We start from the raw sequence: 72,089 nt of genomic DNA on the forward strand, positions 1-72,089 counted from the left end.
GACGGATGCTGCAGGGGCGGCTCCCTAAACAACTTTGTAGGGGTCACCGAACCGCACTGTGAATCCTCAGTGTGCCGAGTGAATGTTTCTAACACTTGGCAAAACGCGGCGTTAACAAGAACGGAGTTAAAAGGAACAACAAGGCCACTTAGTCACTAACCGCATTCAAGTGGTGACGGTCAAAAACAACGGTGCTTCTGCATTGTGGAAATTCACCATGTGCGGATGTTGACAAGTGTATAGTAGGACAGCGAAGTGTAGCGTATCAAAGTGTAGCGTTTGTAGTAGTGTAACGTATAGTGTAACGCGGCTCGTAGCGATGGGCATGCTGGATGCCGTGGTGCCCCAAACAAACTTCGTGGGGGTCACCAAACACCCGCAGGACCCGGGGCTGAAACTAGATGGAGTCCGATTTCAGCCGAGGCCACCCCTGGGCTGCGGCTTAAGGCTACTTGCATAAGAATTGATCGGTCCATGGGCACAGCTCGCAATCGACGTTCCAGTGGAGTTGTTCCTTGCATCCGCATTGCTTCTCCACCGTGACTGGGGGGGGGGGGGGGGGGGGGGGGGAACAGCGCGGGGCGAGAGTGCGAAACGAACGCGAGAACCGTCGTCGTTTTGCCCTTCGAGATTTTTTTGTTTTGACTGCGAGATTTTTTTCATCGCAATCTTGCGATCGCCGTTGACGCCGCCGTCTCTGTGCCGGCATTGCTTGGGTGGCTGTCCTAGCCCAAGTTTTTGTTTCTATCCTAGCCCAAGTATTTGTTTCTATCCTAGCCCAAGTTTTTGTTTCTATCCTAGCCCAAGCGCTGTATATGCTGGTCATAGCGAAGTACCGTAGGATATGAAAGTATGTTATCTGCACAATGTGCCCTAATAAAAAAAGAACGAAGGCAAGTTTTCCGAGGGACATTACAGTAGTGTAGAATAGTGTAGAGTGGTGTATAGTTGTATAGTGTAGCATGCAGCATAGTGTATAGTGTGTGATGTATAGTGTAGTCGTGCATTGCAGTGCATAGTGTGCGTGCTGAACTTCTTCACACGGTACATAGCTAACCATGCTCAGGAGGTGCGGGGGAAGGACAAACACTAAAAGTGCTTCTAAAGAAGAGCTTTAAATCTAAGCGCCTCCTAATATCGGAAGAGCATTCCAGACGGCCGCAGAAGCACATCCGAGAGCGCTGCGCGATGATGCGGTGACCACCGTCTTTGTTCGATGGCCGAGCCAAAAAGCCGCTGCTACCAAGATGACCGGAGTTTGTTCCAACGGTTCACGCTCCTGGACGAGATCATTTTTTTACCGTGGTTTATTTGTGGAAAGCCGAGTGGCTGAGCGGAATCAAAATGGCTGACTCCGTTTCAGATCACGGGCTCCCAATTCCGTGTTTTGGCCGTCCGTAATTTCAACAATAAAGCTGCTACGTTTGAGTTGTACATTTTTGCTCGATACCAGATTAGAAAAATTCAGAAAATGTCCTTTCACTGAAATGTGACACACATGTAGAGAGAGAGACAGCAGAGGTTGTGGGTTCGATGCCGGCCCCTGCTGCTGCATATTTGGAGTCTGCGTCTCATCATCATCACGGTGGCTAGTAGATGTTAACTATCTCGCCTGATATGCAGGGGTCGTGGGTTCAATCCCAACTCTGACAATGACCGCTGCTGTATGTTTGGAGCGTTTCAGATCGGCCTTGTGCTCGCAGATCTGGTCAGAGACGTGACGTTTCGTTTACCCAATGTAACAATCACCACATGTGCAACTTCGTTTGTAGACTCCAGGGTATTGCAGGTCAGGAATGACATCCTTCACAGATGGGATTAGATCACGGATTTTGTGTAATATGAAATAGTTGCCGCTTATTAATGAATAGTTTTAGTTTATTTTCGGGGAGGGGAGGGGGGAGGTGGGTGGGGTGAGGTGCGCACCTTGAGAGGTGTCGTATCCTCTGTCACAGCACGTGACACAGCGTCCCTCGGTGGCCCCCTCCGAGGTGACGCTGCACTGCGGCCCCACCGTGCCGGGGACGCCGTGAGTCTCGTCGCGCTCGCAATACTCCGGGATGGCGTTCACGTGAACCAGGTCGCTCGCCGTGGGCGCCGTCAATCGCTCGTTCACCGCCTCCAGACGCCGGCGGGGCCAGCGGGCGGCGCCGGCCCTGCCGCCGTTGGCGCCTCCGGCACCGCCCCCACCGTTGTGGCTCACCAGCTGCACGGCGGAACTTCTGTCGTACTTTTCCTGCGGCAACCATCATCGTCGTCATCAGGGGATGTGGTGGTTGTTGAGTGAATGCGGGGAGCTACCCTAGCTGTGAGGGACCCCCCCTCCCCAACCCCCCCCCCCCGTCTGTAACCCTCCTATGGATTTATCCTCACTCTTGGTTCTTTCGGTAAAGTCACGTAGGTAAAGAAAATAAAAGATAAAAAAAATGTAATCACGACGTTTCGATTGCAACACAAGCAATCATCATCAGGTGTGACAACCACAGCAAGAACATTTTACTGAAGTGGGAGAGAAACCGGAGTCAAGGGGTTTATACTGGCCATGGTAGGGGGGGGGGGGGAGTGGGCGGGGCTGTAGGTGCGGGAAGAGGGGCCAGTGGGGAGAGAGCCACGCATCTACAACGATTGCCGCCAACACGGATGGTGGCACTCGCAACAAAATAGCCGCACTGCCAAGCGCTGACGATGTAATTAACTCTGTAAAATAAACTAGTATCCGGTAAATAAGAGGGAACAACTATGAACTGTTCAATTTTACTTGGTTAATAACACATTTTAATGATTGCTCAGTTTGTATCTGTCCTCTGGGTTGAAGTTATGTCTGTGTTTGTATATCTGGATGGCTTCATGAACAAATCTTTGATGGTAGCCAGACGGCTTGCAGAGCACTTTGGTCTCGGAGAAAACAATATCATGGGAGCCCACGGCGTTGTAGCAGTGATCAGCCACGGCGGAAAATTTAGTCCTGCCGTATTTCAAATCTCGCGGATACGGTCTGAGACATGACATTTCGTTTCCCCAATGTAACAATCGAAACAAATGCAACTCAGTTTGTAAACTCCAGGGTATTGCATGTCAGGAATGACATCCTTCACAGATGGGATTAGATCAGGGATTGTGTACTGTACTGAATCGGACCTGGATCTTGTGCTTGTTTTTAAGATTTTGGAAATCTTTTTGGTAACGCCTGCTATGTATGGTGACGTGATGGTTCCCCCACCCCCACCATGCCCAGTATAAACCCCTTGACTCCGGCTTCTTTCCCACTTCAGCAACATTTCTTGCTGTGGTTGTCACACCTGATGACGATTGCTTGTGTTGCAATCGAAACGTCGTGATTTTTAAAATATTTTTATTTTTTATTTTCTTTACCTCCGTGACTTTACCGAAAGATCCTTGCGGTCATGAAACTTCAAATCTAGAAGGCTTCATCCTCGTCACTCCCACCCCACACTCACCTCCTCTGGGTGCAGTCTCATCACCTGCAGCCGTGAGCTCACCTTCAGAAAGTTCCCAATGCTGCGAAAGTCGGCGAGCTGCTGCCAGCAGATTTTCAGCATGCAGGTGCCAAATAACACGTGGCACTTGCAGCCCATGTACGCCAGATTGTACACCGCCTGCAGCACCACCACCACCACCGTCATCATCGTCACCACCACCACCACACTCACCGCCACCATCATAATCGCCACTACCAACCGCCGTTCGCTAACAAGTGGCGGTGACGTCACGACGGCACCTGTGCCTGCGTCCGGGGATGGAATTCCTTTCCAGCTCAGACCCAGCGTGCCCTTCGCCACAAACATCACCTCTTGCTGTGTGTAACGGCTCTCTCGCTGCTCCAGCAGTTCAACTGCTGGGGTATGCTTTTTCGCCCTAAAGACGACCACTTTGTGGTGTTGCGATCAAAACAGCGTGGACGTTTTATTTTTTCTACCTCCGTGATGACTTTACCGAAAGAACCCAAAGGGGTGTGGATTCCTGCAGTCGCGAAAGCTTCAAATCAAGATTCATGCATAACAATAATCTTAAATGTAAGAACTGTATCCTGCGACCAGACGTTATTGTACTTGAAACATAAACCGGTAAAATTTTGATTTAAAGCTTTCGTGATTGCAGGGATTCATATTCTTGGTTCTTTCGGTAAAGTCACGTAGAAGGGAAAAATGAAATAATAAATATATAAGCCAATTAAATTCTCACGATGTTTCGACTGCAACACAAGCAATCATCAGGTGTGAAAACCACAGCAAGAAAATTTGAAAAAAGTTGTGTTTTTTTCTTCAAATTTTGATGATGATTGTTTATGTTGCAGTCGAAACGTCGTGAGAATTTTAATGTTCATATTTTTATTATTTTATTATTTTATTGTTTCCCTTCTACATGACTTCACCGAAAGAACCAAGAATATAACCGGTGAAAGTTAAAGCGAGAATCATTGCATCAATCACGATTGGTAATACAACCCGAGCCGACAAAGCCGAACCTAATTTGCATTGATCGCATAAAATAACTTTTTTCCATTACATTTGTTTTTTTAATGACAATACACACACATGCACAACCCACCCGTTCACCCACTCACCAGCCGGCCGGCCTCGTTGTTGTGCAAATTCATCGCCAAAGACTCCCCTCCTTGCCCGCTGCCACGATTGCGATCGCCCGCATCCACGAACCACTTGGCGAATTGGTATCCGTATTCGACGTCGTCTCCCGAGCCGCCCCGCCGAGCATCCGGCGGTAGCTTCATGGCGTGGGGAACGACCCAGGAGCAAGCACCCTGCAGGGCCCCCTGGCGGCAGGCGCGCGCCACCGCGTGGGCCACTCCGGCAGCGGTGACGGCGGAGACGAACGCGGCCTCGCGCGAGCCTGGGGAGACTCCCAGGGGGGCGTCGTGCGTGAAGCCCGCCCCGTCAGCTGGAGACGGTGTGGCCAGACCGGTGTGGGAAGGGGTTTTGGGGGAGAACACGCCAAGCAGGTGGTAGGGAAAACGTCGCCTATTTAGAGACAGACCCCTCTCACGGGATTTGCCCGGGGACCGAACAATGGGCTCCGCGGCCCTGCGAAAGGAGAGCCCCCGAATCGGCGGCGTGGGGGCGCAGCTCAGAAGCGGCAGCAGCACGAGCGGCTGGGGAGAGCTCCCACCCTCAAGGACCGACACGAGTGGGGACCAGGGGGATCGTTGCCGCGGGTAGGAGCCGAGCGCCGTCTCCAACTCCGCGGAATAGATCTCGGGACAGGGAAACGATCAGGTGACGGGTATTACGATCGCTGCTTTTACAGCGGCCGACCTGGGGAGCGAACTAGGGCCGGTGGGACGTCCGGGACCCCCAAGAGGCGTGCCAGGAGCGTCAGGAGCAGTGAAGCGAGCGAGCCGCAGCCTGGCACTGGCCCAGAGCGAAGGCGGTTGCCATCGGGATAACGGGGCGGCCGCTTGGGCCGCCCGCGGACATCTCCCGCTGCCCGAGGACGGGAACTCTGCGAAGCAGAGTCGCGTAGGGGAGGGGGAAACCCCTGGAGGAGGAACGCGGGAACTCCGAAGCAGAGTCGCGTAGGGGTGGGAGGTGGGCGACCGGGCGACCCCCCCCCTTTCCCCCCAAAAAAAAGCTTTTGTGTGCGTGTCTCGGGGAAGCGGTCGGGCACCTTAGGTGCGAGTGGATGTGGCGGGCTCGCTCTGACCCCTTACCCGACTCGGCCACGAGGTCCAGTGCGTCCTCCGCGCCAGGCACGGTGCAGTTCCACCGTTTGCCCTGGAACTGGTGCCGGCACTCGGACAGCGCCAGGTGGACGCCCTCGGCCATGTGCGCCACGTGGTCCCGGTGCCGCAGGCATATTCTGCGCTGTGCGGGAGACAGCCCCGGCACCCAAATGCACAGCAGCCGATACTCGGAGGGGTCAAAGTTGGGGGCCCACAGTGCGAGCGACCTGCAGAGGGATGGGGGCGGAAGTCACGGTGGCCGGGGGATGTTGACTACCTCGCCTGGTACGCAGGCAGTTGTGGGTTCGATCCCAACCCCTTAAAAAATGCCTGCTGCTGCATGTACGTTTTGAGTTTGCATGTCTCTCCCCGTGGTTGCGTGGATTCATCTCCAGGTCCCTCTGGTTTAGAATCAACGTCTCTACGCGTTTGGAGTGATTTGGCTGCTGCTATAAATCACCACGTGATGATGATATCGGCCACTTGCTTGAGCTATAAAGTGCGATAGCCAGGCCTCTCCTGAAAAAGTGCTACATGATAAAAAGTTAAATAGAGCAAATATCTGTGGAATTTCTACAGGTTTGTAAATTTGAATATTACACGATGTACACACACACACACACGAGTTATTCTTCTCTGAAGTTGTGTAGTGACACAGCGCCGACCGCTGTCCAGCGGCGGCAACTGCTGTGGACAGCGAGTGCACTCACGCCGTCGAGAGTCTACACACGGCCGCTGCGTGCCGGCAGGGCGGAGGAACCGGGGCAAGGGTCACGGAAGACCTCACAGGGAGGGAGGCCCCTGGAACCCTCTGGTTGGTTTGAGAAGGGAGGTGGGGCCAGGGGCGGGGCCAGGGCAGGGCCAGGGGCGGGGCCAGGCCAGGCCAGGGGCCAGGGGCAATATAAAAGCAGCGGTGAGAGCGCTCCGGGCTGCCGGTACTGGGAATGGACTCTTCTTCTCATTGTCGCCTTCACCGGTAATTGTGCGGCCGGACAGCGGTTGGTCGTCTCGGTCGACGCAACGCGGTTCAGGGTCGTGTCTGGGCCGCGGCTGTACGGCAGCGTGGTCGAGAGAGGCCGGAGTTGGTGTAACGGAAATAAGAGACGGTGCCTCCTGCGACTGCATCGTCTCCGACTGTGCGTGTGCGTGCCGCACGCCGGAGGAGGACGCTACATGGGCGCAGGATGGGAAACAAGCGATTGTCTTTTAGCGCGCAAGACCCCGGCCGAGCCAAGTGACTCTTTCCTCAGCGGCGACCTGGCGATCATCACGCTGACACTTACAGCAGTAGGCAAACACTCTCAACGCGTGCTTCTAAATGTGGAGGGAATAATCGGAGGACCCCGGAATAAAAATTCTTAAGACGACCACGGGGAAAATATAGCAACTCCAAATATACGGCATGTGTCAAGGTCGCGATTGAACCCACGACCTCCTGCATAACAGCCGAGGTCGTCAACATCTCCTAGCCACCATGGTGCCCCAATATACCGCGCTAGATACTGTATATGTGATGTATATACACGCACACGATAAAAAAAATCCCGTACAACAACCGTATTGAGTGTGCAAAATAGAGGCAAGGTAAGAAGGTTGCTCAAATCGACGTCGAAACTTGTGAGCTCTCATCGCAGCAGTGAGGACGAAGACAGCGGCAGTGGCGGCGGCTTGCGGTCACCACAAGGAGGCGCTGGCGACTGCCCACAGCTGTGCCAAGGCGCAGAGCCCCAGCGGGAACCAGTCCACATGTCGCAGGGGATCCATCGAAATCCTCGTGGTCAGCGGCGCTGCGCAGAAGAGAAGCGGCCCGGTGGTGACGATGTTAACTCCCTCGCCTGGTACACAAGAGGTCGTGGGTTCGACCCTGACGATGCCCGCTGCCGTATGTTTTGAGTTTTCACGTCTCGCTCATCATCATCATCACCACCACGGTGGCTGGGAGATGTTCATTACCTCGCGTGGTACGCGGGATCGAACCCACGACCGCTTGCGTACCAGGCGAGGGAGTTAACATCTCCTAGCCACAGTGATCGTGACCAACTCGACTGCCGTCACTCTGGTGGGTACGATGGAATTAAGCTGCGGTAACGACGTTAAATCTATGAATGCATGCGGGGTATATGGAGGTGCGGGCTATCTGAATTTCTGCGGGTTACATGCTTGAAACTACGGTAGTCTCAATGGAGCGTGGCTGCTGGTGGAGGGGGGTGAGGGCATGTGAGGATGATGAGTCTCCCCGGTATCGTCTGAAGAGCGCGATGGCCCGGGGAGTTTCATGCTCCCCACCGTGAAACACTTGCACACGCACACACAAAGACAAAGGTCCCCCGTGCAAGCCTTAGACCGTCGAGGCAAGTACCGTTAGCGAGTAGCGGCGCCACGCTCGGCCGCCTTTGTCTCCCCTGTGGCGAGGTCTACCCATCGCACCAGGTGTGCTCATTTGAGGCCGAGTATACTTAGGGGAGGCCCAGGACCGGTTCAGATAATCGTCACTGGCGTTGGCCGTGAGCGAGGGAACTGAAATCGGGTCAAGAATTGACTCCACCTACGTTCATCAGATTTATATTTTTAAGGCCGGAAGTTTGACCACTCGCTCGCTCCCTTCGGGGCGAAGCGGCTAAGGAGCGAAATCCTTTCGCGTGAAGACGAAAAAAAACTCGCCCGCAATGTGGCGCCATTCCGATTGCAAATGGTGCGACACTTCGGGACGTGCTCCACGGGCCGTGGACGAGTTTCCCCGTCGTCGGCAGTCTCACCTGGCAGGTGCACAGGCAGGTACACAGCCTGGCAGGCAGGTAGGTAGGCTGGCAGGCAGGAAGGCAGGGCAGGCAGGTGGGGCAGGCAGGCAGGCGGGTAGGCAGGCAGGCAGGCGGGCAGGTAGGCGGGCAGGCAGTGGAATCCACACCCCCGCAGTGTCAGCGGAGGGCCCTTTTATAGATCTTGTTGTTTGTCAAATTAGTCATCACGGCGTGCTCATCACGAGTCCACGTGCTCCCGAGATGATCTCATCCCACACACACCTGCAGCCACTTTCCACAAAGCCCTGCCCCCCTCCCCACGTGCGTCCCTCGCTCCTCATCAATCAAGAGACACCCTGCCCCCAACGCCATCACTCTGACTGCCACAGTGATAGACTTGGGGGGTGGGTTATGTCCGCAACGTTGTGTCCACGTTCACGCAGATGCGTAAACGTGGTTTTCTCGACATATTATTTATGTTGAGTTTAACACGTAGGCTTTCGCGACCAATATTATTCACAATCAAGGTTTTTGGGTTAGATCGTGTTATTTAATGTGTTTTAACTCTCCACCACCCGACACGGCCAAACAGTAAAAAAAGTGTCACGTTTAAAAAAGACAAATAGTTCACTGCTTTAGCCAATCGGTGTGTTGAAGAGTGAATAAACATCATTTACATTTTTTGAGTAGTACGACGTTTCGCTGGTAATTACATTCAGCATCAACGGGCGATTTGCCAGAATGGTGAAGCCCTCTCCACTTGCTCCCGGTCTTAAATAGAGCAGCAGCAGGGTGACGTCATCATTTAACCCAGTCTGGTGCGGTGATTTGAGGCGGAGCGGGTATTGTAATTATATAATAGATTGGTAATCATTCAATCGTTATTCATTGTTTTTTTTTCCCATGTAAGGAATTGTTTGGATTGCCACGTACGGCGCGAAAGAAGTCCAACGTCTATGTTGAGTGATCGCTGCACTCTCACGGGTCACTACGCTCTACCGTACAACACCGCGCGGTCTGTCAAAGGCCCTCCTCGCTCGTGGGTGAGTTATTCAAGGCAGAGCCATACGGTGAAGAACAGAAGTCAACGGAAGCCCGCGAATGTGTTAACAAATTCATCAATAACGGAGGTTTTTTGGGGTCAGATCGCGTAAATGTGTAAATGTTGTGTTGTTGAACCCGCCGCCACCCGAGCCAGCCAACCAGTGAGGGTTGTTACGTAAACAGAACGTGGCCAATTCGTCAATGGTACAGCACGCCGGTTGTGTGTTGGAGAGCTGGCTAGCTGTCACCTGAAGCTCGTTGTGATTAATGGCGAAACGTCATGGTACTCAGTTTGTTAATGTCGTGGCTTGGCTGTCCAACACACAACCGGTGTTCTGTACTAGTATACTACACTATACACTACACTATACACTACACTATACACTACACTATACACTACACTACTAAACACTAATATACACTACACTATACACTACACTATACACTACACTATACACTAATATACACTACACTATACACTACACTATACACTACTATACACTACTATACACCAATATACACTACACTATACACTACACTATACACTACACTATACACTACACTATGCACTAATATACACTACACTATACACTACATTATACACTACTATACACTACACTATACACTGCATTATACACTGACATACACGACACTATACACTAATATACACTACACAATACACTACACTATACACTACTATACACTACACTATACACTACACTATACACTAATATACACTACACTATACACTAATATACACTACTATACACTACACTATACACTGCACTATTATACACTACACTATACACTACACTATACACTACACTATACACTACACTATACACTACACTATACACTACTATACACTACACTATACACTGCACTATACACTAGTACACACTACACTATACACTACTATACACTACACTATACACTAATATACACTACACTATACACTACACTATACACTACTATACACTACACTATGCACTAATATACACTACACTATACACTACTATACACTACACTATACACTACACTATACACTAATATACACTACACTATAAACTAATATACACTACCCTATACACTATACTATACACTAATATACACTACACTATACACTACACTACACACTCGTGCTGTGCTAGTGACGAATCGGCCACGTTCTGTTCATGTGACAACCCTTACTGGTTGGCTGTGTCGGGTGGTGGCGGGTTTTAACGACACAACATTTATATTTGTACGCGATCTGACCCCACAAAAACCTCTCGTGGATGATAATGTTCGTTACAGCCTGCTACGTGTTAAACCGTTCAGAAATGCTTCGTATAATTCACAGCAGCCATTATAAACCATGATGTTGTCTTAAACAGAGACATCCTCCGACGAAAGTAAAATCATTGATCAGCCTACGCTTTAAAAGCGCTGGCATTGCAGCTGCACTGCGGTGTTACCACACAACAAATCTGCACCGCTGATTGTAGAGGCTTGGAGGGATTTGCCAAGGCCACTCCGTCATCAAGAAGGGCCCCTGGTGACTGTCGCGGTCCCCAAGTGACGAGATTCATTCCCCGGGCCGGACGAACGAACGGCCGGGGGCGGCGCAGCACGTGACGCAAGAGTCACGTCGGCTGGGGGTCTCGGTCGGTGATGCCCAGAGGGGCGGCAAGGGAAATCCGGCCAGGCCCCTCTGACGGCCGATAGCCGAGAAGCACCGAACGTCGGTGAAGCTGCTTGTTGTGATTACTGACGAAACGTCGTGTTCACGTTGTTCATGTTTGGGCTTTGCTCTCCAGCGCACCGCTGTTGCCGTGCTAGTGACGAATTGGGCCACGTTCTGTTCACGGGACAAACTAACTGGCTGCGTCGGGTGGTGGCGGGTTTAACGACACATTTATATATTTACGCGATCTAACACAAAAAACACCTCTATCACGGAGGTAATTCATGATTTGCAGCGGAATGTAGTTTGTGTGTTACAAGTCCTGCCACGCGCGACAATGGTCAGACAACATTTGTCTTCATCCTGGGACCTCCTTTTGCCAGCGCCAAAAAGTGATGGTAGGTTTGTCCACCTTTTTGTCTGGCAACGAAACAGCGGCGTCAAGATGTTAAAACGCCAAACTGAAACCTTTTACAAGGAATCACGTTGCTGCATTCACCACAATGCTTGTGGTCAAAATGCAAACAAAAAACGTACTCTGATCATATATGATGATGCATTGTCTTTGAAACTGCTTGGGTCTACACCAGAGACGCATTTTTGGCCTTTTGGCGTCCTCTGGTCTAACACCGTCTGAGACGAGGCTCCTAAGAAAGCTGTCTCTGGTGTGGGCCAATCAGTTTTCAAAGACAATGCATCATCAAATATTATCAGAGTGTGTTGTTTTTGTTTGCATTCTGACCACAAGCATTGTGGTTAATGCAGCAACGTGATTCCTTGTTAAAAGGTTTCAGTTTTGGTGTTTTAACATCTTAACGCCGCTGTTTCGTTGCCAGAAGAAAAGGGGAAAACCCCTATGATCATGTATTTGTCTGTTTGGTTTTTATTTTATCCGCAAATTTCAGGACTAACTGAGCAGCACCTCAATTACTGTTTTCAAGCCGATGCGGTTGAGTTTCTAAGAGACTGACGTTGTACAATGGACTGATATCCTTTAGGCTCCTCACTGAAATCTATTTGAAACCCAATTTCATCTCAAAATGCCTTTTTTTGCTGATGGATTTCTGAGCAGCTCCAGTTGTTTATCTTGAGTGTCGTTGGGACGGACGGATGGACGGATCTGCAGCGAGGGCATTGAGCCAGAATCGCCGAGACCCTGGGTTTGAATCCAAGCAACAACCGCCTAATGTTTAAACCGTACCCTTAAATGTGTACATTTGATGTCGGCCAAATCACCAACGACTACGCTAATCATCGTGCTAAAAATAGTTCTCACTTAATTTGGGCCAAGTTCCAGCTCTACACAAATAAATATTTTTTTTCTCACCATAATTCGACTCGTCCAATCAACATGCTGTTTGCTCGCCTCGTCGCAGGGCATCGACGTGAAGTGTTGTGCCCCCTCCTCCTGGTGGGTGTGTGTGTCAATCGAAGGTCATTTGAAGGGAATCTCAGAAACGCTTGCGAAATCCGCCTCGCGAGCGGGGGGAGGGGGGAGGGGTGGTGGAGGCCGCCGCTCCGCTTCGCGAGAGTTCCAGACGGACACTTCGTCACGTGACGTCATACGGAACGCACGTTTCTGGAATAACGTTTGGGGGGAAAAAAAGATGCCAAAAACACATCTGAGCATGAATTTTGATTTGAAGCTTTCGTGACTGCAGTGATTCATATTCTTGGTTCTTTCGGTAAAGTCACCACGTAGAAGGGAAACAATCAAATAATCAAATATATAAAACAATAAATTCTCACGACGTTTCGACCGCAACACGAGCAGTCATCATCAGGTTTTCACACCTGATGATGATTGCTTGTGTTGCGGTCGAAACGTCGTGAGAATTTTATTGTTTTATATATATTCTATTATTTTATTGTTTCCCTTCAACGTGACTTTACCGAAAGAACCAATAATATATCTGAGCATAGTTAAGAGGCGTGCGTGCAACTGTCCCGATTAAGCAAATGGCGTGGTAAAGTGGGCTTGGCCTGCCTTTGTTTATCATCATGGCTCTGGAAGAAATCCCCAACCCCTCACCCGGGGTCGGTGGGGGGAGAACCCGGCCCCTCAACGTCCCGGCTCCCTGTCTCTCCCCAGCGCAGGGTGGCACCCCCAATTTGACTGTGCCCCCAACCACAGGTAAGTAGACACCGGGCAGCACGTGCTGTGTATGTCCGACGCTACACAGGGTCCTCGCAACGTGGTGATACTACGCCGTATCAACGACAATCGTACGATCCGTGATGATCGTACGATCCATCTGCTAGATACCGTCATATCCCCGTGATTGTTGTAGCTGGTTTAAATTTGTTTTATTTCCTGACCGGGAAAAACTAAAACATCAATAACAAATAGGTTCGTTAACGTCGTTAATAAATGGGCATCGTCCATTACATTAATGCTCTGCAATATTTTTCAAAATAATTGACGCCACGGTGATTGACCTGCATGATTTTCATAATGAAGATAATTACGTAATTTGTTTCAGTGGAGCTGACAGCATGTACCGAGTACGTTATAAGTGTGACAGATGGCCTTGATTATAAAATACTAGCTGTACTACCCGGCTTCGCCCAGGACTTGGATCCACAACGCCCGGCCGCCTTTGTCTCCCCAGTGGGGATGTTCACACACCACAGCAGTTACTCGTTTGAGGCTGAGACGACCTAGGGGAGGCCCAGGACCGGTTAAAATAATCGTCACCGGTGGTGGCCGTGAGCGGAAATCGAACTCGGGTCGCCGGGTTCGTAGCGCAGCGTAGCGCTAACCACTACACTACAATGTGTTACGCTTCCACACACACACAGACACACACAGACACAGACACACACACAGACACACACACATGGACACACACAGACACACACACGGACACACACACAGACACACAGACACACACACAGACACACACAGACACGCACACATAGACACACACACAGTCACACACAGACACACATACAGACACACACACAGACACACACACACAGACACGCACACACGGATACACACACACAGACACACACGGACACACGGACACACAGACACACACAGAGACACACACACAGACACAGACACACACACACAGACACAGACACACACACACAGACACACACAGACATACACACACAGACAGTCACACACAGACACACACACAGACACACACACAGTCACACACAGTCACACACACAGACACAACAACAACAACAACAACCGCCATTCGCCACTAAGTGGTGGTGACGTCACCACGACGCTTGTGCCAGGCTATGTGCACCCTGAGGCCACGTGAAGTGTCGAACGCCCGCTGGCAGGAGGTCACGGGGCAGACCCAGGTGCCACGGGTCGACTGACTGAGATGACTGGCTGATGCACCACCTGTGCCCCCTACTGTGCCAACCTGCTGTGCTTTAGCCACCCGGCGCTCCGCTCGCTGTTGTGAGCGTCGCTCCTCCGCCCTCCGTTGTTGTTGGAGGGCGACTGCCTCCAACTGCCCAGTAGCATCCTTCACGAGCCTCCTCCACAGAGGCCGATCTTGACACCGCTGGTACCAGTCATCGGCAAGTCCACTCAGCTCCACGTCCTCCTGTACCACATCACTCCATCTCTTCTCTAGCCCGTGCCGCGCCCGCTTAGCCCCCTCAATCCGGCCAAACAAAAGCTGTTTCGGCATGCGGTGGCTGGGCATGCGGGCTACATGACCCAGCCATCGCAGCCTTGCCTGCCGGAGGAGCTCACCGATGGGACCCTGCCCAGATCTTTCAAGGATTTGTGAGCTCCTCACACAATCCAGTCTGGTTAAACCCAGGATGGATCGTAGGCAGGCCAGCCTAAATGTTTCTAACCGGCGAAGATGTTCCATTAGGGGGGTCCACGTTTCGCAAGCGTAGAGAAGGGAGGGAATGACCGTGGCCGAGAAGACCTGAAGCTTAGTGCGGAGCGACAGACCAGGTAGCTTCCACACAGCGTTACGCAACCGATGAAAAGATGTTGCCGCTCGACTGATTCGGAGTGAGACCTCTGCTGTTAAACTGGAGGAAGTCATAAGCACACTGCCCAGGTATGGGAAACTCTCCACTCTCTCCACAACTGCCCCATCACCGATTGGGAGTTGTGGGGGTGGAGTGTCCGATGGTACAAAATACCCAGGCAGGTGCTTAGTTTTGGTGGGGCTGATGGTAAGGCCCCACCTCTTAGTGGCACGCTCCAGTCTCAGCAGCAGCGTCTCCAACTCCTCCTCTGACTGAGCAGCTATTACCAAGTCATCAGCATACATAACGTGGTTGAGCAATAGAGAGCCATCCCTTGACCGCACCCGGGCATCGATTAGCCTCCCATTATATCTGTACCATATGGAGATTCCCCCGGTACAGCTATTGAAGGCTTCACGAACTACGTGGTCAAAATAGATGTTAAATAATGTGGGAGCCAGAGGACATCCCTGTCGCACCCCAAGGTGTACAGGGAATGGCTCTGACTCCCGGCCACGTAGTTTTACCCGGGCCCGCTCACCATCATGAAGGTCCTTAATGATCGTGAGCAGAGGGTCAGGTACTCCAAAAGCACGAAGAACGACCCAGAGCCCAGGCCTACTGATGGTATCATAGGCCTTGACCAGGTCAATAAAGCAGAGATGTAGGTCTTGTTGGAATTCCCTACACCTCTGCTGTAGCAGACGGACAGAAAATATGGCATCTGTGCAGGACCGCCCTTTCCTGAAACCGCATTGGGGCTCCGCAAGCCTCTCCTCAGCGTGCCTGGCAAGGCGATGCTGAATAATCCTTGCCAGGACCTTTCCCGGCACACTGAGGAGTGAGATGCCCCTGTAGTTGTTACAGTCTGTGCGGTCCCCCTTCTTAAAAAGGGGGACCACCAGGGCATCCTTCCAATCCTGCGGAACCCGTCCAGTGGTCCAGACTGTTGTTATGATGTCATATAGGGCAGTCTGTGCACAAACGCCACCCTCCCTCAGCATTTCGCTTGGGAGATCATCTCTGCCCGCTGCCTTTCCTGGTCTCAGACTCAGGATCGCCTTCAATACTTCCTCAGCAGATGGCACCTCAGCCAGCCACTCACAGGGGGTGACTTCATCCAATATTTGAGGCACCGCAGCCTCAGCAGGGTCATCCTCACTTTGTGCCACAATGTTTTCCTGGCTGAGGGATTTTCCCTCCCCCAGGACCTCACAGAAATGCTCAGCAAATCTGCGAACCTGTTCCTGGGGGTCGGAAATTGGATCACCGTTTTTTCCCCTAATGATGGTAATAGGTGTGGCGCTGCAGGTTACTTTTTTGATGGGGTTAAATAGAGATTTGTGATCACGGGCCACTGAGGCAGACTCCATCTCCTCAGCAACCCGCGACCACCACCCATCCTTGCAGCGCCTCACGGCTCTCCGAACCTCCGAGCGAAGGCTGCGGTAAGCCTCCTCATTCTCTGACGTGGGATTCTGTAGCCGATGACAGTGGGCCTGTCGCTTTTTCTCAACCATCGTGAACAACTCCTCTGTCATCCAGGGTGTCTGGGGAGGTCTGGACCGCGTACCCAAAGCAGCCATTGCAGCTGCATGAGTCACAGTCCTAAACCTCGCCCATTTACCCTCGACATCAGGAGGAGTCGGGGACGATGCCAATCCCAGCCGCAAGCGATGATGAAATTCTCGCTTGCAACTTTCATCAGATAACTGAGACCAGGCCACTTTAGGTTGGAATGGGGTCCTGGGTGTACACCCACCACCGGAGTGGAAGAATGGCAGGCGCATCTTACAGATGACTAGTCGATGGTCAGAGGGCAGATCAGCTCCACGGTAGGTCCTGGTGTCAAGGACATGGGCTCGCATTCGCTGGTCCGTCACTATGTAGTCCAGCAGATGTTCTTGCTTGGACCCGGCATGCATCCATGATGTTGTGTGGATGCGCCGATGCCGGAACAGCGTGTTGGTAATTACAAGCCCATGGGCTGCACAAAAATCTAGCAGCCTCCTACCGTTGTTATTGAGCTGATCTGGCCCATGCCCTCCAATCACTCCAGACCAGGTGCCAGTATCATGACCAACTCGGGCATTGAAGTCACCCAACATGATGACTCTATCCCGAGGGGCCACTTTAGCCAGCACCTGTGACAGGAGGTCATAGAAGGCATCTGACTCATCGGCTTTGCCTGCATCCCTCCACGGATGTTCATCTTCGGTGGGGGCATAAGTAACCACGACCACCATTCCTCGCCTCCGGTTGATGGGAAGGCGAGCCCAAAGTAGCCTGGGGCTTACAGCTTCCCACACCTCACCGCCACGCTCCCACGCCCCCTTCATTCTTTTGTTCAAAAGAAGACCCACACCCTGTTGTTTGGCAGTCTGCTGCCCCGAGTAGAGGACTGTCCACCCCTCATGGTGGCAGGAGCCAGAGCCGGTCCACCGGACCTCCTGAATGCCGCATAGATCCAGGCGGTACCGGTCCAGCTCCCGACAGAGGAGTGGCAGCCTCTCCTCTGCAGTGAGCGTTCGAACATTCCACGTGGCCAACCGTAGTGGCTTTTCGTTGTTTCTGGAGTAGCCCCGAGGGTAGGTATTCAATCTCCTGGCTCCGCCAATTGGGGTTTGGCCAGGAGACGTCATAGACGCCTGGCCCCCCGGGGCCTCCGGCACAAGCTTAGTTGTTATATATTTCAGTTTAATTCGTAGTTTCGTGGTAATTAATTGAAGGTGGAGGGGTTACCAGCCCCTCGCACCCGTCCAGAGCCCCCGTTTAGCCCCTGTGGTGGACACATATGCCATGAGGGGAGGAGCCAATCAAAATTGGATCTCCCCCCACAGCGCTGTCCACGACAGAGTTGCCCGTCCGGCACCGCGAGGAGGTAGGGGGTTGTTTTGCCGGACACACACAGACACACACACAGACACACACACACAGACAGTCACACACAGAAACACACACAGACACACACACACACAGACACACACACACAAACACACACAGACACACACACAGACACACACACAGACACACACACACGGACACACACACAGACACACACAGAGACACACACACAGACACACACACAGAGACACACACAGAGACACACACACACAGACACACACAGACATACACACACAGACAGTCACACACAGACACACACACAGACACACACACAGTCACACACAGTCACACACACAGACACACACACAGACACACACACACAGACAGTCACACACAGACACAGACACACACACACAGACACACACACAAACACACACAGACACACACACAGACACACACACAGACACACACACAGACACACACACACGGACACAATGTATAAACCTCCACCCACTCGTGCAAGTGATGAATATAATAGTTAAGTGCCAATATGGCCTTGTAAACACGCGTCCACGTCACGTGCTCTCGCAATTAACTCATTAACCCGATTGGCAATCATTGACATCCACGCGCGTGGCTTCCCAGCGTCACGTGGCCGTCAAGGCATCGGCCAATCAATTATGCAAATTAGTGTCGCAATCCCACTGATTGATGAATCAAGGCGGGCAGGCTGAAGGAGGAGTGAGCCTAGTGAATAGTGAATTGTTCACTCGGTGCGTGTGTGGAGCGGTGGCTACCGCCGGCGCTGTGGAGGGCTTGTTAATGATCGTTCACTGGACTCGACATTGGTGGTGGTGGTGTTGTAAGGAGTTGGGGCACAAAGTGAAGCTTCACCTGGCCAGGAGCACGGTTTGTTGTCTCGAGTTTACGACGTTTGTTATTCGAGCTACAAATAGCCGAGTGGGGGGTGGGGTGTGGACGCGTGGCAGACCCCCAACTCTGTGCGTTCTCTACCGTAGTCTCCAGATTCATAGACGCACTTTCTGGAGAATGTGATCATTCTTAATTTCAACAACAACAAACACCGCGTTAAGCAGTAGTGGTAGTAGTAATTATACTGTAGCTCTTGGGTTACGTTATGCATTTCGTACAATGCCGAGCCGTTAGGATGTTTTGCGATGACCATAATATTAATGACTTAAAGCTTTCGTGACTGCAAGAATCACTTTTATGTTTCCTGCCTCAGCAGCTCGCCCGCTATATGATATTGTTATTATTTTATTTATTTATTTTCTATCTACGTGGCTTTACAGAAAGATCCAAAGAATATAATAATCATGTTTGTCAATCATCATCATCACCAGCTGTGATAGCATTAAGTGGCATCATCAGTTGAATCATCATCATCAGCAGCATCATCATCGGCCCTCGACAGCAGCAGCAGCAGCAGCATCATCACAGCCCTTGTCGCTATCTGACAGCATCATCATCACTGCCCTTGTCGCTATCTGACAGCATCATCATCACTGCCCTTGTCGCTATCTGACAGCATCATCATCACTGCCCTTGTCGCTATCTGACAGCATCATCATCACTGCCCTTGTCGCTATCTGACAGCAGCATCATCACTGCCCTTGTCGCTATCTGACATCATCATCATCATCACTGCCCTTGTCGCTATCTGACAGCATCATCATCACTGCCCTTGTCGCTATCTGACAGCATCATCATCACTGCCCTTGTCGCTATCTGACATCATCATCATCACTGCCCTTGTCGCTATCTGACAGCATCATCATCATCGGCAACAGAGGCAGCAGCAGCAGCGTCACGACCGCCATGCAGTGCAGCGCTGCCAGCGAGACTCTTCCCAACTCCTTAGCAGGAGGAGGAGGAGAGGCCGCAGCCGCGAGCACCACGTGGCCACTCGCAGGCGCTGCGTCACATGGTGTCGGCACCGGGCTAGTCTCACTATCGCAGGGTTACCTGCACGTACCTCCAGGTGTGCCTTGGCCAGGTGTGTCTGTGTATCAGCCAGGTGTGTCTGTGTATCAGCCAGGTGTGTCTGTGTATCGGCCAGGTGTAGATAAGTACCAGCCAGGTGTGGCTGTGTATCAGCCAGGTGTGGGTGAATACCAGCCAGGTGTGTCTGAGTGCCAGCCAGGCGTGGCTGAGTGCCAGCCAGGCTCTCAGAAGGGCCACGCTCGTTGGAGGTTCACGACGGGCGTGCGGCCGGTGTCGACGCCGGCGTGGGCGGCGGGCGAGCGGCGGGCGCCCCGCCCGAAGCCGGAGTCGCGTTCGCCCGGTTGGCAAGCCGGGCGGGCGGGCGGCGAGCTCGCGGGTCGCGGTGCGGGCGACGGCGAAGACGCCGCCGGGACTCGTGCGGGCGCGAGGAGCGGAGGCGACGCGGAGGCGCGGTCTGGCGCGCCCTGGTTGGACGCCAATCCGCGGGGCGCCTCTCACGCAAGTGTCGGCAGCCCAGGTGCGAGTCGCCGCACGGGTGCGCTGCGGGTAGACCCGAGTCCTCCAGGTGAGACTCGGTCCGGTGAGCCCCACCCAGGAGCTGCGAGTTGTGCAGGTGTGCCGCAGGTAGGGCGGCTTATTCCACGTGCCGGCGGAGGTGATGGCAGTGGTGGTATTGATTACGGTGGCAGTGGTGGTTATGACATTGGTGGTGATGGTAGTAGTGGTATTGATGATGGTGGTGGTGTTGGTAGTGGTGGTTGTAATATTGATGGTGGCAATGGTAGTGGAAGTGACGGTGTTGTTGGTAGTGGTAGTGCTGGTTGTAATATTGATGGTGGCAATGGTGGTGATGGTAGTGGTGGTATTGACGGTGGTGTTGGTAGTGATAGTGCTGGTTGTAATATTGATGGTGGCAATGGTGGTGATAGTAGTAGTGGTATTGACGGTCGTGTTGGTAGTGGTAGTGCTGGTTGTAATATTGATGGTGGCAATGGTGGTGATGGTAGTAGTGGTTATGACGGCGGAGGTGGTGGTAGCAGTGGGGTGTTATTGTGGCACGGTGTGAAAGCCCTTGGCGCTGCTGCTGCCGCTGCCGCTGTGAGCCAGGCAGGCACCAGGCGCGCCTCGCCGGCACCCCCGGCCGGGGTGATCTGCCGCGTGCCGGCGCGTGACGCCTCGCACGGCCGTGCCATCCCACAACGCTCACAGGTAACGGAGCTCCCTCGCCACCCCCCCTCCCTCCCCCCCCCGCGATGTCGTGAACGTCAACACACATTGCACAGTAGGTCCTCATTAAGACCGCACATTTATTTCACCGATCTGTAGTGCAAACGAATGAATGCACGTGTGTGTGTGTATGCATCTTCATTCGCGTGCGCCTATCTCCGACATTTCAGGAGATTAATGCCCGCCGCCTTTCCAGTCCTGCCAGGGTCGATAAAATAACGACCACTTTGTTGGGGGGGGGGAGGGGAGTTGAAAGGGATCGGCCCCGCCAGAGGAATATGGAATTTCCACCATCGGCTCAGGGCTGTGAAACCGGACACGAGCACCGCCGCTCACCTGAGCGGCAAATCACTTTGACCTCGACTTGACCTTCAGCAGAAACAAAATCACGTGCCTTGTGAACGCCTCTGATGCACCACAGTGCCTTGTGAACGCCTCTGATGCACCACAGAGCCTTGTGAACGCCTCTGATGCACCACAGTGCCTTGTGAACGCCTCTGATGTGCCACAGTGCCTTGTGAACGCCTCTGATGCACCACAGTGCCTTGTGAACGCCTCTGATGCACCACAGTGCCTTGTGAACGCCTCTGATGCACCACAGAGCCTTGTGAACGCCTCTGATGCACCACAGTGCCTTGTGAACGCCTCTGATGCACCACAGTGCCTTGTGAACGCCTCTGATGCACCACAGAGCCTTGTGAACGCCTCTGATGCACCACAGTGCCTTTTGAACGCCTCTGATGCACGTGACGTGCCCTGTGAACGCCTCTGATGCACGTGACGTGCCTTGTGAACGCCTCTGATGCACCACAGTGCCTTGTGAACGCCTCTGATGCACCACAGTGCCTTGTGAACGCCTCTGATGCACCACAGAGCCTTGTGAACGCCTCTGATGCACCACAGTGCCTTGTGAACGCCTCTGATGCACGTGACGTGCCCTGTGAACGCCTCTGATGCACGTGACGTGCCTTGTGAACGCCTCTGATGCGCCACAGTGCCTTGTGAACGCCTCTGATGCACCACAGAGCCTTTTGAACGCCTCTGATGCACGTGACGTGCCTTGTGAACGCCTCTGATGCACCACGGTGCCTTGTGAACGTCTCTGATGCACCACAGTGCCTTGTGAACGCCTCTGATGCACCACAGTGCCTTGTGAACGCCTCTGATGCACCACGGTGCCTTGTGAACGCGGCTTATGCACCACAGTGCCTTGTGAATGCGTCTGATGCACCACAGTGCCTTGTGAACGCCTCTGATGTACGTGACGTGCCTTGTGAACGCCGGCTCCCGGGGGTCACGTGACCCGTGGGGCCCCGTGACCCCTCTGGGACCCATGGCCTCCGCGGACCCGGCGAGACTCCGGCAGTGGCCTCCGGGACCCGCGGGGCCTTCGGAGCCGGGCCGACCCCCGGGGCACCCCTGGCCTGGCCAGCCGGTGAGGGGCGGTGTTGGCTGTGTTGTGTTCGCTGTGTTGTGTTGGCTGTGTTGTGTTCGCTGTGTTGTGTTCGCTGTGCTGTGTTCGCTGTGTTGTGTTCGCTGTGTTGTGTTGGCTGTGTTGTGTTCGCTGTGCTGTGTTGGCTGTGTTGTGTTCGCTGTGTTGTGTTGGCTGTGCTGTGTTCACTGTGTTGTGTTCGCTGTGTTGTGTTGGCTGTGCTGTGTTCGCTGTGCTGTGTTGGCTGTGTTGTGTTCGCTGTGTTGTGTTGGCTGTGCTGTGTTCACTGTGTTGTGTTCGCTGTGCTGTGTTGGCTGTGTTGTGTTGGCTGTGTTGTGTTCGCTGTGTTGTGTTGGCTGTGCTGTGTTCGCTGTGCTGTGTTGGCTGTGTTGTGTTCGCTGTGTTGTGTTGGCTGTGCTGTGTTCACTGTGTTGTGTTCGCTGTGCTGTGTTGGCTGTGTTGTGTTGGCTGTGTTGTGTTCGCTGTGTTGTGTTGGCTGTGCTGTGTTCGCTGTGCTGTGTTGGCTGTGTTGTGTTCGCTGTGTTGTGTTGGCTGTGTTGTGTTCGCTGTGTTGTGTTTGTTGTGTTCGATGTGTTATGTTGGCTGTGTTCGCTGTGTTGTGTTGGCTGTGTTGTGTTCGCTGTGTTCGCTGTGTTTGCTGTGTTGTGTTGGCTGTGTTGTGTTCGATGTGTTATGTTGGCTGTGTTCGCTGTGTTGTGTTCGCTGTGTTGTGTTCGCTGTGTTCGCTGTGCTGTGTTGGCTGTGTTGTATTGGCTGTGTTGTGTTCGCTGTGTTGTGTTCTCTGTGTTGTGTTGTGTTGGCTGTGTTGTATTGGCTGTGTTGTGTTGGCTGTGTTGTGTTCGCTGTGTTCACTGTGCTGTGTTGGCTGTGTTGTGTTGGCTATGCTGTGTTTGCTATGTTGTGTTCGCTGTGCTGTGTTCGCTGTGCTGTGTTGGCTGTGTTGTGTTCGCTGTGTTGTGTTGTGTTGGCTGTGCTGTGTGTCAGTGACGTGTGGCCGTCTCTGTGGCGGTCTCTGTGGCGGTCTCTGTGGCGCGGCAGTCGAAGCCCAACGGGGCAGGTCGTGTGCGGCGGGCCGAGTCGTGGGAGGGGCCGCCGCCTCTCCCCGAGTCGTCTTGGCCAGCGTGGAAGAGCAGGCCGACAGATTTACCCCCCCCCCCCCCCCCCCATCGAGATGGGGTCGCTCGCTCTCGCCCTGCGCTTCTCCTTCCGCAGCGCCGAGCGTCAGGCCCACGGGCCGGCCCGGTGGCCCGGTGCCCCCCGGTGCCGCCCCCCCGGTTGTTCCGCACCCCGGCACCGGAGCTCTTCTCTGCCGTGCAGCGCGGCGAGCTGCGAGACGACTCCCAGCCAAGTCTCGTCGATATCGTCCTCCTGCAGCACCACCAGCACCACCAGCAGCAGCAGGTCCTCCTCCAGCAGCAGGTCCACCACCACCACCAGCAGGTCTACCACCTCCACCAGCAGCAGCAGCCACAGCAGCAGCAGCAGCAGGTCCACTACCACCACCACCAGCAGCAGGTCCACCACCTCCACCACCACCAGCAGCAGCAGCAACAGCAGCGGGTGCTGCAAGCGGGGTCGTCCTGCGTGGTTCTCAAGGGGTCTCAGATTCCAGCTGGGCTCTGCAGGACTCTCACGGGTCCCTCCGTCAACTCCAGCACCTCCAGCACCTCCACCATCGTCTGCTCCACCACCTCCACCGCCGTCTGCTCCACCACCTCCACCGCCGTCTGCTCCAGCACCTCCACCGCCGTCTGCTCCAGCACCTCCACCGCCGTCTGCTCCACCACCTCCACCGCCGTCTGCTCCAGCACCTCCACCGCAGTCTGCTCCAGCACCTCCACCGCCATCTGCTCCACCACCTCCACCGCCGTCTGCTCCACCTCCTCCACCGCCGTCTGCTCCACCTCCTCGCGCTCCTCCCGCTGGTGCTCCTCCGCCTCCCCGAGGACAGCGGCTGCTGCCGCGTTAGCTCGGAAGAGCAAAGCGAACGCGCGCGAAAGGCTCCGGGTGAGAGGCCACGATCCCCTTAGGTTGACTCAGACTAAAATAAAACTTGGGGGGGGAGGGGGGGGAGGGGAGGGGGGGTGATATGGCCCGGCGGTGGCATGTTCGAGATTCGGTTCGGATCTCGCAGGCCACCCCAGCGATTACGTGAAAAGAGTAGCCCATCGTGGTCCATGTGAGTGATGTTTTAAACATTGACACTGCGCCTACATCAGTTGGGACCGCACGTAGCAGCGACAGTCTCCTCCCGACTGGCCCCCACTTGCAGGCCGGGCGTCACGTGGTGCAGCACGAGGACAGCTGCCACTGGGAGAGCTGGCGGGTGCCCTTTCAAACGTCTGAGGTGTAAAACGTAAAGTCGCTCATCGTCGCGCGAAGAGATGGCCCGCGACGAGGACGCCGCGTAAAACAAATAATTTTGATTTAAAGCTTTCGCGACTGCAGTAATTCATATTCTTAGCTCTTTCGGTAAAGTCACGTTGAAGGGAAACAATAAAATAATAAAATATATAAAACAATAAAAATTCTGATGACGACTGTTTGTGTTATGGTCGAAACGTCGTGATAATTTTTATTGTTTTATATATATTTTATTATTTTATTGTTTCCCTTCAACGTGACTTTACCGAAAGAGCTAAGAATAGAAACAAATAATTATTTAACTTAAAACTCGGAACCATCCGTCCGTCCGTGTGTCCATCCTCCCGCGTGCCCGTTTCTCTCCCCGTGCTTTTGAGTGACTTCGCGTTATCGTGCAACACGGCACGGGGTGACGCGAGACGGTTTAAGTCTGGTCGAACCGAGTCCTCGCCCATGGGTGGCGGAACGAGTTAAATTCATGGGAACAAAAATCCCGTGCTGGTGGCGAGAGAAGAGCGATAGGGAGGGCGACTGACCGCCAGCGAGCGACCGGAAGCCGATCGGCGATTCACCGGATCGTCGATCGCCTTCGACGCCGCTTGGCCCTCGAGCGCTGTCGCTCAAGGGCCAAGCGGCGTCCATCCCCGGCGCTGACGGCGTGTCCGCGCGCGTCCGTCCGTCTGCGTCTCCGTGCCCTCAGGTGCGATACCTGAACCGCGCGTTCCTGCTGCTGCGTCGCCTGCTGCCGCTGGACCGCCTCCGGCCGTCGCGGGTGGCGACGCTGCGTGCGACGGTTCGCTACGTCGGCCTGCTGCAGGCCGTGCTGGCGGAGACCGCCGCGGCATGCGGCTCCTCCCCGCGTGGCGCGTGACAGCGCGGGGTGTGTGTGTTTGGTGAAGGGTGTCCCGCCGACTCGGCCAGGTGCGTACACGTAGGTGCGTGTGAGTCGGAGATGCGGGAGCGGCGGGGGGGGGGGGAAGGACAAAAACAGTTCTAAGTAATCTTCTTTGGTTCTTTCGGTAAAGTCACGTAGAATGAGAATAAAATAATAAAATAACACAATAAAATTCTCACGACGTTTTGGTCACAACGCAATGCATTGTTGTGAAATGTTAAACTTTAAAAATCTTAACTATTTCTTTGTGCTTCGGAAACATGTACGAAAAAGGGGGGGGAACCCGCCCCTCTCTCTGGACGAACAGCGTCGACAGACAGACGCCTTCGAGATGAATCGAAGCGTCTGTTTCCTTGATGGTTTATGGCTTGAGGAAGACCCGAACAGAACCAGGACACAAACACACACACGAACGCACACACACACACAGACCACGCCCCCCCCCCCCCCCCCCCCTTTTCCACTGCGCGAAGAGAATTGTCTTTGAATATAACGGTCAGCCGCATTTTCAAAAGTCAGTCAAGAGTGAAGCAGCGAGTCAAGACAGATCAGCGAGTCAAGACGTCCACAGGACGAGCAGTCGCATGGAGCGGCTGGCTCCGAGCCTCGCTGAGTAGTGAGGATCGCATGAGTCGCCATGTATCAACGAAAGTGAGTCATACAGCAGTGGAGAGAAACTGCTATCAGCGAATCAGCGCTGAGAGCGCTCGAGCATCTCCACAGAGAAAGCACGTGCAACGTAGCTGAACCAGCAGCGGAAAAGCTTGGACAGCCGCCAACAAATTCAGCAAACCAGCGACCAAGCGCGTGCGACTTGAGTCATACAGCAGTGGAGGAAACCTGCTGCCAGAGAGCCGCCAACAACCTCAACAAAGAGAGCACGTGCGACTCGGCTCACTCAGCAGAAGAAAACTTGACCTGTCGCCCGCGAGCGCAGCGTCAGATACTACAGCAGCGGAAAGAGCGCGGCCAGCAACGCCAAGCAAGAGCGTGCAGCAGCTCAACCAGCAGTGGAGAGAAACTGCTGTCAGCGAACCAGCACGGGCGCGTTCGCGCATCTTCAAGGAGAGGGAGCGCGCGCCACCAGCGTGCCATCAGCACCAGCATCAGCACCAGCGCGTGCCAACATTAACCACCAGCGTGCCACAGCGCGCAACTTCGCATCACCAGGGCTGAGAGGGCAGCGGCCCCGCACTCAACACCCATCGGCGCGACGACGGCGAGCGTCGTGCTGACTCATCCAGCCAGCAGTGGACAGAAACTGGCAGCCGTTCGTATGCAACCCCTCCTCCACACTCCCTCCTCACTCCCCCACCGCGCCGCAACACACAGGAAACACATTTTGGACACAAGAGATGCTAACCTCGGCGTCTGCTTTACGCAAGGAATTGAACCATTGATAAAGAAGACACACGATACGCATATCGGGATAATCAAGAAGGGTGCCACTCCAAGGTGGTGCATTAAAAATCAATTCATAAAGGAAAATACTGCTGTCATTGATGAGTTGCATAATAACCAATCGTCCTACTGTTAACAACGTGATAATTGACTTGAAGGTCTATGAATGGATGTGGTACTGTGTGGGCAATGTTTAAACACGAATTTACAAATTATAAGGTTAAGGTTTTGATAGAATAGTTGCATGTTTTAATCTCTCTCTGAACAACCGATTGATTGTGTTACGCGTCGGGAATTAACCACAGGTGCCGCTATCGAGGTGAAACAACGCAATCGTGATGGTATCATGTTAACGCTGTGTTGAAATTCCAAAATCCCGAGATTGAGTTTTCATATTATCCAAAAATTAAAGTTAGCTAGAAAATAAAATTGATTAAAGCAGGTTTGTGTGTGATTCTTCCTGAAATTCTGCATATTGTTCTGCGTATGAGATCTGAATCCTGGGGACCTATCATAAGCACACTATCACCACACATAATCCATAACACACATAATTCATAATGTTCAATCGAGAGTAATCATATCCTTATCGATAATACGGAATTAAAGAGCAGAGTCGAATCGACTCTCTCTCATTCACGCTCACAAAGCCTGCGTCACTGCATACGATTAATCACGTTGTTCCAATTCATAACACAATCCTCGTCACCGAGGCTCGACTTATTATCATAACGACCTGCATTATCATAACCACGCCCACTCGCATAAATTAATACGATTATCTCTCGAATCAGCATAATTTATGCGCATAATTACACAAATTAACATAATTTCGGATAAATTATGCAAATTTCAAATTTCATTTAATTTTCATTATTTTCATCAATTTTCATAACACCTATATATACAACAGTGTGTACACTGTGTGTGTGTACACTATGTGTGTGTGTGTACACTGTGTGTACACTATGTGTGTGTGTACACTGTGTTTGTACACTATGTGTACACTGTGTGTGGAGGCCAACTGTGGACCGGTTTTGGTGGACAATGTCTCAACAGCAGTGGGGCTTGCTTCAAGCCATGGTTGTGAACATCCAGACGTTAATCAGCAAGGAGCATTTCTAGTCCAAGTTCGACAAAATCTACGTCAACACGTAAGACAAAATTATAATTCGTGTTGTAGAGAATGTATCTCCGCTACGTGTAACTTTAAGGTGGTATGCCTTGTAACTGATGAATGGTCCGAGTGTGCTTCCTATTTCAAAGACAATGAGTTGCTCCAGATGCTTCGTGGAACACAAAAACACCGTTTGACCTGTATCACAAGAACAACGGGTCTCACCTGAGTTCTCTGTACAGGTTACTTACAAAACACACACACACGCACTTTGTCCTAACATCACTTATTCAATGTTTGACCTTTATAAATAAAATGTTGCATGTACACACAGGAATTTTAACAAAATTTAATTACTGCAGAGAAATATACTGCATCAGATAACATCTGATTAAGAAGCTACTTGAAAAAAAATATGCACCGTCTGCTTAACAGTGGATGTAAAACATACTATTGTGTCATTCAAAACGAGTAGGCCATTGCATGCTGGCGAATTCTAAACATTAGTGACAAATTACACAACTGAGATGAAACATCAATCATCGCCCCCTACTGACAGCCTCTTGTTCACATACTCTTTGGTTCTTTCAGTGAAGTCACGTAGGCAGAAAAAATAATAATAGATCACGACGTTTCGATTGTAACACAAGCGGTCGTCCTGAGGCGGAAAAAATAATAAATGCAGGCCGGTGCAGGGCCACCACCCTGTGCCACACAGGGGCAGCTGCTACTTGGGGATGCTCTTCGAGTGTTTCAGACGAGGTACAATACAAAACTCGGAGATGCCGAGGCGGTTAAGCAAGCGCCGAGTAAATGCAATTATTATAACATAGTGAATGCTTGGGAGCTTATTGTCTCTCGCTCCTGGTTAGAGATCTACCCAACCCACAGGTCCACAAAGACTGGCCGCCCTTACTCTGCAGGTTGAACTAGGAACTGAGTGTCCAACTTCACATTCTTGTCATTAAAGGCCTGTGACAAAGGTGCATCCATTGTAGCGACATCATCTCAAGCTTACACATCTACCGGGTCTCCACTTGACTTTGTATTGTCTAGGAGCAAGTCCACCCACACCTCCACTTCCACAAACTGCTGGGGGTTGCCTCGCTCTGCCTCAGTCAGAATTCTCCTCCTGCTTCACGATGTGAAGGTCCCATTTTGGAGTTGAATCTTCATCTTCACATTTTACCTTCACTTCTTCGCTCATCACTTCTTCACATTTCACCATCACCTCTTCATATTTCACCTTGATACCTTTAAAAGTGTCCAAGCTGGGATTTTCATCCGGTTCTTGTTTCATGAGGGATGGGCTCATTGCGGAACTTTGACTTTCACAAGCTGACTTCAGACTCCACTCCTTGTGGATCTTCTGATGCTTCTGTGTTCTCAGGTGTACTTGAAGATTTGATGAATGTGCAAATGCCTTCCCGCAAACACTGCACTTGAAGGGTTTCTCTCCCGTGTGTGTTCTCTGGTGTACTTCAAGATTTGATGAACGTGCAAACGCCTTCCCGCACAGAGTGCACCTGAAAGGTTTCTCTCCCGTGTGTGTTCTCTGGTGTTTTTTAAGAGCAGATGACCGTGAAAATGCCTTCCCACAAACACTGCACTTGAAGGGTTTCTCTCCCGTGTGTGTTCTCTGGTGTAATATGAGATTATATGACTGTGTAAACGCCATCCCGCACATCGTGCACCTGAAGGGTTTCTCTCCCGTGTGTGTTCTCTGGTGTTTTACAAGAGCAGATGAATGTGCAAATGCCTTCGCGCACACAGTGCACTTGAAGGGTTTCTCTCCCGTGTGTGTTCTCTGGTGTGTTACAAGATGACATGAATCTGAAAACGCCTTGCTGCACAAAGTACACTTTAAGGGTTTCTCTCCTGTGTGTGTTCTCTGGTGTTTTTTAAGAGAAGATGACCGTAAAAATGCCTTCCCACACACACTGCACTTGAAGGGTTTCTCTCCTGTGTGTGTTCTCTGGTGTGTTACAAGATTAGATGACTGTGCAAACGCCATCCCGCACATCGTGCACCTGAAGGGTTTCTCTCCCGTGTGTGTTCTCTGGTGGGTCTGAAAAACTGATGGCCATGCAAATGCCTTGTTACACACAGTACATTTGAAGGGTTTCTCTCCTGTGTGACTTCTCTGGTGCCGTGTCAAATTTCCAGTCCGATCCGTGCTGTATGCACGCTGGTCGCATTGTTGACTTGTCGTACCGAGCTGCTGTGCTGAGGGCCTTTGCTCCATCAGACCAGCGTCAGCTGCAGACAGAAAATAAGAATATCCACACCATCTACACGTCAGTATCGAGGCATGGAGGAATGAATATATACAGTCACACGTGACTTGCACGTCTATATTCATTCATGTATTCATGACTAGCTGTACTACCCGGCTTCGCCCGGGACTTGGATCCACCACGTCCGGCCGCCTTTGTGTCCCCAGTGGCGATGTTCACACCACAACAGTTACTCGTTTAAGGCTGAGTCTACCTAGCGGAGGCCCAGAAGCGGTTCAAATAATCGTCGCCGGTGGTGGCCGTGAGCGGGAATCGAACTCGGGTCACCGGGTTCGTAGCGCCGCGTAGCGCTAACCACTACACTACAATGAGTTACGCTTACACACACACAGACACACACACAGACACACACACAGACACACACAAGCAGACACACACACACAGACACACACAGACCCACACAGACACACAGACACACACAGACACACACAGACACACACACCCACAGACAACGCTAACGGCTACACTACAATGCGTTACTCTTCCACATGCGAGGGTCACGTAACAGATTTGACGTCACAGCTCACTTGCCGTGCAAAAAATCTATACATTATTGAGCTCCCCTCCCCCCCTAAAAACACAAAAGTGTATTTGTATAATGTTTGCACGGTGTACAGTCTGGAAAGTACCCACATGGCAAATTTCCAGTTTGTTGCATGTCGGGAAGTACGCTAAACATTTTGAACAGACAACACACACAATCACAACTTTGTCTTTTATATATATTTGGAGATGCAGTGAAAAACTTTCCCAAAATTCATCACGCGGTTTCAGTTTTTTGATTTTCAGTTTATTTATTTTGGTTATAGTCCCGTGAGCCATTCGGCTCTTGAATCGGGTGCAACCACAACAAGCAACAAAACAAAAACACGACCAAGAAAATCATCTTACAGTGACTATGTGTGACTGTGCAAACAGCACTGTCATGGTACGCAATGAGAGGGCAAATGCCATAAATATTCCTGTAAGCCCTCGCATCTTCAACATTAATGTTGCCATAGAAACGTTGTGGGGTTTTTTGCTTCATTTAAAAAAGAAAAATTATTATCTGTTATTTTAATTTCATTTTCTATCTACGTGACTTTACCGAAAGAACCAAGAATATTAATTCCTGCAGTCACCAAAGTTTTAAGTCAAAACATTCACACACGTTGACAAAGCCTCACCTTGTGTTGTTGTGGGCAGGTCGCTCCTGATAACAAGAGCGGTATAGCAGCTCAAGCGGGCTTGGCCTGGTAACAAAAGAACATAAAAACTGCGTGAATATTTACAATAAAACAAAGTTACAAAGTGGCGAGCCGGGTGAAGACAAATTAAACTTAAGCGAGATAATTCAAGTGAATGCAATCAGGCGAGGGCAGGAGGCAAGGCCACACGTGGCTAGGCCCCGCGTTGTAAAGTTCCAACCTGGACATCGATTCCCGTGCTCGCTGCTACTCAACTGACATCCCTACGAGAGAGGCTCTACCTTGGTAAACAACAACAACAACCACCACCATGAGAATTTCTCACCTCGGATTTCAGTGCAAGCGCGGATCGGCAGCCTCCTGTTACCTCGCGACGTCACGCGTGTAAGCAGGTAACATGACGTCACTTCCGTGGTAAGAGACACGCCCCTCCCACAATGAGCTGCTCTGTAACTGAATAAATTATGTTAATGAGTCCGGGCCAAATGTCGAGAGATGGGGCGTGGCTGCTGAACCCGTCGAAATAAACTCGCGACGGATTCAACGGACACATTATCTTAATGAACCGCCAGTCACTGGGCGTAGCTTTGCCCAAATAAGGATTGCCACTGGATTGATATCGGCAGTGACCCAAGCGGAGGTGACGTCACGCTCAAGAGCGCTGTGGACGGGGTTGGGGGAGTGTGAATACCTTGGTGACATGACGTCACTAGCGAGGTACGCCTCTTGCTGGCACTTCATGCCGATGAGGTCATGCTGAGTGGTGACGTCACAGAGCGGGGATGCAATTTAAGTTGATTTAGATTCATTTTCCATTGCCCCCTCCCTTGGGTGACGTCCTGCTATGTTGGGTCTGTTACGCGTGACGTCACTATGTTGGGTCTGTTACGCGTGACGTCACTGCCTGTTCTGTGTGGAGGCTGTTGACAGTTAGGGGCCGTCCGTAAATGACGTCACGCACCTAGGGGGGGGGGGGGTCAGACATTTGTGACGATGTGTGACAAGGGGGGGGGGGTGGGGGGTTTGAGAAATGTGACGTCACATCAAATTGCGCAATTTTAAATAGACAACACGTTCTACTTAATTAAATAGACTTTTTAATGTTTTCTACCTACAACATCAGAGTGCAGCGCCACATTAACTACGCACGTGATCTCCTCACGCCCACGTGTGCACTGCCCCCTGCCGTCAGCGGCCCTGACACCGTCACAAACCCGCGTTATTACACTACACTATACACTGCAGTACACACTATAGTACACACTACACTATAGTATACACTACACTATAGTATACACTATAGTATACAGTACACACTACACTATAGTATACACTACACTATAGTATACACTATAGTATACACTATAGTATACAGTACACACTACACTATACACTGCAGTACACACTATAGTACACACTACACTACAGTACACACTACACTATAGTATACACTACACTATAGTATACACTATAGTACACACTACACTACAGTACACACTATACTATAGTATACAGTATACACTACACTATAGTATACAGTACACACTATAGTATACACTACACTATAGTACACACTATACTATAGTATACAGTATACACTACACTATAGTATACAGTACACACTATAGTATACACTAAACTATAGTATACACTACACTATAGTATACAGTACACACTACACTATAGTACACACTACAGTATAGTATATAGTACACACTGCACTGTAATATACAGTACACTATAGTATACACTACACTATAGTATACACTATAGTATACAGTACACACTACACTATAGTATACAGTACACACTACAGTACACTATAGTATACAGTACACACTACACTATAGTACACACTACACTATAGTATATAGTACACACTACACTGTAGTATACAGTACACTATAGTATACACTACACTATAGTATACACTATAGTATACAGCACACACTACACTATAGTATACAGTACACACTACACTATCGTACACACTACACTATAGTATATAGTACACAATACACTGTAGTATACAGTACACACTACACTACAGTACACACTACACTATAGTACACACTACACTATAGTATACAGTACACTACACTATAGTACACACTACAGTACACACTACACTATAGAACACACCACACTACAGTACACACGACACTATAGAACACACTACACTATAGTATACACTATAGTATACAGTACACACTACACTATAGTACACACTATAGTACACAGTACACACTACACTATAGTATACAGTACACACTACACTATAGTACACACTACACTACAGCATATAGTACACTCTTCACTGTAGTATACAGTACACTACACTATAGTACACACTACAGTACACACTACACTACAGTACACACTTGACTATAGTATATAGTACACACTACACTGTAGTATACAGTACACTACACTATAGTACACACTATACTGTAGTATACAGTACACTACACTACAGTACACACTACACTATAGTACACACTACACTATAGTACACACTACACTATAGTACACACTACACTGTAGTACACACTACACTATAGTGCACACCACACTACAGTACACACTACATTACAGTACACACCACACTACAGTACACTATAGTACACACGACACTATAGTACACACTACACTATAGTATACAGTACACACTACACTATAGTACACACTACAGTATAGTATATAGTACACACTACACTGTAGTATACAATACACTACACTATAGTATACACTATAGTATACAGTACACACTACACTATAGTACACACTACACTATAGTATATAGTACACACTACACTATAGTACACACTACACTATAGTATATAGTGCACACTACACTGAAGTATACAGTACACTATAGTATACACTACACTATAGTACACACTACACTATACACTACACTATAGTATACACTACACTATAGTACACACTACACTATAGTATATAGTACACACTACACTATAGTATACACTACACTATAGTACACACTATAGTATACACTACTCTATAGTACACACTACACTATACACTACACTATAGTATACATTACACTACAGTACACACTACACTATAGTATACACTACACTATAGTACACACTACACTACAGTAAACACTACACTATAGTACACTGTTGTATATATAGATCATAATACCTTGGTTAATACAACAGTGATTTGTTCCTTAGATCAAGCATAAACTGTCTGCGAGAGATCCCGGACGACGCCCCCAATATGTTGTATATATAGGTGTTATGAAAATTGATGAAAATAATGAAAATTAAATGAAATTTGAGATTTACATAATTTATCGGAAATTATGTTAATTAGTCTAATTATGCGCATAAATTATGCTGATTCGAGAGATAATCGTATTAATTTATGCGAGTGGGCGTGGTTAGGACAATGCAGGTCGTTATGGATTATCAGGTCGGGCCTCGGTGACGAGGATTGTGTTATGAATTGGAATAACGCAATTAATCGTATGCAGTGACGCAGGCGTTGTGAGCGTGAATGAGAGAGTCGATTCGACTCTGCTCTTTAATTCCGTATTATCGATAAGGATACGATTACTCTCGATTGAACATTATGAATTATGTGTTATGGATTATGTGTGGTGATAGCGTGCTTATGATAGATCCCCAGGATTCAGATCTCATACGCAGAACAATATTATGCAGAATTTCAGGAAGAATCACACACAAACCTTCTGCTTTAGTCAATTTTATTTCTAGCTAACTTTAATTTTTGGATAATATAAAAACTCAATCTCGGGATTTTGGAATTTCAACACAGCATTAACATGATACCATCACGATTGCGTTGTTTCACCTCGATAGCGACACCTGTGGTTAATTCCCGACGCGTAACGCAATCGATCGGTTGTTGAGAGAGAGATTAAAAACATGCGAACTATTCTATCAAACCTTAACTTTATAATATGCAAACTCGTATGCTTGAATTGTTACACAACACGGCACTTGGTCTTTGATTCGTATCCAATCCTTAATACATTCTGATATGCGAAGTTATTATGCTTGAAATCGTCAGCACAGTACCACGTTGATGTTCGTTCATTTATTCATAACGATTATGAATTTAAAGCGTTCGACTGAAATACTTCTAATTGCCTTATGAACACCACTCGATGGCCGCAATGCTTCGTTACTTGAATTGTCACACAACACAGTATTCGGTCATTGATCATGCGCGGCCCTTAATGCAATTATTGTCACGTTGTTAACAATAGGATGACTGATTATTATGCAACGCTACTCGTTGAAAGGGCACTCCAACCAGTATTATTCTTGGAGGCACAAATATGCGTTTGAATTCGTTATTTCATTCGTGGATACCAGCAAGATTATGTAGAAAGAAAAATATTAACGAACGACTCAAGTATTTCTAATCGACTTTTCAACGCAACTCAATGGGTGGCGATGTTTCCTTTTGAGATCCTTATCTCGGGCAAATCTTTTAATTAATTGTGGCCAGACCCTTGACAGGGAACCGGTTGAACCCGCTCTTCACCCCCGCGAGGGCGCTCCGTGGTGAGGTGCCAAGAATTAATCCTTGTTAATGGGTCAGTTGGTAATTTATGCGGTTATAAGTACAGCCCCAGCACAATATTACAGAGGAAAATTATGAACACTCTTAAAAACGATGGATTATTCACTCGGTCGTTGCGATGTTTCCACAATCACGGATAATTCAATGGCTTGAGGTTTTAGGCTTTGTTAATGACCCGTGTGTGTGTTGAATGGTATGAGTGGTGAAAGAGTAGGCCAATGTTCAGAATCGATTCTTTGCGTCAAGCAGACGTCTGGTTTGTCGTGTAGTGGGGGGCAGTGTATCATACGTATCAGTTGATTCTTCTTTCAGTAGTTGGTTCGGACTCGACGGATGTTGGTGAACGAGTAGATACGTTGTTGTAGCTGCGATGACCGTCTGGTAGATGGCGATAGAAGCATGCCCGCAGCGGCGCGGTTGTACGCGGACGGTAGGTAATGCGCGCAGTGCGTCTGCGAGCAGCTGGCACGCTGGTGTTCCGTCGTCGGCGGTTGTAGATTGCAGGCTCACGATTCGCTCGTGGTGGCGCTGGCCGCTAACAGCGGCAGCGGGTCGCCAATCGGCGACACTCGCCAATTCGGCGAGTTGTAGAGGCGTCTCCGGCGTCGGTGATGGCTGGTCTTCTGCTGAGATGAGTTGAGCGGGTCTTCTGCTGAGATGAGTAGAGATGAGTCTTCTTCTGTTGAGCTGAGTTGAGATGAGTCTTCTTCTGTTGAGCTGCCCCCGAGGGCTGATGAGTTGATTTCAATGCTGAAACGGCTCCTTTTTATGCCAAAAATCTCTCTCCTTCTCGGCTCCCCCTCACGAGGCGGAGCTATCTTTGATCTGATCGTATGTCGGTGGGGGGGTTCGTGTGTCGGTGGTGGGGGGGGGGGGGTTCGTGTGTCAGTGTGTATGTTTGTGTGTGTGTCATTTATGACACGGTTCTGTTCGGGTCTTTCCTCAAGCCATAAACATCAAGACAACAGACACTTCGATTCATCTTGAAGGCGTCTGGTTGTCTACTCCATCCACCCAGAGAGAGGGGCGGGTTCCCCCCCCCTTTTCGTACACGTTTTCGACGCACAAAGAAATGGTTACGATTTTTTTTAGTTTAACATTTCACATCACAGTTGGTATCTTATCATACACAGTTATGATCATGCTTGTGATTCATAGTATTTGATTTGTTTCCAAGTGAAGATGCTCTTCCGAGCGTATGCATTTTATCACGTGCTGCAGGGAAAGACAAAGGTGGCCGGGATCTTCCCATCTCTCTATACTTTGCAAATATCATTTCGACTCCACATTCTAACAGCCTAATCCACCCCGTTACCTTGGCTCTTACTTAGTTTTTTTAATTTTCGTCACTTTGTGTTTATAAATGTGTGACAGTTTATTTAACTTAAAGCACGCTCGCTCTTTTGCTGCCCGTGTGCAGGGTGGGGTGGGGCCACTACTAAGTCCCGTGTGTGGCAGATGGTCCCCGCGATAACGATCTGTTTGCCCTGGCGTGAAATTCCTCTCTCGCGCTCTTCGGGAGAGATAAAGGTGGTCGGGAGCACCTCTTTATACTTTCGACTTATATTTCTCAAATACCATTTGGTCCCATGTTCGCCAAGACTCGTGTTTGTAACTACGTCCTCCCGACACCTCTCGGTTTTACCGAGGTTCGAATTGTTATGATAGAATTATTAAAAAGAAAAATAATTATCATCCTGAGTTTAAGAGGTCCGTTTCTTGATTGTTGGAATCCATATCCCTTGGTTCTGTAAGGTTCTATAATGGAATGTCGTGTAAGGTTAACACGTTATTATTAATATTATATTGCAATTTTCTTTAAAACTGTCTTTGCCTGGTTGCCGTGTGTGGGGTGGGGTGTGTCTCCTCATCAAACCCGGCTGGCTTTTCCAGATGGCCCCTTGTGATAAGGTGTAATTCCTGCTTCTCCGCGCTGTGAGAGGGACAAAGGTGGTCGGGGTTGCTTGGGATATTGTTTAAATTATTTTGCAAGTTTACCCATTGTCTCATTCCTTCTCGATAACCTTTGATGTGACTCGGTATTCCTGCTCCAAGCTTTGTTTTAACAGTAAAAGTATTAAAGGTGAAAATCATTTGATAGCGAATTAATCATTGGATAATAATTCACTGATGTGTCTGGTGGCCTGTTCTTAATTGGAGTGAGCGTTAGGATCGCTAATTCTATCTTATTCTTGTTGTTGCCTTTTTTTTTACTGGCAAATAAGGAAAAGAATATGTATACGATTTACCCTGTTGGCGTCTCCGTGTCTACTCTCTTGGTGTTCTGACCTCGGAGGGACCTTTCCTAAGGGCCCATCAAACTCTTGTTCACCTGGAGATTTTTGCCGATAGCTGTTACATCCTCCTCGCCTTGAGAGTTTTATTATTTCTTTATATATATATATGGCCTGTTTATGACCGACATCTGGTTTTCCGTGTTTCTGGCTTACGGGTTTTATTCATTAAAAAAATATAAATTGTTTGTCACGAAAGAAAGGAAAAAGAAATCTAGGTGTATGCATCCGTAAATATTCTTATGGATATTAATTGTGGAAAAAGGGCCGTATACAACAACATCACCACTGTGGATACAAAGGCGGCCGGGCGTGGTGCTGACCACCCACCCCCTCGTGTGCCTCCATAGGTGGCCGCTAACAGCACTCGCCCCGACAGTCTGCTGACACTATACGGGGGTTCTTTGTCTTTGCATTAGCAAGTGGAGGGCAGTAGAGTTAACACAACAATATGCTGTGAACCACGTGACCCAGGTTCAATGGGTCTCTGTGGGATGAGTCTGAACCCATCCCCCCCCCATCTGTACCCCCCCCATCTGTACCCCCCCCCCCCATCTGTACCCCCCCCCCCCCCCCCACCAGGATGACGACGACGAGAGAGAGGTAATGAGGCTGATCTCCAGCGTGCCGAGCATCACCGTGACGGGGCTCCGGCATGCCGCGGTTTACTCACTGCAGGTCCGCGCTCGCAACGCCGCCGGCTACGGAGACTACAGCCCCACACTCCACTTCCAGACGTCTCCCGCACGTGAGCAACAACACCACCATCCAATCACCACCACCACCACCCAATCACCACCACCACCACCCAATCACCACCACCACCCAATCACCACCACCACCCAATCACCACCACCCAATCATCACCACCACCCAATCCAGCCACCACCCACCACCACCAGCCACCACCACCCAATCACCACCAACCAGCATCAACCCTACCCAACCACTACCCAACCACTACCCACCCACCACCAACCAGCACCAACCCCACCACCACCAACCACCACCAACCCCACCACCACCAACCCCCAACCACCACCCCACCACCACCAACCAGCACCACCACCACCCACCACCAATCACCACCCACCCACCACCAACCACTACCAACCCCACCACCACCAACCACCACCCCAGCACCATCCCCACCCAACCACTACGCCGCCACCACCACCACCCCACCACCACCACTCACCAGCACCACTCACCAGCACCATCCCCATCATCTCAGCACCATCCCCACCCAACCACTACGCCACCACCACCACCCATCCACCACCACTCACCAGCACCATCCCCACCCAACCACTACGCCACAAGGACCACCACCACCACCACCCACCACCACCACCACCACTCACCAGCACCATCCCCACCCAACCACTACGCCACCACCAACCCCACTACCAACCTACCACGACCCCACCAACAGCACCACCACCCCACCCCTCCTGTCTGTTGTAGTTGTTGTGGTTGTTGTTGTAGGTGTTGTCCTGTTGTTTGTTGTTGTGTTGGTGGTTATTGTGGTGTTGTTGTAGTTGTTGTGTTTGTTGTTGTGGTTGTTGTGGTTGTTGTGGTTGTTGTAGTAAGTGAAGGATGTGTTTGTAACTCTTTCCCTCCCCCTCCCCCAGCACAAGCGACTCAGGAAGTGACCCTCTGGGCCTCCTTGCTGTCCGCTGGCCTCGTGGGGCTGATGCTGCTCATCGCTGCTGCCTGCATCATCGTCAAGAAGAGGTGGGGGGGGGTCACACTGGGGGGGGGGTCACACTGGGGGGGGTCACACTGGGGGGTCACACTGAGGGGTCACACTGGGGGGGGGGTCACACTGGGGGGGGTCACACTGGGGGGGGGTTCCCACGGGCGTTCTGAGTGTTCCCACGTGATCTGGCTGCACCACCAAGAGGCAATCTCCCTGAACGTTGGGTAAGAGGCGGCACCCTCCAGAGCGAACTCGCTTCTTCAGCACTGCCGCCGCCGCCTTGATGGCTGCGTGCATCGCGTTGCGTTTGAAAGAGGAGGAGCAGGAGGAGGAGTGGTCACTGGCAAGCAGCAGAGTCGGAGCCTCGCGAAGAGAGACAATCCTCGCTTCTACAGCGTGCGGGGTAAACGCTGCTCCACCTCGCGCGCACAGACACACACACCACCTCTAAAACACACACACACACATCTCATACACACACACATCTCTCATACACACACACCACTCACACACACACCTCTCACACACACACCTCATACATACACACCACTCATACACACACATACACACACCACTCATACACACACACACACCACTCATACACACACACCTCTAATACACACACACCTCTCATACACACACACACACCTCTAATACACACACACACACCACCTCTCACACACACACACCACTCCTCATACACACACACACCACCTCTCATACACACACACACACCTCATACACACCACTCCTCATACACACACACACCACTCATACACACACACACACCACTTCTCATACACACACACCTCTCACACACACACACACCACCACTCATACACACACACACCACTCCTCATACACACACACACACCTCACACACACACACCACTCATACACCCACACACACACCACTCCTCATACACACGCACACACCACTCACACACACACACCACCCCTCATACACACACACCACCCCTCATACACACACACACACCACCCCTCATACACACACACCTCTCACACACATACACACACACCACCCCTCACACACCACCCCTCACACACCACCCCTCATACACTCACAACAACAACCGCCATTCGCCACTAAGTGGCGGTGACGTCACCACGACGCTTGTGCCAGGCTATGTGCACCCTGAGGCCACGCGAAGTGTCGAACGCCCACTGGCAGGAGGTCACGGGGCAGACCCAGCAGGTGCCACAGGTCGACTGACTGAGATGACTGGCTGATGCACCACCTGTGCCCCCTACTGTGCCAACCCGCTGTGCTTTAGCCACCCGGCGCTCCGCTCGTTGTTGTGAGCATCGCTCCTCCACCCTCCGATGTTGGTGGTGGTAGTGGTACGCCACTCAAGACATTGATGCATGCACAAGTCGCTCTCCGCTCCTCCACTATTGAGAGACAGTGTTCTTCCTCTTCCCACGAAGAGGTGGCAAAAACCCCACCTGCCACCAGCACACCAACCACAATCACCGTTACCGCCATTGCCATCTTCACCCTCGAGCAACGGGGACGGAGCGAAGCGCGTGACAACGAGCGTGCGACTGGGAATCATGTCGCAGCTGGAGAGGGCGGTGTGACCTGGCCTTGACCAGGTCACTAAAGCAGAGATGTAGGTCTTGCTGGAATTCCCTACACATCTGCTGTAGCAGACGGACAGAAAATATCGCATCTGTGCAGGACCGCCCTTTCCTGAAACCGCATTTGGGCTCCGCAAGCCTCTCCTCAGCGTGCCTGGCAAGGCGATGTTGAATAATCCTTGCCAGGACCTTTCCCGGCACACTGAGGAGTGAGATGCCCCTGTAGTTGTTACAGTCTGTGCGGTCCCCCTTCTTAAAGAGGGGGACCACCAGGGCATCCTTCCAATCCTGTGGAACCTGTCCAGTGGTCCAGACTGTTGTTATGATGTCATATAGGGCAGTCTGTGCACAAACGCCACCCTCCCTCAGCATTTCGCTTGGGAGATCATCTCTGCCCGGTGCCTTTCCTGGTCTCAGACTCCGGATCGCCTTCAGTGCTTCCTCAACAGATGGCACCTCAGCCAGCCACTCACAGGGGGTGACTTCTTCCAATATTTGAGGCACCGCAGCCTCAGCAGGGTCATCCCCACTTTGTGCCATGATGTTTTCCTGGCTGAGAGATTTTCCCTCCTCCAGGACCTCACAGAAATGCTCAGCAAATCTGCAAACCGGTTCCTGGGGGTCGGAGATTGGATCACCGTTTTTTCCCCTAATGTTGGTAATAGGTGTGGCGCTGCAGGTTGCTTTTTTGATGGAGTTAAATAGAGATTTGTGATCACGGGCCACTGAGGCAGACTCCATCTCCTCAGCAACCCACGACCACCACCCATCCTTGCAGCGCCTCACGGCTCTCCGAACCTCCGAGCGAAGGCTGCGGTAAGCCTCCTCATTCTCTGATGCGGGATTCTGTAGCCGATGACAGTGGGCCTGTCGCTTTTTCTAAACTATCCTGATCACCTCCTCTTTCAGCCAGGGTCTCTGGGGAGGTCTGGACTGCGTAACCAAAGCAGCCAATGCAGCTGCATGAGTCACAGTCCTAAACCTCGCCCATTTACCCTCGACATCAGGAGGAGTGGGGGACGATGCCAACCCCAGCCGCAAGCGATGATGAAATTCTCGCTTGCAACTTTCATCAGATAACTGAGACTAGGCCACTTTAGGTTGGAATGGGGTCCTGGGTGTACACCCACCACCGGAGTGGAAGAATGGCAGGCGCATCTCACAGATGACTAGTCGATGGTCAGAGGGCAGATCAGCTCCACGGTAGGTCCTGGTGTCAAAGACATGGGCTCGCATCCGCTGATTCGTCACTATGTAGTCCAGCAGATGTTCTTGCTTGGACCCGGCATGCATCCATGATGTTGTGTGGATGCGCCAATGCCGGAACAGCGTGTTGGTAATTACAAGCCCATGGGCTGAACAAAAATCAAGCAGCCTCCTACCGTTGTTATTGAGCTGATCTGGCCCATGCCCTCCAATCACTCCAGACCAGGTGCCAGCATCATGACCAACTCGGGCATTGAAGTCACCAAACAAGATGACTCTATCCCGAGGGGCCACTTTAGCCAGCACCTGTGACAGGTCATAGAAGGCATCTGACTCATCGGCTTTGCCTGCATCCCTCCACGGATGTTCGTCTTCAGTGGGGGCATAAGTAACCACGACCACCACTCCTCGTCTCCGGTTGATGGGAAGGCGAGCCCAAAGTAGCCTGGGGCTTACAGCTTCCCACACCTCATCACCACGCTCCCATGCCCCCTTCATTCTTGTGTTCAAAAGAAGAGCCACACCCTGTTGTTTGGCAGTCTGCTGCCTCGAGTAGAGGACTGTCCACCCCTCATTGTGGCAGGAGCCAGAACCGGTCCACCGGACCTCCTGAATGCCACAGAGATCCAGGCGGTACCGGTCCAGCTCCCGACAGAGGAGTGGCAGCCTCTCCTCCGCAGTGAGCGTTCGAACATTCCACGTGGCCACACGAAGTGGCTTTTCGTTGTTTCTGGAGGAGACCCGAGGGTAGAGATTCAATCTCCTGGCTCTGCCAATTGGGGTTTGGCCAGGAGACGTCATAGACGCCTGTCCCCCCGGGGCCTCCGGCACAAGCTTATTAGTAAAAAATTTTATTCGTAGTTTCGTGGTAAAAATGTTGAAGGTGGAGGGGTTACCGGCCCCTCGTACCCGTCCAGAGCCCCCGTTTAGCCACTGTGGTGGTCACAGACGCCATGAGAGGAGGGGCCAATCGGAATTGGCCCTCCCCCCACAGCACTGTCCACGACAGAGTTTCCCGTCCGGCACCGCGAGGAGGTAGGGGGTTGTTTTGCCGGACACTCACACACACACCACCCCACACACACCACCCCTCACACACCACCCCTCATACACTCACACACACACACACACCCTGTGCACGGTTGATTTCGCCGTTGCCACCCACAGTGAAGATGCCGGGCTTCAGGCTGTACATTGACCCACACGACTACGACGAGCCCAGCGATGCTCTCCGCGAGTTCACGACGGAAATCGACGCCTCGCGAATCAAACTTGGACGCGTCATCGGAGCAGGTGAACGGGGGGGGGGGGGGGGGGGACGGGGGCGGGCACGTCTGTACCGTGGTACCCGTTAACTAAAACTTACTCACAGGGCGCCCACTTCAAATGTTGACACTGCTGAGAATTTGCAACGCCGCCGCAAGAAATGTTTGTGCCTCCGGGGCTCTGGAGACCGCCTGGAGAAGGTTCCAGGCGCACGGTGACAACGACGGCGAACGAGTGGGAGAAACTCTTTGACTTTTGGAAGCTATTAACGTTACATTTGTTATCATGTTTAACACGTAGGCTTTCGCGAACCCAGATCATCCATACGTGACAAGCCTTACTAGTTGGCTGGGTCGGGTGGTGGCGAGTTTAACCATACATTTATAAATTTACGTGCACTAACCAGAGAAAAAAAATCTCCATTATGGATTTGTTATCATGTTACAGCGTAGTATTATTATTATCCGTTCTCTTTCCATGAAAAACCAATAGTCCAATATAAGTGTTAACATTTTCTTTGGTTCTTTCGGTAAAGTCACGTAGAATGAGAATAAAATAATAAATTGATAAAATAAAATAACACAATAATATTCTCACGACGTTTCGGCCACAACACAAGCGGCCTTCATCAGGTGAAGGGGACGAGACTGTCTGGACAGCGCTGTCCTCCAGACAGTCTCGTCCCCTTCACCTGATGAAGGCCGCTTGCGTTGTGGCCGAAACGTCGTGAGAGTTTTACCGCGTTATTTTATTTTAGCAATTTATTATTTTAGTCTCATTCTACGTGGTGGTGACTTTAGCGAAAGAACCAAAGAAGATGAATCCTCGCAGTCACGAAAGCTTCAAATCGAAAAGTGTTAACATTGTTTTGCAGCACCCCGTCGTTTGCCGTGGGTTCACACTCCCCAACGCATGCACCACACAGCGACCGGCCAGTGCACAACCAGCAAGCAATCGGCACGTTTTATTCACGTGACGAACCTTACTTAGCAGCTGGACCGGGGGGGGGGGGTCCTCACACCTGCTCTACGTGCTACCCACTGTCATCGACCCCTCGGCCCGCAGGAGAGTTTGGGAAGGTGCACGTCGGATACCTGAAGCGCCAGGGCAGCAGCGGAGGGGCGGCGACAGTGCGCGTGGCCATCAAGACGCTGAAGGGCGGATCCAGCAAGCAGCAGCAGCAGGACTTCCTGTGTGAGGCGAGCATCATGGGCCAGTTCGAGCATGACAACATCGTCCGCCTGGAGGGCGTCGTCACCAAGAGTGAGCTTCGAGAACGTCCAATCGATGCCACACGCATTTTAAACAAACTAAAAACTGGCAATTAATCTTTGTTTGTTTTTTCCGGTAAAGTCACATATAAATAAGAAGTAATAAAATAACATAATAGCGTACGACGTTTCGGTTGCAACGCAAGCAGCCATCATCAGGTACAGAAGAACTAAATTTAAGAGAGAGGGGAAATACATAACCCCAGATGTATACAACCGAAACGTCGGACGCTATTATGTTATTTTATTATTTCTTATTTATACGTGACTTTACCGAAAAAAACAAAGATTAATTCCTGCAGTCACAAAAGCTTCGAACCAAGTTTAAAACTGGCAAGTCTGTTATGTAGCTGGCTGTCCAGCTGATTATGCCCGTTGTTGTAATCACTGGTGATTGTACTCAGATTGGAAATGTTGTGGATTTGCTCTCCAACACACCGGTGTGGTGTACTTCTATACTACACTATACACACTGCACATTACACTATACACAACACTATACACGACTATACACTACACTCCTCTATACTACATTATACACTACTATACACTACATGCCACTGGTTCTTTATGTTCTAAAGATGTAGATGCCACTGGTTCCTCGCGTGCTGCAGATGTAGATGCCACTGGTTCTTCACGTTCTGCAGATGTAGATACCACTGGTTCTTCACGTTCTGCAGATGTAGATGCCACTGGTTCTTCACGTTCTGTAGATGTAGATGCCACTGGTTCTTCATATTCTGCAGCTGTAGATGCCACTGGTTCTTCACATTCTGCAGATGTAGATGCACTGGTTCTTCACATTCTGCAGATGTAGATGCCACTGGTTCTTCACGTTCTGCAGATGTAGATGCCACTGGTTCTTCACGTTCTGCAGATGTAGATGCCACTGGTTCACGTTCTGCAGATGTAGATGCCACTGGTTCTTCACGTTCTGCAGATGTAGATGCCACTGGTTCTTCACGTTCTGCAGATGTAGATGCCACTGGTTCTTCACGTTCTGCAGATGCAGATGCCACCACCATCTATTGCGCAGAGGTTGAACCTCTGACTCTCGGTTCAGAACGGGCAACCGGACGTACGAACAGGTTTGTTTGTACCTCTGAGAGTTCGTAAGAGGAACATTCGTAAGTAGAGGAGTCCCTGTGTATGAACCCACAGCGACGCATCTTGGCAGAGATACAAGGTGTGTATGTGACCAAGTGATGATGTTACGGTATAAGTCGTGAATGCTGTGCGTGGATTGCTAACGTTTGGTTTTCTTGTCCTCTCGACGAAGGTAAACCTGTCATGATCATCACCGAATTCATGGAAAACCATTCCTTGGATTTATTCCTCAGGGTAAGAAGTGGCAATGCCAAATGATGCGATCATCGGTGTGTTGCAGTCTCACACTCCTCAGCGGTTGTGTGTGTAACTGTCCACAAATGGAGAGCACACGGTGGCGTTGTTGTGTGTGTGTGCCGTAGATCATACTAACCGGGGCTCCGCTTGTGGTGACAACTGCACGCGTCTGCGTCAAACTTCTTTGTACCTTACGTAGCCAACTGGCGCGGGGGGGGGGACAAACTAAACACAACAAGCGAGAGTTCTAAACAAATTAGTTTAGACAACGATGACTTAAACGCACATAGCAGCTCCCGGAAGAGCATTCCAGACGGCCGCACAACAAGCAGCACAACGTCACCCAGGCGGCTCCTCATCGCCTCCTCTTCTCCCTCCCTTCCTCTTCCTTCTCCCCCCTCTCCTCCCCCCTCTCCCCCCTCTCCTCCCCTCCTCCCTCCCTCTCTCCCCCCTCTGGCCGGGCACGGTGTAGATGAAGAAGGGGCACCTCGTGGTGACCCAGCTGCTCGGGATGCTGCGTGACGTCGCATCGGGCATGGAGTACCTGTCCCGCAGGGGCTATGTGCACCGCGACCTGGCCGCCCGCAACGTGCTCGTGAGTGGCGAGCTGACGTGCAAGGTGTCCGACTTTGGCCTCTCGCGGACGCTTCTACTGGACGCCGACCCCGAGGGAGCGTACACCTCCCGGGTAAGGCGGGGCAGGAAAAAAGAAGCGCCGGCGTCGTCGACGGCCGACGTTCGGCCGACGTTCGGCCGACGTTCGGCCGGAGTCGAGGAGAAGGCAAAGCCGCGCCGGCCCGGCGTGTGTCGGCGCGGCGTTACCGCTCCCTAAGGGGCTTCCGTTTTTCGCCGAAAGTACTTGCCGCCGCCGTGCGTCGAGCGAAATGCATTAACCTCACACACACACACGCACACACGCACACACACACACACACGCACACACACACACGCACACACACACACACGCACACACGCACACACACACGCACACACACACACACACGCACACGCACACACACACACACGCACACACACGCACACACACACGCACACACGCACACACGCACACACACATACACACGCGCACACACACACACGCACACATGCACACACGCGCGGTGAAAGTGCGAACGTGCAGCGTACGGTGCCGTTGTCTTTGGGATTCACGGGTCCACACCGGAGACGGTGTGGACCCGTGAATCTCGACGCTCGGCGCGTCGAGGCGGCGCGAACTCGCGACGCCGGCTTTGACCCGGCAAACCCTTCGCCGCGTGCCGACGACGTCGGGCCGCGAGAGCCCCGCGTGCCGGACCCGAGGGCGAGGTCCCGTTGTGAATGTTCCCCACCAGGGGGGGAAGATCCCGATCCGCTGGACCGCCCCGGAGGCCATCGCACAGCTCAGGTTCACGTCGGCGAGCGACGTGTGGAGCTACGGCATCGTCGTGTGGGAGGTGACGTCGTACGGCGAACGGCCGTACTGGGACATGAGCAACCGGGACGTGAGTTCAGCACCGGCACCCCTGTGTGTGTGTCTGTGGTCTCTGTGTGTGTGTCTGTGGTCTCTGTGTGCGGCTGTGGGTCTCTGTGTGAGTAGTCTATGGGTCTCTGTGTGTAGTCTATGGGTCTCTGTGTGAGTACTCTATGGGTCTCTGTGTGTAGTCTATGGGTCTCTGTGTGAGTAGTCTGTGGTCTCTGTGTGCGGCTGTGGGTCTCTGTGTGAGTAGTCTATGGGTCTCTGTGTGAGTAGTCTATGGGTCTCTGTGTGTGTGTCTGCGGTCTCTGTGTGAGTAGTCTGTGGTCTCTGTGTGCGGCTGTGGGTCTCTGTGTGATTAGTCTATGGGTTTCTGTGTGAGTAGTCTATGGGTCTCTGTGTGGTGAGTCTATGGGTCTCTGTGCGAGTAGTCCATGGGTCTCTATGCGAGTAGTCTGTGGGTCTCTGTGTGAGTAGTTTATGGGTCTCTGTGTGAGTAGTCTATGGGTCTCTGTGTGAGTAGTCTATGGGTCTCTGTGTGAGTAGTCTATGGGTCTCTGTGTGAGTAGTCTATGGGTCTCTGTGTGAGTAGTTTATGGGTCTCTGTGTGAGTAGTCTATGGGTCTTTGTGTGAGTACTCTATGGGTCTCTGTGTGAGTAGTCTATGGGTCTCTGTGTGAGTAGTCTATGGGTCTCTGTGTGAGTAGTCTATGGGTCTCTGTGCGAGTAGTTTATGGGTCTCTGTGAGTAGTCTATGGGTCTCTGTGAGTACTCTATGGGTCTCTGTGTGAGTAGTCTATGGGTCTCTGTGTGAGTAGTCTATGGGTCTCTGCGTGAGTACTCTATGGGTCTCTGTGTGTAGTCTCTGGGTCTCTGCGTGAGTACTCTATGGGTCTCTGTGTGTAGTCTATGGGTCTCTGTGTGAGCAGTCTATGGGTCTCTCTGTGAGTAGTCTATGGGTCTCTGTGTGAGTCGTCTATGGGTCTCTGTGTGAGTAGTCTATGGGTCTCTGTGTGAGTAGTCTATGGGTCTCTGTGTGAGTAGTACTCTATGGGTCTCTGTGTGAGTAGTACTCTATGGGTCTCTGTGTGAGTAGTACTCTATGGGTCTCTGTGTGAGTAGTACTCTATGGGTCTCTCTGTGAGTAGTCTATGGGTCTCTGTGTGAGTAGTACTCTATGGGTCTCTGTGTGAGTAGTACTCTATGGGTCTCTGTGTGAGTAGTACTCTATGGGTCTCTCTGTGAGTAGTCTATGGGTCTCTGTGTGAGTAGTACTCTATGGGTCTCTGTGTGAGTACTCTATGGGTCTCTGTGTGTAGTCTATGGGTCTCTGTACGTGTAGTCTATGGGTCTCTGTGTGAGTAGTCTATGGGTCTCTGTGTGAGTAGTCTATGGGTCTCTGTGTGAGTAGTAGTCTATGGGTCTTTTTGTGAGTAGTCTATGGGTCTCTGTGTGAGTAGTACTCTATGGGTCTCTGTGCGAGTAGTCTATGGGTCTCTGTGAGTAGTCTATGGGTCTCTGTGTGAGTAGTACTCTATGGGTCTCTGTGTGAGTAGTACTCTATGGGTCTCTGTGTGAGTAGTACTCTATGGGTCTCTGTGTGAGTAGTCTATGGGTCTCTGTGTGAGTAGTACTCTATGGGTCTCTGTCAGTAGTCTATGGGTCTCTGTGTGGGTAGTCTATGGGTCTCTGTGTGAGTACTCTATGGGTCTCTGTGTGAGTAGTCTATGGGTCTCTGTGTGAGTACTCTATGGGTCTCTGTGTGAGTAGTACTCTATGGGTCTCTGTGTGAGTAGTACTCTATGGGTCTCTGTGTGAGTACTCTATGGGTCTCTGTGTGAGTACTCTATGGGTCTCTGTGTGAGTAGTACTCTATTGGTCTCTGTGTGAGTAGTACTCTATGGGTCTCTGTGTGAGTAGTACTGTATGGGTCTCTGTGTGAGTAGTCTATGGGTCTCGTACCCCCCAGGTGATGGAGGCAGTAGAGGGCGGCTGGCGTCTGCCGTGCCCCATGGACTGCCCCATGCTTCTCCGCCGCCTCATGCTGAGCTGCTGGCAGCAGGAGAGCTCCTGGCGGCCCTCTTTCAGCCGCCTCGTTACCGCCGTCACTAACGCGCTGCACGACACGGCCAGGTGCGTTTGTGTGTGTGCGTCTGTGTGTGTGTGAGTTTGTCTGTGTGTGCGTGTGTCTGTGTGTGTGTGTGGGGAGCAAGAAAACAACCCCCTACCTCTTCGTGGTGCCGGACTGCAACGCTGTCGTGGGCGGTGCCGTGGGAGGAGGGACAATTTAAATTGGCCTTTCCCTTCATGGTGTTTGTGACCACCACAGCGACCAAATGGGGGATCTGGACGGGTGCGAGGGGTTGGTAACCCCTCCACCTTCAATTAATTACGACTAAATCATGAATGAAATTTTTTATTAATAAGCTTGTGCCGGAGGACAGGCATCTATGACATCTCCTGGCCAAAACCCCATTTGGCGGAGCCGGGAGACTGAATCCTCACCATCGGAGCTCCTCCAGAAACAACAACAAAAAACCACTACGCGTGGCCACGTGGAATGTTCGAACGCTCACTGCGGAGGAGAGGCTGCCACTCCTCTGTCGGGAGCTGGACCGGAACCGCCTGGATCTCTGCGATATTCAGCAGGTCCGGTAGACCGGCTCTGGCTCCTGCCACCATGAGGGGTGGATAGTCCTCTACTCGGGGCAGGGGACTGCTAAACAACAGAGAGCGAGTGGCTCTTCTATCTAAACAAAAGAATGAAAGGGGCGTGGAAGCGTGGCGGTGAGGTGGGGGAAGCTGTAAGCCCCAGGCTACTTTGGGCTCGCCTTCCCATCAACCGGAGGCAAGGAGTGGTGGTCGTGGTTAGTTATGCCCCCACCGAAGACGAACATCCGTGGAGGGATGCAGGCAAGGCCGATGAGTCAGGTGAGCACCTGTCAAAGGTGCTCACCTGAGTTGGTCATGATGCTGTCACCTGGTCTGGAGTGATTGGAAGGCATGAGCCAGATCAGCTCAATAACAGCGGCAGGAGGCTGCTAAATTTTTATGCAGCCCATGAGCTTGTCATTACCAACACGCTGTTCCGGCATCGGCGCATCCACGCACCATCATGGATGCAAGCAAGAACATCTGCTGAACTACATAGTGACAGAAGAGCATGTTCTGTCAGTCGACCCGTGGCACCTGCTGGGTCTGTCCCGTGACCTCCTGCCAGCGGGCGTTAGACACTCCACGTGGCCTCAAGGTGCGCATGGCCTGGCACAAGCGTCGTGGTGACGTCACCGCCACTTTGTGGCGAATGGCGGTTGTTGTTATGTATGTGTGTATGTGTGTGTATGTGTGTGTGTATGTGTGTATGTATGTTTGTATATGTGTGTATGTGTGTGTATGTTTGTATGTATGTTTGTATGTGTGTGTGTATGTGTGTGTGTAAGTGTGTGTATGTATGTGTGTGTATGTGTGTATGTATGTATGTGTGTATGTATGTATGTGTGTACGTATGTGTGTACATGTGTATGTATGTGTGTGTGTGCATGTGTGTATGTGTGAGCGATAGTGTAGCGATAGTGTATGTGTGTGTGTATATGTGTGTGTATGTGTGTGTGTATGTGTGTATGTGTGTGTGTGCGTGTGGGGAGCGGTGGTATAGTGGTCAGCACGCCGCCCTACGAACCCGGCGACACCGGATTTGATTCCCGCTCACGGCCAACACCAATGACGATTATCTGAACTGGTCCTGGGCCTCCACTAGGTCGACTCGGCCTCAAACGAGTACCCGGTGCGTTGTGTAGTAAGCATCGCTAGCACTGGGGCGACGTGATGATGACGCGCACCGCTTCCCGGTAAAACAAAAACAGGAAACGAGAGCGGGCGGCACAAACGTCGCGACCACTTTGGCCTTCTCACGGTCCCAATGAGGGTCTGCCCGGTGGTCGGTGTTCCACCCTCGTCACCTTCCACTCCCTTCTCTCCCCCTGCCCAGCTTGTCGTCTCCGGCGGCGGTGGCCTCCATTCACGGCGACGCCTTCTCACCGCCAACGCCAACGCCGATTCCGCCGCCGTCTCCTCCCACTCGGTTGTAGTCGTGTTCGCTGGCGCGTCCTCCACTCGGGGTCTCAGCGTTTGCCTCTCGTGTCCCGTTGGGTTTTTCTCACGGCGCTCCCCCGTCGGTTTTAACACTTTCTATTGTTTTTCCCCCGCTCGCGACGACCTGCGTCTTCCCCGTGCTCGTTTGTTGTTCGCGTGCCTCCTCTTTGATCCCTTAACTTGTGTAATGACAGGGTGACACCTGCCGGCCTGTAGGGGTAATTGACGGTCGTGGCTGCATCACATCGTCTCTTCGTGTTCTTTACTAACCACACAGACTATAGTGGAGGCAGGGCCGACGACTTACACAATCCCTGGTCAGCTCCTCTCTCCGCTGCTGGATGACGCCGTTACTGCTGCTGCTGCGTGCGGCCGTGATTCGACTGCTGCTGCTGCCACGTCTCCAGGCGTTTGAGTTGTGCGCTGAGTTGAGGCTCTTTATGTAATCACTACCTGGGGGCTGCTGCGTTGGTTCATCCACTAAGGGGGAGTTGGGACATCGCCCCACAAAGCAGCTCGAGATGACAAATTACTTTTCTAATAAAAAAATTAACTTTTCCCGCAAATTGTTTTGTCGTGTTTCAAAAAAAAAGTAGTATTGTCTATAAGCGCCCGCCGCCGGTAGATGAGACAGTTTTATCACTTTCATGGGAAGCCCCGCCTAGTGGCAATGTCACGGAGCGACGTCGCAATGGCAACCTGTGGCGGAACGAACGAGCGAGGAGCCAAAGTGGAATGGCAGAAGCTCACGCGGCAGGAGGTCGCAAGACAATTCGGATTGTGGTGGGGAGGTCAACTGACTGGGTGGGTGGGGGGGCGACTGGCAGAGCTGCCCACCATGCCAACTCCACCAGCAGGGAGAGCCGCCACCTCACGCCCGTGGTGCCTTTCAAATTGCGGTTGAAACTTGAACTTTTGAACTTGCGGTTGAAACTTGAACTTTTGAACTTGCGGTTGAAACTTGAACTTTTGAACTTGCGGTTGAAACTTGAACTTTTGAACTTGCGGTTGAAACTTGAACTTTTGAACTTGCGGTTGAAACTTGAACTTTTGAACTTGCGGTTGAAACTTGAACTTTTGGACTTGCGGTTGAAACTTGAACTTTTGAACTTGCGGTTGAAACTTGAACTTTTGGACTTGCGGTTGAAACTTGAAATTTGAACTTGCGGTTGAAACTTGAACTTTTGAACTTGCGGTTGAAACTTGAACTTTTGAACTTGCAGTTGAAACTTGAACTTTTGGACTTGCGGTTGAAACTTGAACTTTTGAACTTGCGGTTGAAACTTGAACTTTTGAACTTGCGGTTAAAACTTGAACTTTTGAACTTGCGGTTGAAACTTGAACTTTTTGAACTTGAGGTTGAAACTTGAAATTTTGGACTTGCGGTTGAAACTTGAACTTTTGAACTTGCGGTTGAAACTTGAACTTTTGAACTTGCGGTTAAAACTTGAACTTTTTGAACTTGAGGTTGAAACTTGAACTTTTGGACTTGCGGTTGAAACTTGAACTGTTGAACTTGCGGTTGAAACTTGGACTTTTGAACTTGCGGTTGAAACTTGCATTTTTTGAACTTGCGGTTGAAACTTGAACTTTTGGACTTGCGGTTGAAACTTGAAATTTTGGACTTGCGGTTGAAACTTGAACTTTTGAACTTGCGGTTGAAAATACTCTTTGTTTTTTTCGGTAAAGTCACGTAGAAATAATAAATAATAATGAAATAAAATTACATGATAGCATACGACGTTTCGATTGCAAAGCAAGCAATCATCATCAGGTATAGAAGAGCTAAATTTAAGGGAGAGAGGAAACACAGAGAGATGGAGAAGCACATAAAATTGAAACAAGATTTAGTAAAATTTTGGAAACAATATAATGCAGCACAGAGGGTCGGTCAAAACACAATTAACGCATGGTCTGGCTGATTAAGTTATTTCAAAGATTGCTAAATTATAGGTTAAGAGTGATAGAGTACAGATCACAGACACATATACTGACATCCAAGCAGAGAGAGCCAGCACAGAGACACAGAGAGAGACACACACATGGGACAGAGTGAAACAATGCTTCTATTTAGCTATCAACACATACACTACATTATACACTACACTATAAACTACACAGAACATTTTTTTTGTTCCTCTCACACAGCTTAAAAGCCGTGATCTGAACGTGGCTCTCTCACTCCAGCGCTGTCCTACCAGACAGTCTCGCCCCCTTCACCTGATGAAGGCCGCTTGTGTTGTGGCCGAAACGTCGTGAGAATATTATTGTGTTATTTTATTTTATCAATTTATTATTTTATTCTCATTCTACGTGACTTTACCGAAAGAACCAAAGAAGATGCACAGAACATCTATATACATAGCTATCAACACATACACTACATTATACACTACACTATAAACTACACACAACATCTATATACATAGCTATCAACACATACACTACACTATAAACTATACACACCATATATATACATAGCTATCAACACATACACTACACTATACACTACATAATAAACTACACTCATCTATATACATAGCTATCAACACATACACTACACTATACACTACACACAACATCTATATACATAGCTATCAACACATACACTACACTATACACTACACACGCAACATCTATACACCCACATCAACCGTCACCACCAACCCCCACATCAACCATCATCATCACCACCCACATGAACCATCACCACAACCACCCACATCAACCATCACCACCACCACCAACATCACCACCACCCACATCAACCATCACCACCACCACCCACATCACCACCACCCACATCAACCATCACCACCACCACCCACATCAACCATCATCACCACCACCACCCACATCAACCACACCATCACCACCACCCACATCACAACCACCCACATCAACCATCATCACCACAACCCACATCAACCATCATCATCACCACCCACATGAACCATCACCACCACCACCCACATCAACCATCACCACCAACATCACCACCACCCACATCAACCATCATCATCACATACCACATCAACCATCACCACCACCACCCACATCACCACCACCCACATCAACCATCACCACCACCACCCACATCAACCATCATCACCACCACCACCACCCACATCACAACCACCCACATCAACCATCAACACCACGACCCACATCACCACAACCCACATCACAACCACCCACATCAACCATCATCACCACGACCCACATCAACCATCATCACCACCACCCACATCACAACCACCCACATCAACCATCATCACCACCACCCACATCACCACAACCCACATCACAACCACCCACATCAACCATCATCACCACAACCCACATCACAACCACCCACATCAACCACACCATCACCACGACCCACATCAACCATCATCACCACCACCCACATCAACCATCATCACCACCACCCACATCAACCATCATCACCACCACCCACATCAACCACCATCACCACGACCCACATCAACCATCATCACCACCACCCACATCACAACCACCCACATCAATCACACCATCACCACCACCCACATCAACCATCATCACCACCACCCACATCAACCATCATCACCACCACCCACATCAACCATCATCACCACCACCCACATCAACCATCATCACCACCACCCACATTAACCATCATCACCACCACCCACATCAACCATCATCACCACCACCCACATCAACCATCATCACCACCACCCACATTAACCATCATCACCACCACCCACATCAACCATCATCACCACCACCCACATCAACGACCCTCACGTGTTGCACACTGCGCATCGACTTGCCCCTCGGTCAACTGTACGCACGGCGTATTTCACTACACTACAGTGTGTGTGTGTGCGCACGTTGGAACTATACGTGTAGCGCGTACTATAGTGTAGACTCTAGTGTATACTATAGTGTATAGTGTAGGGTGTACTATAGTGTAGTGTGTACTATAGTGTCGTGTGTACTATAGTGTACTGTAGTGTGGTGTGTACTATAGTGTAGTGTGTACTATAGTATAGTCTGCTGTATACTACAGTGTAGTGTGTACTATAGTGTAGTGTGTACTATAGTGTGGTGTGTACTATAGTGTAGTGTGTACTATAGTGTAGTGTGTACTATAGTGTAGTGTACTGTATACTACAGTGTAGTGTGTACTATAGTGTAGTGTGTACTGTAGTGTGTACTATAGTGTAGTGTGTACTATAGTGTAGTGTGTACTATAGTGTAGTGTGTACTCTAGTGTAGTGTGTACTATAGTGTAGTGTAGCTATCAACACATACACTACACTATACGCTACACTATAAACTACACACATCTATATACATAGCTATCAACACATACACTACACTATACACTACACACACAACATCTATACACCCACATCGACCATCACCACCACCACCCACATCAACCATCATCATCACCACCACCCACATGAACCATCACCACCGCCCACATCACCACCACCACATCAACCATCATCACCACCACCCACATCAACCATCATCACCACCACCCACATCACCACCACCCACATCATCACCACCCACATCAACCATCATCACCACCACCCACATCAACCATCATCACCACCACTCACATCAACCATCATCACCACCACCCACATCAACCATCATCACAACCACCCACATCAACCACCATCACCACCACCCACATCAACCATCATCACCACCACCCACATCAACCATCATCACCACCACCCACATCAACCATCATCACCACCACCCACATCAACCATCATCACCACCACCCACATCAACCATCATCACCACCACCCACATCAACCATCATTACCACCACCACCCACATGAACCATCATCACCACCACCCACATCAACCATCATCACCACCACCCACATCAACCATCATCACCACCACCCACATCAACCATCATCACCACCACCCACATCAACCATCATCACCACCACCACCCACATCAACCATCATCACCACAACCCACATCAACCATCATCACCACCACCCACATCAACCATCATCACCACCACCCACATCAACCATCATCACCACCACCCACATCAACCATCATCACCACCACCCACATCAACCATCATCACCACCACCCACATCAACGACCCTCACGTGTTGCACACTGCGCATCGACTTGCCCCTCGGCCAACTGTGCGCACGGCATATTTCACTACACTGCAGTGTGTGTGTGCACGTTGGAACTATACGTGTAGCGTGTACTATAGTGTAGACTCTAGTGTATACTATAGCGTATAGTGTAGGGTGTACTATAGTGTAGTGTGTATTATAGTGTCGTGTGTACTATAGTGTACTGTAGTGTGGTGTGTACTATAGTGTAGTGTGTACTGTATACTACAGTGTAGTGTGTACTATATACTATAGTGTAGTGTGTACTATAGTGTAGTGTGTACTGTATACTATAGTGTAGTGTGTACTGTATACTATAGTGTGTACTATAGTGTAGTGTGTACTGTAGTGTGGTGTGTGCTGTATACTATAGTGTAGTGTGTACTGTATACTATAGTGTGTACTGTAGTGTAGTATGTACTATAGTATGTACTGCAGTGTATAGTGTAGTGTAATAACGCGGGTTTGTGACGGTGTAAGGGGCACTGACGGCAGGGGGCAGTGCACACTTTGGCGTGAGGAGATCACGTGGGGAGCCCAGGACAGGGGTCCATCTGGAAGCTGAGAACCCGCAAGTCGCTTTTAGAAGGGGGGGCGTGGATATGTAGGGCGTGGCTAGGTAGGGCGTGGCTAGGTAGGGCGTGGCTAGGTAGGGCGTGGGTTAGGTTGGGCGTGGCTAGGTAGGGCGTGACTAGGTAGGGCGTGGCTACGTAGGGCGTGGCTAGGTAGGGCGTGGCTAGGTAGGGCGTGGCTAGGTAGGGCGCGACTAGGTAGGGCGTGGCTAGGTATGGCGTGGCTGTGTAGGGCGTGGCTAGGTATGGCGTGACTAGGTAGGGCGCGGCTATGTAGGGCGCGGCTATGTAGGGCACGGCTAGGTAGTGCATGACTAGGTAGGGCGTGGCTATGTAGGGCGTGGCTAGGGCGTGACCTCGCCCCGCCCTTGCCAGGATATGAGAGGGGCCCGGGGCCGTTGCTGGCAGTGTCGCCCTTCGTCTCGACCAGTGACGTGCGGTGAGGTCAATGGCTAGGCAGGCACTGGCCAGTGTCAGAGCCAGATTCACACACTGAGGGGGGCGTGGCCTCACTGAGAGGGGGCGTGGCCTCACTGAGGAGGCGTGTTAGACACGTCCCCCTCAGTGAGGCAGATGTGATAGCTGCCTCCCCCGATGCTTTTTCATTGCAGTTTCACGATGAGACCAGCGAGTCTAAATATCTTTATACACATACGTGAAGTAAGTTACCTGGACTATGGAAGGCGAGGACATGAAATTAAGGGGTCTACAAACATTACATTAGTGACATATTGAGACAGTAACAGGCACGCGCTTATTGCCCGCGCTCCATCCAGTTATTGAGGAGTTGCGCAATCAGAGGGGAGGCTGAGCTCGTCGCTGCCTCACCTCTCACCCCTCCCTGTATTTGCAGCGGAGCTCCGCAAATTTGGCGATTTTAACTGTAAAAAATGATCGTGGAGTCATACAGAAATGGCATAACACAGATCAGTGGGAAAAACGTAATCTTTATTTGATCAGATTTTTTTTTACTTTTAGTAACAGCTTATTTTCATTGTGGCATGACAGGTAAAGGCTCTGCCTCCCCTGCCTCCCGTGACCGCACGTCCCAGGTCTCGACCACCTTTAGGCGGCGTCGCTAGCTGGCTGGCCAGGCAGCCTGCCGACTGCGCTAGCCAGGCAGTACCTCCACGCGATGGACGTGCGGCTGACTTGCAGTCAGCGCGCAGGGCGTCTGGGGTTCCCTTACGTGTAGAAATGAAGGCGGTGTCTTAAGAACCCCGTCTCGGAGTGAGTCGCTACAGTAGTGTAGTGTTTACTGTAGTGTAGTGTATAGTGTAGTGTATACTATAGTGTAGTGTATACTGTATACTATAGTATAGTGTGTACTGTAGTGTAGTGTGTACTATAGTGTATACTATAGTGTAGTGTATACTATAGTGTAGTGTATACTATAGTGTAGTGTGTACTGTAGTGTAGTGTGTACTATAGTGTAGTGTATAGTGTAGTGTGTACTATAGTGTAGTGTATACTATAGTGTGTACTATAGTGTAGTGTATACTATAGTGTAGTGTGTACTATATACTATAGTGTAGTGTGTACTATAGTGTAGTGTATACTATAGTGTAGTGTATAGTGTAGTGTGTACTATAGTGTAGTGTATACTATAGTGTGTACTATAGTGTAGTGTGTACTGTAGTGTAGTGTACTATATACTACAGTATAGTGTGTACTATAGTGTAGTGTACTATATACTACAGTGTAGTGTGTACTATAGTGTAGTGTGTACTGTAGTGCGGTTTGTACTATAGTGTAGCGTGTACTATAGTGTAGTGTGTACTATAGTGTAGTCTACTGTATACTACAGTGTAGTGTGTACTATATACTATAGTGTAGTGTGTACTGTAGTGTAGTGTGTACTGTATACTACAGTGTAGTGTGTACTATATGCTATAGTGTAGTGTGTACTATAGTGTAGTGTGTACTGCATACTATAGTGTAGTGTGTACTATGTACTATAGTGTGTACTATAGTGTAGTGTGTACTGTATACCATAGTGTATTGTTGTATATATAGGTGTTATGAAAATTGATGAAAATAATGAAAATTAAATGAAATTTGCAATTTGCATAATTTATCCGAAATTATGTTAATTGGTGTAATTATGCGCATAAATTATGCTGATTCGAGAGATAATCGTATTAATGTATGCGAGTGGGCGTGGTTATGATAATGCAGGTCGTTATGGATTATCAGGTCGAGCCTCGGTGACGAGGATTGTGTTATGAATTGGAATAACGCAATTAATCGTATGCAGTGACGCAGGCGTTGTGAGCGTGAATGAGAGAGAGTCGATTCGACTCTGCTCTTTAATTCCGTATTATCGATAAGGATACGATTACTCTCGATTGAACATTACGGATTATGTGTGTTATGGATTATGTGTGGTGATAGTGTGCTTATGATAGGTCCCCAAGATTCAGATCTCATACGCAGAACAATATTATGCAGAATTTCAGGAAGAATCACACGCAAACCTTCTGCATTAATCAATTTTATTTCTAGCTAACTTTAATTTTTGGATAATATGAAAACTCAATCTCGGGATTTTGGAATTCCAACACAGCGTTAACATGATACCATCACGATTGCGTTGTTTCACCTCGATAGCGGCACCTGTGGTTAATTCCCGACGCGTAACGCAATCGATCGGTTGTTGAGAGAGAGAGATTAAAAACATGCGAACTATTCTATCAAACCTTAACTTTATAATATGCAAACTCGTATGCTTGAATTGTTACACAACACGGCACTTGGTCTCTGATTCGTATCCAATCCTTAATACATTCTGATATGCGAAGTTATTATGCTTGAAATCGTCAGCACAGTACCACGTTGATGTTCGTTCATTGATTCATAACGATTGTGAATTTAAAGCGTTCGACTGAAATACTTCGAATTGCCTTATCAACACCACTCGATGGCCACAATGCTTCGTTACTTGAATTGTCACACAACACAGCATTCGGTCATTGATCATGCGCGGCCCTTAATGCAATTATTGTCACGTTGTTCACAATAGGATGACTGATTATTATGCAACGCTACTCGTTGACAGGGCACTACAACCAGTATTATTCTTGGAGGCACAACTATGCGTTTCAATTCGTTATTTCATTCGTGGATACCAGCAAGATTATGCAGAAAGACAAATATTAACGAACGACTCAAGTATTCCTAATCAACTTCTCAACGCGACTCAATGGGTGGCGATGTTTCCTTTTGAGATCCTTATCTCGGGCCAATCTTTTAATTAATTGTGGCCAGACCCCTGACAGGGAACCGGTTGAACCCGCTCTTCAACCCCGCGAGCGGCGCTCCGTGGTGAGGTGTCAAGAATTAATCCTTGTTAATGGGTCAGTTGGTAATTTATGCGGTTAGAAGTACAGCCCCAGCACAATATTACAGAGAAAAATTATGAACACTCTTAAAAACGATGGATTATTCACTCGGTCGTTGCGATGTTTCCACAATCACGGATGGTTCAATGGCTTGAGGTTTTTAGGCTTTGTTAATGACCCGTGTGTGTGTGTGTTGAATGGTGTGAGTGGTGGAAGAGTAGGCCAATGTTCGGAATCGATTCTTTGCGTCAAGCAGACGTCTGGTTTGTGTGTAGTGGGGGGCAGTGTATCATACGTATCAGTTGATTCTTCTTTCAGTAGTTGGTTCGGACTCGACGGACGTTGGTGAACGAGTAGATGCGTTGTTGTAGCTGAGATGACCGTCTGGTAGACGGCGTTAGAAGCACGCCCGCAGCGGCGCGCTGGTGCTCCGTCGTCGGCGGTTGTAGATTGCAGGCTCACGATTCGCTCGTGGTGGCGCTGGTGCTGGTGCTGGTGGCACGCTGGTGGCGCGCTGTTGGCACGCGCTGGTGCTGGTGCTGATGGCACGCTGGTGGCGCGCGCTCCCTCTCCTTGAAGATGCGCGAACGCGCCCGTGCTGGTTCGCTGATAGCAGTTTCTCTCCACTGCTGGCTGAGCTGCTGCACGCTCTTGCTTGGCGTTGCTGGCCGCGCTCTTTCTCCTTGAAGATGCGCGAACGCGCCCGTGCTGATTCGCTGACAGCAGTTTCCTCCACTGCTGGATGAGCTACGCCGGCGCGCGCTCTTTCCGCTGCTGTAGTAGCTGACGCTGCGCTCGCGAGCGACAGGTCAAGTTTTTCTTCTGCTGAGTTGAGTTGAGATGAGTCTTCTTCTGTTGAGCTGAGTTGAGATGAGTCTTCTTCTGTTGAGCTGCCCCCGAGGGCTGATGAGTTGGCCCCGAGGGCTGATGAGTTGGCCCCAAGGGCTGATGAGTTGATTTCAATGCTGAAACGGCTCCTTTTTATGCCAAAAATCTCTCCCCTTCTCGGCTCCCCCTCACGAGGTGGAGCTATCTTTGATCTGATCGTATGTCGGTGGGGGGGGGGGGTTCGTGTGTCGGTGGTGGGGGGGGGGTTCGTGTGTCAGTGTGTATGTTTGTGTGTGTGTCATTTATGACATGGCCCTGTTCGGGTCTTTCCTCAAGCCATAAACATCAAGACAACAGACACCTCGATTCATCTCGGTGGCGTCTGGTTGTCTGATCCCTCCACCCAGAGAGAGGGGCGGGTTCCCCCCCCCCCTTTTCCGTTCGCGTTCCGACGCACAAAGAAATGGTTAAGATTTTTTTTTAAGTTTAACATTTCACATCACAGTTGGTATCTTATCATACACAGTTATGATCCTGCTTGTGATTCATAGTATTTGATTTATTTCCAAGTGAAGATGCTCTTCCGAGCGTATGCATTTTATCACGTGCTGCAGGGAAAGACAAAGGTGGTCGGGAGAGACAAAGGTGGTCGGGAGCACCTCTTTATACTTTCGACTTATTTTTCTCAAATACCATTTGGTCCCATGTTCGCCAAGACTCGTGTTTGTAACTACGTCTTCCCGACACCTCTCGGTTTTACCGAGGTTCGAATTGTTATGATGGAATTATTAAAAAGAAAAATAATTATCATCCTGAGTTTAAGAGGTCCATTTCTTGATTGTTGGAATCCATATCCCTTGGTTCTGTAAGGTTCTATAATGGAATGTCGTGTAAGGTTAACACGTTGTTATTATTAATATTATTTTGCAATTTTCTTTAAAACTTTCTTTGCCTGGTTGCCGTGTGTGGGGTGGGTGTGTCTCCTCATCAAACCCGGCTGGCTTTTCCAGATGGCCCCTTGTGATAAGGTGTAATTCCTGCTTCTCCGCGCTGTGAGAGAGACAAATGTGGTCGGGGTTGCTTGGAATATTGTTTAAACTCTTTCGCAAGTTTGCTCGTTGTCTCATTCCTTCTCGATAACCTTTGATGTGACTCGGTATTCTTGCTCCAAGCTTTGTTTTAACAGTAAAAGTATTAAAGGTGAAAATCATTTGATAGCGAATTAATCATTGGATAATAATTCACTGATGTGTCTGGTGGCCTGTTCTTAATTGGAGTGAGCGTTAGGCTCGCTACTTTTATCTTATTCTTGTTGTTGCCTTTTAATTTTTTTGTTGTTGTTTTACTGGAAAATAAGGAAAAGAATATGTATACGATTTACCCTGTTGGCGTCTGGTGTCTGCTCTCTTGGTGTTCTGACCTCGGGGGGACCTTTCCTAAGGGGCCCATCAAACTCTTGTTCATCTGGAGATTTTCGCCGATAGCTGTTACATCCTCGCCTCGAGAGTTTTCTTATTTCTTTATTTCTTAATGGTCTGTTTATGACCGACATCTGGTTTTTCGTGTTTCTGGCTTACGGGTTTGATTCATTATAAAAAATATATATATTGTTTGTCACGAAAGAAAGGAAAAAGAAATCTAGGTGTATGCATCCGTAAATATTCTTACGGATATTAATTGTGGAAAAAGGGCCGTATACAACATTCCGCCCTTTTAAAAATGATCGGTGGTCTGCCACCGGTTATTTTTAATATTAAAGAAAAATGCCTTTTTCCACCATGAACCATCAAGTTTGTGATTTTTCCTTACAACGCGCGCGTACGTGTCACAGCATGATTACATTTGAAATAAAAAAAATAAAAGAACAGGAAAAAAAATAAAGGCAACATGTTACATCGGTTGTTATCAATTATTGCTTTGATTTTTGTTTCAGTTCCTGGGAAACACTGGATAGCGGTTTCGAGCCCGGTGGTACACCGTTTCCCTCCTGGCATCTCTTTGTTTAATGTTTACCAAGTTATTGGCAACCTTACTGCCACCTTTGGTCAAGAGTGCAGAATAATTTTTCTCATGACCAGGTATTTTAGAGTAACCTGTGACCTTTCCATGCAACATCATCACATCGTCGTTTTGGTTCATCGTCGGTATGGCTTTAGCCAAATGAGCACGGTTCCTTGGTTCGTATCGGTAATTTTTTTTATCCCTCGCCTTCCCTGTGGGTTTATGTGGCGTGAAGCCATGTCGAGCGCCACCAGGATTAGTACACAACACGAGTTTCCGTGCTTGACTGTTGAAGTCATTTGCCTTCTCCGCAGCCATGTGCAGATTTGCTGACTCCGTACCACGATTCGATTCCGTGCCTCGATTCGATTCCATGTTTTTGTGTGTGCTGGATTTCCACACATTCCCCGATCCATCATGGATTTTTGTCTCCGTAACGCGTTTCCCTGGCACTTTTACAGTACTCTCACGCAATTTTGCGACACAATTGATCGCGTTTCCACTTACCAAACAAGCATGTTTCTCCCCCTGATCCTGTTGGTTATCATTTCCTGTTAGATCACGCTTCATGGTTAATTTTCCTTGTTCAATAGGTGGGTTCACCACGGGAGCGACTCTCGCGTTCCCCACTATATCAAAGCGTGTGCATGGCGCATTTAGTTTTCCACAATCATGGTTCCCCTCCTGGTTCTGTTTGTAACCTCCAGCCTGCTTGATTTTTTCCAAGGGCTGTGATTTTTTTTTTCAGATCAGCGGACACCTCTTTCCCTGTCATTTTCCTCTCAACCAGTGTGAGCGATTTATCACGTGCCCATGTCACCCTCTTTGTTACAGCCAAGCCATGTGTGCCCCTTGTGTATCGTGGAATGGGGAATCGGCGTGATTCTGCTCTTGGCCTATACACGCCGTGATTCTCGCGATTATGTGTCTTTGTGTGTCGTGGCCGCCCATTCTCTATGTGCCACTGTCGACCGTAATTGTTATCTCGCCATCTGTGTGGATAATTTTGGCCGGCTGTGTGCCGCTGCATTGGGTGAAGATATGGTCCTGCTCTTTGCTTCCACCCGTGGCGATTGTCGCAAATACGCGTCTCTGCACGCTGCGAACGCTCTCGGTCTGTGTGCCGTGGAATTGAGCACTGGTCTGACTTTGCTCGTGGTCTCCACACGTTGCGATTCTCGCAAATACGCGACCCTGCACGCTGCGATCGCTCCCGGTCTGCGTGCCATTGTCTCGTGTAATTGTTATCTGACCACCCGTGTATGTAATTATGTTGGTAATCCGTGGGTGCTTTTTGTTTTCTGCACTGTGGGCCTGCGTGCATCAAATGCCTCACATGTTTTTTATTTTCCTCTGATAGGCTGGTTGCCTTGTCCCGTTCACTGTGTGCTGTGAAATCATTGTTTTTAGCCCGGTACAGCCAAGCCATGTGTGCCCGATCCACTATGTGGTCTAAGGAGGCTGTCTCTGGATTCAAGACCATTCCCACAATTTCTGTAATCTCTGGACTCAAAGATCCAAAAAACATAATTTTGAACCTTTTGTCACCTTCGTGATACTGATCCACATCGCCCGCATAGTACGCTATTTTAAATCGCATGAGGTAATCCCGAGGATCCTCGTCTGCACACTGGGTCATAGATTTTGCAGCGTTAAATCCCTCAGACAGTGTTGAATATTCTCCAAACTTCCGAATCACTGCCAGGCTCAGCTTTTTAAAATCGTTCCGAACCTCGTATGGTAGCAATTTTACCCATGATATGGACTGTCCATGCAAGCTGCGTTTCAGCAAACTCGCTTTTTCATCCGTTTTCCTCAGACCCCTGATCATTGCTTCTGCTTCTACCGTTGCGATGTGAGTGTGAATGTCCCTGTTCTTATTGTGTGGATCAAAATAGGGAATTCTGACGAGAGCTTTGTCCATCAATTTCAGAGTGTTACTACTGAACGAGTATTCGGAAAGTTGATCATTGTCATCCGAGTCCGATTCGGATGAGTCATTAACATCACGGTGGCGTTGCTTAGCATGATTTTTGTAGTGTATTTTGCGCCTGTAACGTGGGTCAACTTTGCTCGGTGACTCATGTTTGTCCCATGGCTCATACTTATGTGGTTTTTGTGGGGTGTTTGATTTATATTTGTCTGGTGCGTCGTGCCTGTCGCGATGTTTGTGTCGGCCGTCTGTGCGTGGTGTGCGTTTTCCTGGAGAGTTGCCTCGGAGCTTCGGCTCCGCCCTTTCTCGCGTTATTAGTACAGAATCTCCTGGTGATTTAGTTTTAATATTCTGTCTCACTCTGACTTCGGGGTTATCAGTCCCACCTGTTTCTTTTCCGAAATTTTCCACCTCCCATAATCTCTGTTTGTCTGTCTGTGCGAGAGGGTCTGAGTTCAGCGTAGTTATTCCTGATGTTTTTACATCGTGTTCGCTTTTCTCCCATTTTATCCAGTTCTTAAGCAGTGTCCCAATGTCATCAATACAGCTCCCCTTCCATGTGTCTCCCTGATTTGTTTGCTCTGTAGCAGATCGGCCTGACCTTTTTGGTACAAGTTCCCAATATCCCGCAATCCACTCAAAAATTACTCTTAATACGAGCATCTCTGGAATTTCACTTCAGAGTGCATATCAAAACAGTTGTATCCAGAATGCATCAGTTCGACTCGTGTGACTCTGGTATTCCCTTCAGAGTACTATAAAAACACTTGTATCACAGGATGTGGTCAGTTTGACTCGAGCAAATAATCTTTAATACAACAGTGATTTGTTCCTTAATTCAAGCATAGACTGTCTGCGAGAGATCCCGGACGACGCGCCCAATATGTTGTATATATAGGTGTTATGAAAATTGATGAAAATAATGAAAATTAAATGAAATTTGCAATTTGCATAATTTATCCGAAATTATGTTAATTGGTGTAATTATGCGCATAAATTATGCTGATTCGAGAGATAATCGTATTAATGTATGCGAGTGGGCGTGGTTATGATAATGCAGGTCGTTATGGATTATCAGGTCGAGCCTCGGTGACGAGGATTGTGTTATGAATTGGAATAACGCAATTAATCGTATGCAGTGACGCAGGCGTTGTGAGCGTGAATGAGAGAGAGTCGATTCGACTCTGCTCTTTAATTCCGTATTATCGATAAGGATACGATTACTCTCGATTGAACATTACGGATTATGTGTGTTATGGATTATGTGTGGTGATAGTGTGCTTATGATAGGTCCCCAAGATTCAGATCTCATACGCAGAACAATATTATGCAGAATTTCAGGAAGAATCACACGCAAACCTTCTGCATTAATCAATTTTATTTCTAGCTAACTTTAATTTTTGGATAATATGAAAACTCAATCTCGGGATTTTGGAATTCCAACACAGCGTTAACATGATACCATCACGATTGCGTTGTTTCACCTCGATAGCGGCACCTGTGGTTAATTCCCGACGCGTAACGCAATCGATCGGTTGTTGAGAGAGAGAGATTAAAAACATGCGAACTATTCTATCAAACCTTAACTTTATAATATGCAAACTCGTATGCTTGAATTGTTACACAACACGGCACTTGGTCTCTGATTCGTATCCAATCCTTAATACATTCTGATATGCGAAGTTATTATGCTTGAAATCGTCAGAACAGTACCACGTTGATGTTCGTTCATTGATTCATAACGATTGTGAATTTAAAGCGTTCGACTGAAATACTTCGAATTGCCTTATCAACACCACTCGATGGCCACAATGCTTCGTTACTTGAATTGTCACACAACACAGCATTCGGTCATTGATCATGCGCGGCCCTTAATGCAATTATTGTCACGTTGTTCACAATAGGATGACTGATTATTATGCAACGCTACTCGTTGACAGGGCACTACAACCAGTATTATTCTTGGAGGCACAACTATGCGTTTCAATTCGTTATTTCATTCGTGGATACCAGCAAGATTATGCAGAAAGACAAATATTAACGAACGACTCAAGTATTCCTAATCAACTTATCAACGCGACTCAATGGGTGGCGATGTTTCCTTTTGAGATCCTTATCTCGGGCCAATCTTTAAATTAATTGTGGCCAGACCCCTGACAGGGAACCGGTTGAACCCGCTCTTCAACCCCGCGAGCGGCGCTCCGTGGTGAGGTGTCAAGAATTAATCCTTGTTAATGGGTCAGTTGGTAATTTATGCGGTTAGAAGTACAGCCCCAGCACAATATTACAGAGAAAAATTATGAACACTCTTAAAAACGATGGATTATTCACTCGGTCGTTGCGATGTTTCCACAATCACGGATGGTTCAATGGCTTGAGGTTTTTAGGCTTTGTTAATGACCCGTGTGTGTGTGTGTTGAATGGTGTGAGTGGTGGAAGAGTAGGCCAATGTTCGGAATCGATTCTTTGCGTCAAGCAGACGTCTGGTTTGTGTGTAGTGGGGGGCAGTGTATCATACGTATCAGTTGATTCTTCTTTCAGTAGTTGGTTCGGACTCGACGGACGTTGGTGAACGAGTAGATGCGTTGTTGTAGCTGAGATGACCGTCTGGTAGACGGCGTTAGAAGCACGCCCGCAGCGGCGCGCTGGTGCTCCGTCGTCGGCGGTTGTAGATTGCAGGCTCACGATTCGCTCGTGGTGGCGCTGGTGCTGGTGCTGGTGGCACGCTGGTGGTGCGCTGTTGGCACGCGCTGGTGCTGATGCTGGTGCTGATGGCACGCTGGTGGCGCGCGCTCCCTCTCCTTGAAGATGCGCGAACGCGCCCGTGCTGGTTCGCTGATAGCAGTTTCTCTCCACTGCTGGCTGAGCTGCTGCACGCTCTTGCTTGGCGTTGCTGGTCGCGCTCTTTCTCCTTGAAGATGCGCGAACGCGCCCGTGCTGATTCGCTGACAGCAGTTTCCTCCACTGCTGGATGAGCTACGCCGGCGCGCGCTCTTTCCGCTGCTGTAGTAGCTGACGCTGCGCTCGCGAGCGACAGGTCAAGTTTTTCTTCTGCTGAGTTGAGTTGAGATGAGTCTTCTTCTGTTGAGCTGAGTTGAGATGAGTCTTCTTCTGTTGAGCTGCCCCCGAGGGCTGATGAGTTGGCCCCGAGGGCTGATGAGTTGGCCCCAAGGGCTGATGAGTTGATTTCAATGCTGAAACGGCTCCTTTTTATGCCAAAAATCTCTCCCCTTCTCGGCTCCCCCTCACGAGGTGGAGCTATCTTTGATCTGATCGTATGTCGGTGGGGGGGGGGGGTTCGTGTGTCGGTGGTGGGGGGGGGGTTCGTGTGTCAGTGTGTATGTTTGTGTGTGTGTCATTTATGACATGGCCCTGTTCGGGTCTTTCCTCAAGCCATAAACATCAAGACAACAGACACCTCGATTCATCTCGGTGGCGTCTGGTTGTCTGATCCCTCCACCCAGAGAGAGGGGCGGGTTCCCCCCCCCCCTTTTCCGTTCGCGTTCCGACGCACAAAGAAATGGTTAAGATTTTTTTTTAAGTTTAACATTTCACATCACAGTTGGTATCTTATCATACACAGTTATGATCCTGCTTGTGATTCATAGTATTTGATTTATTTCCAAGTGAAGATGCTCTTCCGAGCGTATGCATTTTATCACGTGCTGCAGGGAAAGACAAAGGTGGTCGGGAGAGACAAAGGTGGTCGGGAGCACCTCTTTATACTTTCGACTTATTTTTCTCAAATACCATTTGGTCCCATGTTCGCCAAGACTCGTGTTTGTAACTACGTCTTCCCGACACCTCTCGGTTTTACCGAGGTTCGAATTGTTATGATGGAATTATTAAAAAGAAAAATAATTATCATCCTGAGTTTAAGAGGTCCATTTCTTGATTGTTGGAATCCATATCCCTTGGTTCTGTAAGGTTCTATAATGGAATGTCGTGTAAGGTTAACACGTTGTTATTATTAATATTATTTTGCAATTTTCTTTAAAACTTTCTTTGCCTGGTTGCCGTGTGTGGGGTGGGTGTGTCTCCTCATCAAACCCGGCTGGCTTTTCCAGATGGCCCCTTGTGATAAGGTGTAATTCCTGCTTCTCCGCGCTGTGAGAGAGACAAATGTGGTCGGGGTTGCTTGGAATATTGTTTAAACTCTTTCGCAAGTTTGCTCGTTGTCTCATTCCTTCTCGATAACCTTTGATGTGACTCGGTATTCTTGCTCCAAGCTTTGTTTTAACAGTAAAAGTATTAAAGGTGAAAATCATTTGATAGCGAATTAATCATTGGATAATAATTCACTGATGTGTCTGGTGGCCTGTTCTTAATTGGAGTGAGCGTTAGGCTCGCTACTTTTATCTTATTCTTGTTGTTGCCTTTTAATTTTGTTGTTGTTGTTTTACTGGAAAATAAGGAAAAGAATATGTATACGATTTACCCTGTTGGCGTCTGGTGTCTGCTCTCTTGGTGTTCTGACCTCGGAGGGACCTTTCCTAAGGGCCCATCAAACTCTTGTTCATCTGGAGATTTTCGCCGATAGCTGTTACATCCTCGCCTCGAGAGTTTTCTTATTTCTTTATTTCTTAATGGTCTGTTTATGACCGACATCTGGTTTTTCGTGTTTCTGGCTTACAGGTTTGATTCATTATTAAAAATATATATATTGTTTGTCACGAAAGAAAGGAAAAAGAAATCTAGGTGTATGCATCCGTAAATATTCTTACGGATATTAATTGTGGAAAAAGGGCCGTATACAACAGTATACTATAGTGTAGTGTGTTCTATAGTGTCGTGTGTACTATAGTGTACTGTAGTGTAGTGTGTACGATAGTGTAGTGTATACTATAGTGTGTACTATAGTGTAGTGTATACTATAGTGTACTGTATACTTCAGTGTAGTGTGCACTATATACTATAGTGTAGTTTGTACTATAGTGTAGTGTGTACTATATACTATAGTGTAGTGTGTACTATAGTGTAGTGTGTACTGTATACTACAGTGTAGTGTGTACTATAGTGTAGTGTGTACTGTAGTGCGGTTTGTACTATAGTGTAGCGTGTACTATAGTGTAGTGTGTACTATAGTGTAGTCTACTGTATACTACAGTGTAGTGTGTACTATATACTATAGTGTAGTGTGTACTGTAGTGTGTACTGTATACTACAGTGTAGTGTGTACTATATGCTATAGTGTAGTGTGTACTATAGTGTAGTGTGTACTGCATACTATAGTGTAGTGTGTACTATGTACTATAGTGTGTACTATAGTGTAGTGTGTACTGTATACCATAGTGTATACTATAGTGTAGTGTGTTCTATAGTGTCGTGTGTACTATAGTGTACTGTAGTGTAGTGTGTACTATAGTGTAGTGTATACTATAGTGTTGTGTATAGTGTAGTGTGTACGATAGTGTAGTGTATACTATAGTGTGTACTATAGTGTAGTGTATACTATAGTGTACTGTATACTTCAGTGTAGTGTGCACTATATACTATAGTGTAGTGTGTACTATAGTGTAGTGTGTACTATATACTATAGTGTAGTGTGTACTATAGTGTAGTGTGTAC

At 49.6% G+C, this 72,089-nt stretch overlaps 3 protein-coding genes across 3 annotated transcripts in view; 2 read left to right on the forward strand and 1 right to left on the reverse strand.

Annotated features, from left to right (window-relative positions):
• LOC142910178 (protein Wnt-5b-like) overlaps positions 1 to 8,591 on the reverse strand; it is an 8,681-nt gene extending 90 nt beyond the window's left edge. The window contains exons 1-7 of the mRNA XM_076059855.1: positions 8,455 to 8,591; positions 7,377 to 7,485; positions 5,687 to 5,925; positions 4,586 to 4,917; positions 3,501 to 3,617; positions 1,927 to 2,236; positions 1 to 543 (exon numbers count right to left, since the gene is read on the reverse strand). The exon at positions 1 to 543 is cut by the window's left edge and continues 90 nt beyond it. Coding sequence (XP_075915970.1) covers positions 449 to 543; positions 1,927 to 2,236; positions 3,501 to 3,617; positions 4,586 to 4,917; positions 5,687 to 5,925; positions 7,377 to 7,462 — 1,179 coding nt within the window. The 5' untranslated portion in view covers positions 7,463 to 7,485; positions 8,455 to 8,591 and the 3' untranslated portion in view covers positions 1 to 448. The remainder of the gene's footprint in view (positions 544 to 1,926; positions 2,237 to 3,500; positions 3,618 to 4,585; positions 4,918 to 5,686; positions 5,926 to 7,376; positions 7,486 to 8,454) is intronic.
• A 13,884-nt stretch (positions 8,592 to 22,475) lies between these two features.
• On the forward strand, positions 22,476 to 25,920 carry LOC142910234 (uncharacterized). Its single transcript, XM_076059940.1, has 3 exons — positions 22,476 to 22,577; positions 23,634 to 24,602; positions 25,660 to 25,920. Exons 1-3 carry the CDS (start codon positions 22,476 to 22,478, stop codon positions 25,828 to 25,830), a joined length of 1,242 nt encoding a protein of 413 aa, XP_075916055.1. The 3' UTR covers positions 25,831 to 25,920.
• Positions 25,921 to 40,823: 14,903 nt separating this feature from the next.
• LOC142910180 (ephrin type-B receptor 3-like) lies at positions 40,824 to 53,246 on the forward strand. The gene is made up of 8 exons (XM_076059858.1): positions 40,824 to 40,839; positions 44,412 to 44,537; positions 45,576 to 45,773; positions 47,061 to 47,122; positions 47,598 to 47,813; positions 48,475 to 48,624; positions 50,566 to 50,729; positions 52,585 to 53,246. Exons 2-8 carry the CDS (start codon positions 44,417 to 44,419, stop codon positions 52,682 to 52,684), a joined length of 1,011 nt encoding a protein of 336 aa, XP_075915973.1. The 5' UTR covers positions 40,824 to 40,839; positions 44,412 to 44,416; the 3' UTR covers positions 52,685 to 53,246.
• The last annotated feature ends 18,843 nt before the right edge of the window (positions 53,247 to 72,089 follow it).

This window comes from Petromyzon marinus, unplaced genomic scaffold (genome assembly GCF_048934315.1).
Source record: "Petromyzon marinus isolate PM22_M1 ecotype Great Lakes invasive population unplaced genomic scaffold, UKy_Petmar_22M1.pri1.0 PM_G_Scaffold_14, whole genome shotgun sequence".
NCBI classification, from domain to species: Eukaryota; Metazoa; Chordata; class Hyperoartia; order Petromyzontiformes; family Petromyzontidae; genus Petromyzon; species Petromyzon marinus.

Bases quoted from the DNA above. Each gene is read 5' to 3' on its own strand.
- LOC142910234 (XM_076059940.1), top strand. From the start codon at position 22,476: ATGGCCTCCGCGGACCCGGCGAGACTCCGGCAGTGGCCTCCGGGACCC. The intron at 22,578-23,633 runs GTGAGGGGCGGT...GTGGCGCGGCAG, and splicing joins ACCCCTGGCCTGGCCAGCCG to TCGAAGCCCAACGGGGCAGG. The intron at 24,603-25,659 runs GTGAGAGGCCAC...CCGTGCCCTCAG, and splicing joins ACGCGCGCGAAAGGCTCCGG to GTGCGATACCTGAACCGCGC.
- LOC142910180 (XM_076059858.1), top strand. From the start codon at position 44,417: ATGCCGGGCTTCAGGCTGTACATTGACCCACACGACTACGACGAGCCC. The intron at 47,123-47,597 runs GTAAGAAGTGGC...GGCACGGTGTAG, and splicing joins CCTTGGATTTATTCCTCAGG to ATGAAGAAGGGGCACCTCGT. The intron at 48,625-50,565 runs GTGAGTTCAGCA...CGTACCCCCCAG, and splicing joins GGGACATGAGCAACCGGGAC to GTGATGGAGGCAGTAGAGGG.